We start from the raw sequence: 72089 nt of genomic DNA, 5'->3' as shown, positions 1-72089 counted from the left end.
GTGTAATCAACGCTAGCTGTCCTCTGGCTACACCACGATGCTACCCTACAGAGAGTGCTGTTGAGGCTACTGTAGACCTTCATTGCAAAACAGTGTGTTTTCATCAATTATTTGGTGACGTGAATATGTTTAGTATAGTTTTATCTAAAATGATGACTTTTTAAATGTTTTACTATTTTAAAAAAAATGAAATTCACTGAAGAGGATGGTCCTCCCCTTCCTCCTCTTAGGAGCCTCGACTGATATACCCCCAGGACTTTCTCATTACCTACTCATCTCCATTAATCACTCAGAACACTCAATAGACCAAGAGCAGCCATCTTGTCCCCAGCACCTCTAAGACCATCTATCCATCTGCACAGGGTAGCACCAGGAATCAATGCCATCGGCAACAGAGTCACAGGGGCCAGTTGAGGGCAGGGCCAGGCTGGGGCACATCCTGCATACAGCTCGTCTACGGTCATACCATGGTCAAATCCAGAGGTGAAGGTCAAGTTTCCAAATTGAGTGTCACAGATGCACCCAGACCACAGAGCAGAAGGTTCACTCCCCATGGTCTGTCTGTTTGTCCATTTCATATTGACCCATGTCTTTGTGGAGAACGTGCCCTAGATTATGAAGGGCCCTATGCGATGGGAGGGAGAAGAAGACCATGGCCTGACAAAGACCACTGTGTTACCCAGAGGGAGTGGTCAGAGAGAGAGTTTAGGAGGAGGTCAGGGGAAAGGGTAGTGGTATTGACTATATCCTGCACCTGTGGAGACCTCACAGCCTCTAAGAGAGCAATGTATAGATTAAGATCAATGTTACTGTATGTACGGTAACATCAAGTAGGACAAAAATATGTCAAAGATTCCAGTTTTCTGTTGTTTGGATAAAAGAGTTTGGTCTGTATGCCCAACGGTATCTGTATCTTGTATCAATATTCTCAGACATTAAGACAAACTACCTTATGCTAGTGATCGTGTTCTTAGAGGAGAATGAGATCACAGTAGTGTTACAACGCTAGATCTGAGAGTATTGTATTCTTTACAGCAAAGGCTCATGGGATTGAGCGTGAGACAGAGCAGCTGCGCAGTCTGTTTTCTTTATTGAAAATGTCGGGTTTAGAGAGCTTCAATGTTAGAGTCATGTAGAAAGCCTGCTCTTTGGAAGCGTGCATCCCCTTCGCCAAACTTTTGAGTTAGATACTGTAGTTGTAGTACCTAAAGGTGATTTTGTCTCTACTAGAGCTTGTACTGGAGTTGCAGTGAGAATCCCCATGCCAGCCCAGTCCAGCTCAGAGTGCGCGATCCACTCCAGATGTGTGAGACAGATCAGACAGTCATACTGCTCAGAGCCCAGGAACGAGCCGGGGCCTTACCAAGGCATTACAACCTCTGAGTGGTTAGACATATGGGCCATCAGGGAAAGTTTGACATCCACCTCCTGCCCTCCGCTCTCTCTCCCTCTTTCTCTCTAGCCTTCTCTCTCTCTCCACTGATAAGGGATGTGTTAATCAGTATTCACTACCGCTGAAAGACACCCTCACCCACAAAGTGAGTAAACCTAAACCGTTACTCAAGTGGGAGTTCATTTGATAGAAAACCCTCCTTGATTTGTTTGTGGCTCTTAAGTGGCTTATGACACGCAAGCTGCCCCTGTTTTTCCTGATAAATGGTTCTGGAGCGATGGAGCGAGCGAGGGAGGAAGTGTGTGAGACTTCGCCAAAGACGTTGGGGTTTTTCACAGCTTAACTATATTAAGAGCCACCCCCCGCCCTCCCAAAACACACATACTGAGAACGCCCACACATATGCACGCACGTACTTACACAACACTCACACACTCACACACATACTGGGTGGTATACATGGAGAGTAAGCAGGACTAAGAAGGATTGGAGCTTTTCTTTGTCTGCTGTGCTATTTGTAGGGGGAAAGGGTGTGACTAATGTATACTAAAGTCTCCCTGCTTGACTATATGCTCCTGCAGAGTGTATTGTGTGTTTACTTTGTAAAATCATACTGTCGGTCTTCTCTCGGCCGACCTGGTTGCCTCTAATTGAATGTTACCTGTCCCACAGCCTCCTCAGTAAGCAATGTCACACTGTATTAGCTCACACAGCTGCCATGCTAATGGTCCGCGAACACACTCAGGGCCCTTGGCCAGAAGAGAGGTGTGTGTGTGTGTGTGTGTGTGTGTGTGTGTGTGTGTGTGTGTGTGTGTGTGTGTGTGTGTGTGTGTGTGTGTGTGTGTGTGTGTGTGTGTGTGTGTGTGTGTGTGTGTGTGTGTGTGTGTGTGTGTGTGTGTGTGTGTGTGTGTGTGTGTGTGTGTGTGTGTGTGTGCGTGCCTGCGTGTGTGTGCCTGCGTGTGTGTGCCTGTGCATGTGTTTGTGCGTTTCAGCAACTATACAACTGACTGCTGACAGTTTGGCCACACACAGCTGAGTCCAGTGGTCATGCAGTTGTCCTAAAAGCTTTAACTCTCTCCCAGTATTCCTGTCCAGGCTGAGAGGAGAGAGAGAGCGAGCTGCTGAAACACACAGATTTGCTCCGGCTGATGGAAGACCGCAATGGAGGAGTCTGTGGTGGCCTGCATTTCCTTTAATATCCTGGCTAATGTACAGAGAGAACACAGGCCAAGCAGAGAACACACGGGAGCTGGCCAACCAACCACCGCACCCCACCTCACTTATGTCATGTTTTCATTTGATCAGGTCTAGATATGGTGAAGTTAGTAGTAAGTCAAATATGAATGAGCTGAAATAGCTGAAAAGGATCATAGTCTTTAATAATGGGCCAGTCTTCAGAAAAAGTACTTTTCCAAAAAGCTTCTCATCCGGCTGTTATATTTCATATACTCTTGTAGTAATCATATAAATGTAACCCTATACACCACTTCACTGTAAAACGGAGGTACACTACCTATCTTCCAAACGATTCCCCACAGTCCATTATGTTAATATGATGTTAATTCCAACGCCCACAGTAGTTTACAGTAAAACTATCACCTCATCCCTCTGACAGTTGGAAGCTGGGTTCACCCTTTGTTCTCTCCCACATCAGCCTGAGATCTGAACCGCCTAGTGATCAGTGCTGATGATGGTGGCCCAATCAGTAGCCCACTAACAGCCTGGAGGTCTCCACCAGAGGTGGTGGAGGAAGGGGTGCAAAGACATGTAGAAAGGAGAAAAGCGGAAAGAGAGAGGTGAAAAAAAGAGGGCCAGAGAGTGAGGAGATGGAGGGAATGGGGGGTGGCCTCGACCACACAAATTAAGCATGGCTTCACGTGTAGGCCTTCATTGCAGGGTTCACAGCAGCTGGAGAAACCACATCTCCTCCCATGTACCCCAGCCAGGGCCGTGGCCAGACGCGAATAAGCATCATCTTTTTTTATAAAACACTCGAAAAAAAAGTAAACGGTTGAAAAGGCAGCAGTAAAAAGAGCCTGCATGGGGTTTTGGGCTCCGAGCTGAGGAAGGAAACCGCACGAGGATTACGAGCACACTGGAGCGAGCACTCGCTAGCTCCTTTCCCTCCCTCCCTCTCTTTCTCTCTTTCTCTCCCTCCCTCCTCACCTCCCTCCCTCCCTCCTCTCCTCCCCCACCTCCTCTCGGAAACCGTTACATTGAGCTGTTAACCCTGTCACCCAGTCAGAACTTCCTGTCTGCAGTACTCCTGCCATGCATGGAACCCAACCAGCCAGCCTCACCTCACTGATGAACAGCCCATCAGACGGAGTACTAGTACAGAACTCCACAGAGAAGTCTCCCTGTCCTTAGTAATATGGTACATGCTGAGTTCACATAGCTCTAAGTCACTGGGATAAGACGTCAGTTCTACGTTGGTTCAATGTCATTTCATTAAAATGACGTGGAAACAACATTGATTCAACCAGTGTGTTCCCAGTGGGTAAGCACTGCTCGCGCTACATTTGGCAAGAGCAGCTGCCACTGACTGGCTGAGTAAGCACACCTGAGGATTGGACTCCGGTGCAAGTGTAATGTACTGAGGCAGCTGCCTCCAATACCACTATGAATGGCAAAGACTGGGAATAATAAACTATGAGATTGTAGTTCTGAACAGGCATAATATTTAGGAGCAGGAGTTTTTCCTAACTACATGACCTGTCCAGAATAAACTATGGGCCCTAGTTATAGCCTGTACAAGAAACTCCTTGCCCTTAATAACAAACTGTTCTAACTCTCATGCTGAGGCTTCCTGCTGACCCTGGTCATGTGACGTGGGTAGCTGGGCTGTGGTGGTTGTGATCGGGGTTCCAGCTCGGCTGGTTGGGTCTGGTTTCTCTCAAATGGGAGGAGTACAGCTTGGCTCTGTCCTCCCTCTACTTGACTGTCCACTAAGGTTTCTCTTAACAATAGATACTGTAAATGTTACGGGTGGTGTGTTCTCGTGTCATTCATAACATAATTACACGCTGTCCTTTGGTCATCCTTGGACCGCTGCTATATATATAAATGTATGTGTATGTATTGATTTGTTTGGATCAGAAACTTTCATACTTTCCTTTGCCTTTTGTCTTCTGACATTTCCCCCAGTTCCGCTGTGTGTTTTTGGTTCTGCTGGCCAGGGTAGATGAAAGAGCCCAGTGGTGTGATGCTGCTGTGTTTTCACCCATGAGAGAAGAGAAGAGAAGGGACTGGCTCTCTGAGCTTTCCCCTGATGACAGACTCTTATTCTGGGGAGGTTTCTATTCCATGGAGGGTAAACACACACACCGTGGTGGAGTGTGAAGGTGTTTACTGCAGAGTAACCCAGAGCAGAGGCAGTGTATACAACACAGCCAGGGTCTGACCACCTACTGCGTACTGCAGAAGCCAGGCAGCCATCCCAGCTGCTACGGATTTGGTGGGGCCTTTGGAATAAAGCTGTTGTCATAGGAAATAAATGCGATTAACGATATGCTTCGGTTGCTGTCATATCCTCTTATTTCTTTTAACTCTGTGTGTGAATGCGTGCGAGTGTGAGTATGTGGTATTTGTAAGTCTGTACTTTGCGTTTTACGTGAATTTGTTGGCATGTTTATTACCATTTCTAAGCATTTGCATGTCTCTGTGTATGATTGCAACTTCATGTGAGTACACTCTCTTCCCCCTTTAGGATAAACAATGGATTTTATTGTATGACACTAAAACCTCCACATGTGAATGACAAACCTGAAAATTGACTACCTCTCTTCAATCTCCACTTGGGTGCAACAGAATTTATATCTAGTCTCCTTCAATCTGGAGAGGGAGAAGGAGGAACAGCTGCAAAGGGCCTTGATTATATCTGCTGATGTGAAGAGGGAGGATGAAGGGGGGGGGGAGTAAAGGGGTAAGATGAAGGGGAAGAAATAAAAGACAAAGTTTCTGACTGTGAAATGACTGCCAGATTTCTATTTGTAACTCTTGAAAGCCCATGTCTCTGCTGCTGCATATGGGATGTGGGATGAGAACTCTGGCGAATCAAAGCCTGTTGGATAGAGATCTCTGGAAGCCCCAGTTAGTAAACAGCACCATAAAAGCGGCTTTCGGGGTGGAGCGTCAAACAAAAACTTGACCGTCTGCCCACCTTCAGTAAAACCACGTCTTCTGCAGGCCACAGCACTGTGCCTGGCTGAACTCTCTCTGCAGTGGGGTAGTGGTTTCAAGCTCTCCATCCCAAACTCTCATCCCTCACATTTCAATCGCCTCTTTTTTGACTCCCCCCCCACAGATATCATCCTTTTGTTCTTGTCTGTTTATTTGCGCCAGATATGACTCCCTAACCCCCTCGAGGGTTTGGGTTAAATGCGGGTTGAAGGTATTCAGTTGTACAACTGACTAAGTATCCCACTTTCGCTCTCTTCATCTTCTTCAGTATTGACTAGCGTGAGGCCTGTAGTAGTACCGTGCTAGTCCTGTATCATCTTTCCCATGCACCTCAGAGAGGAGACACACATCCACATATCGGCCGAACCTCTGAGTCAGCTCTCTCTTTCTGTGGCTGCTTTATTTTTTACACTTTATCAGTGCCAAAGATCATTGCACAGTGTTTTTTTTCTCGTTCAAGGATGTAAGTGTTTGTGACATTGTGGCTAGAGGGGGCGGAAGTGTTGAGGCCAAACTATTTCATTTTAAACTGCTCAAACGCAGTAGCATTCCAATATACCATTCGCTGAAGAAGAGGGGAAACAGTCTGCCTGTGTGCTTTGCAGTGAAGGAGGTTGATGCTGTGTGGAATTTGTGTGTTGTTGTTTTTCACTTCAGGGAGCAAAAGTACCGTACCAGAGAAACACCCCTCACCTTCACATGGGTTATGGTGAACAGTCACTCAGTTTGATAAACTTTTATGTCAAAAATGGTTAACCATTTGGCACATAGCATCGTTAACCAATCGCTTATGTCATTTCACAAAATGAGGATGAATAGAATAAGAAACATATAATTGGTGTGTAGAGATAATTGGTTTGTAACAGGTTTATTACAAATCACATGTATTTTTACAGGACAGGGAGTTTGTAGCTCTACACTAATTCTGTATATTTTTCATAAACCTTTATATAATCATAATGGTAACACATTCAACACTGGTCATTTCTAAAACCGTTTAAACAACAGATATTGTGACCCATATACAGTAGAGGCATAATGATACCACCCTGAATCTCCTCTACCACCTCAGCTAAATGTTCACTTTGTCCTAGTCCAATCCCTCAGCTCTTTAAATGTACTGAACAGGCAAAACTCTCTCGGAACAAAGAGCAGTCTGTCTGTGTCTGTCTGCAGACAAAGCAGTGCCCTCTAGTGGTGTCCTATAGCATACCCCTGCAGTGCATGCTGAAGTCTTGATCAACAGCAGTAATGCCTCACGCCTAAGGACAAGAGTTTTTCCTGATCACGAGAGCTAATTCGGAGGCGGCACGTAGCCTAGTGGTTAGAGCATTGGGCCAGTAACCAGAAGGTTGTTGGATCAAATTCCCAAGCTGATAAGGTATAAATCTGTTGAACAAGGTAGTTAACCCACTATTGTCCAGTAGGCCGTCATTGTGAATAATAATTTGTTCTTAACTGACTTGCCTAGTTAAATAAAGGTTCAATTAAAACATTGTAAAAACTTGGAAAACCTCTGTGCCCTAGTCACGTAGTCAGGAAAAACTCCTGGTGTTTTGGACGAAAGAGGGTTTTCAAAGCAGGCTATTTCTGCCCTAGTCTGCAGACAGTATATCAGTAGTAAGAATGTATCCCTCTCTCAATGCATCTGATGTGGTTTGACAACCGTGGGTACAGGAAATGTGAAGCTAAGTAAGTATATGTGCAGCAATTTCTAACTTTCTGTCATGATGTCATTCTATAAATATAGATCTTTTGTGGCCAAAGGATAGTTTCATAATGACAGTAATAAACGGATGGGAATTTACCCAAAACTTCACTTTTTCCAAATGGATATGAAAGTATTTTTGTCATAACAGCAAGAAACAAAACAAAAGTTTTCGGATATATTTTCCCTTCAATTAAAATATTAATAGGCCTGCTTAACTGCAAATGTACAGTCAGGACTCTATACAATCCATATTGCAGAAGTTCAGCGCTAAATCCCAATTTCAATTTAAAGGCAAAAAGCCCAATTTAAATTTAAAGGCAATGTTCCTGCGGTGGCGGAGACTGCATTCAAGGTAAAAGCTGTAGGATCAATAGGAAATGACCTTCATATTTCTAGGGCACAATCTGTAAAGTTTCAGCAACACAGATTGAATAGAGCCCGAAGTTTCCTTCTCTCCTTCTCTCTTTCTTTCTCTCTGCTCTTGTTAACAGTTTTAACGTCCCTCTCCACAGTAGGCCTCGTTAACTCCTCCTCTGAACAAATTAGTAGGTGTTAGTAGGCCAGAGGTCAGCGGCTGCTGCTATGGCGATGGGGCTCCAATAACACAAAGCACATGTGGCCCTTATCTATCATAAAACAAAAAGGTGACTCTCAAAAGTTCATTACTTTTAATAGTGTCACAATATCAGTCAAACACTGGATGAATACAGTGGCTCACGTTTGAACTTAGTTGCCCCCGAGTTTCTCTGCTGCTGACTGAACTCACAGCTTTTATGATGGATACCCTGCATGTTTTTGTTCAGTCCTGGAAGGCCAGATAAATTGGCCCTCAGTAAAAACATTTCACTGAATGCAGCAGCATTGGGGAAATTTACAGTGATGATTCAGCTGGTTAACCTCTCTGTAGAGAGAGGGGTGAAGGGGTGGGGGAGGCAGTAGAGAGACGGATGGATGGAGGGACGGAGGAAGGCGACTGAGGGATGGGGGGACAGGGAGGGAGGGAGTCTTGAGGCTGGCTTCTACACGTTGAGAAGATACTCTGATCCTAGTCCAATGCCACAGCACAGCCCCCTGATTTACACCTGTGTGCCTTCGCCCCACGTCTCTCTGCTGGGAGATGGATGGAGGAAGGCAGGCGTCTGGCTCTTCTCCACCATATGTTAAAATACACCTCCCATGCAGGGCAGGTGGTTCATCAATGGGAGTATTATTACCTAGCCATTAAAAACAATGATATCTCTTCGAGAAAAGGAGGACAACTTACTTTAAAAAGTAATAACTTCATTGAGTGACACAGAACGTTATAACTGCTTTCATTCATGAATACACTGTATAGGAATAATACTTGCCGTATGCAGTGATCTCAATCGTGTGACTGAGAGAAAACAGAGACCACCGGAAAGGTGTCTCCGCTCTCTCCACTGGCTTCCAGTTGAAGCTCGCATCCGCTACAAGACCATGGTGCTTGCCTACGGAGCTGTGAGGGGAACGGCACCTCAGTACCTCCAGGCTCTGATCAGGCCCTACACCCAAACAAGGGCACTGCGTTCATCCACCTCTGGCCTGCTCGCCTCCCTACCACTGAGGAAGTACAGTTCCCTCTCAGCCCAGTCAAAACTGTTCGCTGCTCTGGCTCCCCAATGGTGGAACACACTCCCTCACGACGCCAGGACAGCGGAGTCAATCACCACCTTCCGGAGACACCTGAAACCCCACCTCTTTAAGGAATACCTAGGATAGGATAAAGTAATCCTTCTCACCCCCCTTAAAAGATTTAGATGCACTATTGTAAAGTGGCTGTTCTACTGGATGTCATAAGGTGAATGCACCAATTTGTAAGTCGCTCTGGATAAGAGCGTCTGATAAATGACTTAAATGTAAATGTAAATGTAAATGTATGTAAATGTGTCGCATAACCCACACATGTCATCTTGGGCACAAATACACTTGTTTATCTTGGTCTGGAACTTCTCGGGTGTGAGTGTAAATTACATGTCGCCCCACATTAAATATGAAACCCAATCGACGGATAATTATTGATAACAATTATAATAATAATCACCTCTTATCTAGCGGTACCTTGGGTGGTAGGGAGGGAGGGACGCAATACTACAGAGAGCATCTCCCTGCATTAGGAGTTCCTTCTTGAGGTTAGAGACTCTACCCACGGTGACCACCCATTTGTTTTGAGCTTTGTGATTGATGATCGCAGGAAGTTCGTAAAAGAAGACATCCCCCTCCAGAACTGCATCATCTTGGGCAGTGATGGTGGACTGCTGAGTGGACTGCTGAAGTGCTTCTTCAACCACAGCTAAGTATTTTCTGTGGACCTGAGGACACTCATGCCGCTGGGAGGATGTGTAACGATTGGTTTGGTTGGAGGGTTGAGGGAGTGTATGTTGGGGTTAGAGTTGGGGATGGGGAGAGTATGGTTTAGACAGGCAGGTTACCCATACTGTTCTCTGAGCCTGTAAGCCACTCCCTCTGCCCCCAATAGTGGTGTGTATGAGGTGGCTTTGGCTTCACAAGTGCTCCCACATTGAACATGTTTAAATTGTACACCCATAATCATGGTAGTGCAGTAATAAAACGATGATACCGCTGACAGTGGAGCTCCTTGCCTGGTGGAATTCTGTTTATGGGACTGTTGACCATAATACTTCCTCAACAGGAAATATTATGTCTCGGCTTATTCAAACAACGGACAGCTCAATTGAACGCTCAAGGTCAGTTGCATGCAAAACGTAAACATGTATTTGAAATAAGTGAGGATGTACAGGTATGTTACCTAACTTTGATTCTATGTGAGACCTGTTTAAGTGATGTATTGAACCCTACCAACCAGGCCTCACAAACAACCTGAGACAGAGATGGAGAGGGAGGCAGTGAGTGAACCAATAAGTGAGCTAACAAAATCTCCAGTATGGGGATAGGGGGCCATAAAAGACTCACTCACAGCGCTATTAGGTCCCCCCGGCGATAATCAATACGGCTTAATAACCTATAATCGCATCTCATCACGTCAGAAGTGATGGTGACTGATGGGCCTGGGCCGGGCGGGCGGCCGGGCTGGTCCTAATGCAGTACTGGCGGTGAGCGACTGTTTATTACTCAATAAGAGCCTCTGGAATCAGACTGATCAGTAATGGATAGGATTCTTTCAACTGGACTGCCTTGGAGACAGGCAGAGAAATGACATGGAAACAAAACCTAAAAACCCTGGCTCTGTGAAGTGGAGGTGAGGTGGGATCCTTCTGTAGCTCAGTTGGTAGAGCATGGCGCTTGTAACGCCAGGGTAGTGGGTTCGATTCCCGGGACCACCCATACGTAGAATGTATGCACACATGACTGTAAGTCGCTTTGGATAAAAGCGTCTGCTAAATGGCATATATATAAGATGTAGGAGGGTGTTCTAGGGAGAAATTGAATTCAAAGAGCTTGCTTACTGGTCTGTGAAACATGGACTTTGAAAAATAAATGTAAGTTACACTCTCTGCTGGCTGGATGATATGTAGATGTTTTAAATATTTAAAGTCGTGTTACTTATTCAAGGAGGAGTATTTGGTTCTATATGCAGAGACATACGGTATAACGTAGCGCTTGGAACTGGCCTTGCCTCTCAATAGAAGGCCATTTCACACTGTTAAAACACTTGAATTCAGAGCTGTGAATGGACCGTTTGCATTCAGACATGTTTTCAAACACCAAGGACGACAGATATAAAAAGAGCTTTCTAGCAGCTCTGAAAATATTTTCGGAAACAGAAATAGCCTAGCACTTTTAAAGAAGGACAGTTTTTTTTATAACCGGAGTGTGACAGGTCGTATATCTGACTGTTGAAATCTCATTTGAGGAAGAAATGTTTATTTTTTCTCTCAGCCACAACTTAAAACCAAAGAATCTGCTATCCTCCCCGTTTTCTCATCAGACGATTCTCTGTTTCCCCTGGCAGCCAGAGACGAGGAGGGGGGTTTGGGGGCCTGATTGACTAAAAGTGGCTGAGGTTTCCTCGGGTCCTGTTTGGGTACTGAGACCATCCTGTGCTCCGCCTGCGACCGGGAGTAACCCTCTGAGACAGAGAGAGACGCTCCGACGTCCGGGTGTCTCTGGCAAAATATTGTTCCTCCGGGGGAGGGGGTTTGTGTATGTACATGGGGGGGTCCGAGTGAAGATGGCCAGAGGGTTTGTGGTGCTACCTGTGTGGGCACTGCCCAGGCTGTTTGCCACCCTTTGCCACCACACACACCCTCTTCCGACCTCCCTAGGCCAGTGTCTGCTCATGCCCCATCCACACACCCCAGAGCAGGACCACCCAGCCGGCCAAAGAGCTGTGAGAAGGCCACTTTATGCTCCCAGGCAGCCCAATCCAACCACAGTGGCGCCCCCCTAACACCCATGCAGCCACAGCCCACAAGCTCTCTGTGTTTGTACTGTGTGTGTGTGTGTGTGTGTGTGTGTGTGTGTGTGTGTGTGTGTGTGTGTGTGTGTGTGTGTGTGTGTGTGTGTGTGTGTGTGTGTGTGTGTGTGTGTGTGTGTGTGTGTGTGTGTGTGTGTGTGTGTGTGTGTGTGTGTGTGTGTGTGTGTGTAAGAATGTCTGTGTGTGCCTATGTGTGTATGTAAGAGTGTTTGTGTGTGTCAAAAGGGAGTGACTCTTGTCTTTCAACTGCTAGCCCACCATTCCCAATCAAAAACTTTCCCCAGGCCTAACCAAACCATAATGAGCAATAGCTGGGTTCAAAAAAATACTACACAATGCAATGTTTCATTATCAGAGGGCCATAGAGGCTCTCATCAACGCTGGCGACCCCTACTGCACACTATCTGCTGCCTCCACTAGACTGGCTACCACACATTCCTCAGGGCACCAGGTGAGCTTCAGGAGCATGGCGTTAAAACCATGGAAACAAGTTATTTGATTGTCTTCAAGATATGCTATATTTGACTGGCTTACGCTGTCATAATTCATGACAGATGTTGCAGTACACAGTTTAATACTCTTTAAATGTTTTATTTCATATTATAACAGATGTTGCCCCCCCTCCCATTTTCTCTAACTTTCTGCTCTCTCTTGGATTGGACCGTGTGATGACATTTATCCTGTCTGTGGCTGTGCCGGTTGGGAACTGGTTGTGCCGGGGAAAGCAGTGTGACCACTTAGGCTTTGTTCAATCTCTCTGCGCGCCCTCCCCCAACCATGATGTAAATTGCAGGGGACAAATTAGCCACACATAATGGTTAATAATGGTTACAACAATTGACTGGCCACAGACGCCATGGCTTTCCCTTGCTTTGTGTGCGTGTGTGGGTGGGTGCGTGCGTGCAAGCGTGCCCGCCTGGGTGTGTTTGTGCAATCATGCTTGCGTGTGCCCATGCTTGCGATTTGCTGTGTCTGTCCATGCTTGCCTGTGTGTGTCTGTGCACTCACACGAGCATCGATTCTATGTCAATGCGTAATGGATAAGAGGGTTTTCACCACGCAGCCAAAGTGGTTTCCATACCCACTGTGACATTCCCAGGGAGGGAGTAGGAGAGAGGAACTAGAACAGCAGCTCTGCAGGAACATGATTCATTCTCTGTGATGCTTCTCCAACTGAGCCCCCTGCAGTGCCAGAGATTACTTGGAAATTATTTTGACTTTGATTTACTGCCTGATAGTTCAATTGTCGGCTTTGGATCTCTGATCTTTTAATAAGGTTTGTTTTGACACACAGAGAGGTGGTAAGATCGAGTGCTGTGACTCACTCTGTTCAATGACTGCGTTCTCTGTTATCATACACAAACAACACAGATGAAAAGCAAAGATGAGTTCCTGTGTAAGTAATCGTACGATTGACAGATCCTGCACGGGCTGTTGCAGTACATATGTAGGATCTTAATTTGTTCACCCTGTTGCAGGAGAACTTTCCTGCAATGCAGCACATGTTTATCTTGTAGTGTATTTGAGGTATAATAAAGCTTTTGAAATAATCCACATAAAAATGCCCATTTCCTGTTGCTGCAGGATTATTTTCCTGCTGAGGCAAACTGGTTCGGATTAAGATCCCACATCTGTACACACTGAATTAACCTGATCAGATATTGATACAGAGGGTTAAAGTTATGTAAGAGAGAGAGAGGAAGTAATAAAATAAGAGATAGTTAAAGACAGGGTAGGGAGAGCGACAGAGGGAGAGAAATAAACTCTGACAGCGCACTATGAAACATGTCTGGGAGAGACACAGAGGTGTCGCCATAGCGCCGGCGCTCTCCAGGATGATGAAACGGCCAATGCTGAGCCATTTATTCATGGCACCTCCTATTTGTTTTTCTTTCCCGGCGTCTGATTGGCTAGCGGAGGCCAGCGGCAAGTGAGCTGCGTGCTTCCCTTCCTGGGCCGATGACAGATTTAAAGGATAGTTCCGTATCCCCCTTGTTACAAATAACTTCCTATGACATGTTTGGGCAAGCTGACAATGTTTTGAGTGAAAACAGCTGGTCGGGATACAAGCTTTCAACCCCTGGGGTGGGCTACTTCTTCAATTGCTGTTTTATCCCTCAAAAGAGAGACAGAGTGAGGGAGAGAGGGGCCGAGCAGGGCTGGATTAAGGACTTTTGCCATCTTTGTGACAGAGAAGCGCCAGAAATATAACCGGCTGGACTGTTGCCGATTGGCTTTGTGGTGAGGAGTAGGCTACCAGAGCTTTGTACCCCGCCCCCCCAACACACACACACACACACACACACACACACACACACAATTAAGTCAGGGGATTGAAAGACATGGTGAGGTGTGTCATTGTTAACTCAGACAGGGAGGAATGCATGAGCAGATTTTCAGATTCTCTGGCTATATCCATTACTGAGGCGTGAATCATGTATTTATAAGCTGTTTCAGCTTGATGCATGTGCCTCTTGTTATGGACAGACAAGAGCTATGTCTACAGTATACCCTCCAGGTCAAGTCCTCTCTCTCTCTCTTCCTCTACACCTCACTCCCTCCCTCTTTCCTCTTTCTCCCTCCCTCTATCTCCCGCCCTCCCTCTTTCCTCTCTCTCCCTCCCTCTATCTCCCGCCCTCCCTCTTTTTCCCGCCCTCCCTCTTTCTCCCTCCTGCTCTCTCTCTCCCTTCCTCCGTCCCTCTCTCCCAGCGGTCCTGAGGGGCGAGTCTCAGTGATCAGTCCCGTTGCTATTGGAGTGTTCTTCTCAATCGCCTAATCAGAGGAGATGGTGAAATCAATGGTCTGGATTGTAACAGGAATTTGAAATGAATATCCAACTGAATCAATGTGTTCTTGTGTGGGATGAGGGGCTGAGCTTTGACCTTCCTCAGGACAACACTCTCAGCGGCCTGTATTGGATCACTTTTGGGAAATGGTGTGGGAGAGGGAAGGGCTGAGAGAGGTATTAGTAAGAAATAGAGGTTTCAAGGAGTGAGGCACAAAGTCAGCCACTTGAAATAGAGTACTAAAACTACCATTCGGTCAGCTGAAATTAGACCACCTCTCCAAGGCTAACTGATACTATCAATCACATACTGTACACCATTATGAAGGCTTGGATGAGTTCACCCTTCTGTGGGGTTCCTCTTCCATGTGGTTAAAGAGAATCAAAGAGGAGATGGGAGAGCCAAGAGAAGCAGAAGCAGAATAGGAGAGGAACACAAGCTAGGTTTCCATCCAATTGGTGATAGATTTTCAATAGAATATTCAAAAATCTGCATGAAAAGAATATGCAACATTTTCCCACCAGAGATGTGTTTCCATCAAATTGACTTGTTGAGGATAGAAGGCTGTGTGTGATGACGTAGTGCACATAAAAATATACTGAACAAAAATATAAACTCACTCTAAAATGTGCAGTTTTGTCACACAACAGAATGCCACAGATGTCTCAAGTTTTGAGGGAGCGTGCAATTGGCATGCTGACTGCAGGAATGTCCACCAGAACTGTTGCCAGAGACTTGGATGCCGCCTCCAATGCGTTTTAGAGAACATTGCAGTATGTCAAACCAGCCTCACAACCAAAGACATGTAACCCGCCAGCCAAAGACCTCCACATCCGGCTTCTTCACCTGCGGGATCGTCTGAGAACAGCAAACCGGATAGCTGATGAAACTGTGGGTTTACACAACCAAAGAATTTCTGCACAAACTGTCAGAAACCGTCTCAGGATTACTCATTTGCGTGCTCGTTGTCCTCACCATGGTCTTGACCTGAAAGCAGTTCGGCGTCGTAACCGACATCAGTGGGAAAATGCTCACCTTCGATGGCCACTGGCATGCTGGACAAGTGTGCCCTTCACAGATGAATCCCGGTTTCAACTGTACAGGGCAGATGGCAGAAGCATGTATGGTGTCATGTGGGAGAGAGGTTTTCTGATGTCAACGTTGTGAACAGAGTTCCCCGTGGTGACGGTGGGGTTATGTTATGGGCAGGCATAAGATACGGACGACCCAATTGCATTTTATCAATGGCATGTATTTGAATGTACAGAGATACTGTGACAAGATCCAGAGGCCCATTGTAGTGCCATTCATCTACTGCCATCACCTCATGTTTCATCATGATAACGCACGGCACAAGGATCTGGACACTTCCTGGAAGTGGACTGCATACTCACCAGACATGTCACCCATTGAGCATGTTTGGGATGCTCTGGATCTTCGCACAGCCATCGAAGAGGAGTGGGACAACATTCCACAGGCCACAATCAACAGTCTGGTCAACTTTATGTGAAGGAGATGTGTTGCGCTGCATGAGGCAAATAATGGTCACACCAGTCACTGACTGGTTTTCTGATCCATACCTCTACCTTTTTTTAAAGGTATCTGTGACCAGCATATGCATATCTATATTCCCAGTCATGTGAAATCTATAGATTAGGACCAAATGAATGTATTTCAATTGACTGATTTCCATATATGAACTGTAACCCAGTAAAATCTTTGAAATTGCTGCATGTTGTTTTTGCAGTGTAACTTTTGCGGTTAAATTCCCATGTAACGAATAAAACATTAATTAAATGGGTTTCCATTGCATTTTAACTCTACTGATGGTTTTCTCACTAAGAAATGTGCATTATATAGCAAATGTGCCAACTCTGGTATTGGCATTTGCACTCTAGCAAACAGCTGGCAGATATGCGGGTATAGTCTACATGATGAGATTATAATGGACAAAAGAGAGAGAATACTTTTCAAACGGCAGCCAAGAATCGATCATCATGTCTCCAGAATAAGACCCTCAATATTTAAAGGAGCATCAAGCTCATCACTTTGCACTTTCACCCCCCTGTGAAGTGCATCATCATTTATTTAATCTGTAGCCTAACTGCATGGTTTCCCGAGTCGTAATGGGGGGACCACACACCATATCATTGTGTGACTCCAAGTTTACTTCGATATGTTGGTTATTATATCAATATTTGCGCATAAAGGTATTTCCTCCGCCATTTCTCGCATAATTCAATTTATCAACGTATAAAGATCCCACCATTATAGAACAAGCAAATTATCTGTCGCCATTTATCAAATTGTACTTAAAATTCCTGTTTCCATCACAGCTGTTGAGATTTTTTTTATACCGTATGACTTTACTCGCATAAAAACTTTGGATGGAAATGTGGTTATTGACACAATGTTGGAGAGGAGAGCAGTTAAGACAGATGGATGGGAGAAAAGTGTAACAATTGGCAATTGGAGAGGTAAGGCGCACACACAGGGAAGAGGGGAGATGGGGTAAGAGGGGAGTTAGATAGGGGAGGCAGGAGAGGTGGGGTGAAGAGACTTTGAGGAGGAGGCAGGAGAGGTGGGGAGATGAAGAGACTTGGAAGAGGCAGGAGAGGTGGGGAGATGAAGAGTCTTGGAAGAGGCAGGAGAGGTGGGGAGATGAAGAGACTTGGAAGGGGCAGGAGAGGTGGGGAGATGAAGAGACTTGGAGGAAGAGGCAGGAGAGGTGAAGGGGGGGCTTGGGGAGTGATGGTGCTCTTTGTCTCTAGAAGGAATCTGAGAGGTTTGGAGAGATTGCTCGAAGAAAGAGGGGGGACAGACAGGGTAAAGGGGCCAGTCAAAAGTTTGGACAAGGTTTTTTTTTCTTCTATTTTCTACATTGTAGAATAATAGTGAAGACATCAAAACGATGAAATAACATATATGGAATCATGTAGTAATCAAAAAAGTGTTAAACAAATCAAAATGTTATTTATATTTGAGATTCTTCAAAGTAGCCAGTCTTTGCCTTGATGACCGCTTTGAACACTCTTGGCATTCTCTCAACCAGCTTCATGAGGATGCATGGAATGCATTTCATTTAAAAGGTGCTGTCACGACTTCCGCCGTAGTCGGTCCCTCTCCTTGTTCGGTCGTTCGGCGTTCGGCGGTTGACTTCACCGGACTTTTAGCCATTGCCGATCCACTTTTAATTTTCCATTTATTTTGTCTTTGTTTTCTACACACCTGGTTTCTACTCCGCAATTACATGTTCATTATTTAACCCTCTGTTTCCCACATGTTAGTGTGCGTGTTTATTGATTTGTCCTTGGCGGTACTTGTCGGCTGGTTATGTTTGCTGGGTTAAGTATTTACGCCTGTTATTTTCGAGTTACCAGTATTTCTCCACACTTTGAGTATTGTCTGTATACTGGTGCTGTCGTGGAATTAAATACCTTGTAAACTCATTTCTGCTCTCCTGCACCTGATTCACTGCACCAGTTAACCACCGCCTGACAGGTGTGGCTTGTTAATTTGCGGAATTTCTTTCTTTCTTAATGCATTTGAGCAAATCAGTTGTGCTGTGACAAGGTAGGAGTGGTATACAGAAGATAGCCCTATTTGGTAAAAGACCAAGTCCATATTATGGCAAGAGAAATAAGCAAAGAGAAACGACAGTCCATCATTACTTTAAGACATGAAGGTCACTCAATCCGGAACATTTCAAGAACTTTGAAAGTTTCTTCAAGTGCAGTCGCAAAAACCATCGAGCGCTATGATGAAACTGGCTCTCATGAGGACCGCCACAGGAATGGAGGATAAGTTCATTAGAGTTACCAGCCTCAGATATTCCAGCCCAAATAAATGCCTCACAGAGTTCAAGTAATGGACACGTCTCAACATCAACTGTTGCTGCAAAGAAACAACTACTGGAGGAAACCAATAATGAGAAGAGACTTGCTTGGGCCAAGAAACACAAGCAATGGACATTAGACCGGTGGAAATCTGTCCTTTGGTCTGCTGAGTCCAAATTTTAGATTTTTGGTCGAACCGCTGTGTCTTTGTTCTCCGCATGTGTGGTTCCCACCATGAAGCACGGAGGAGGAGGTGTGATGGTGTGGGGGTGCTTTTCTAGTGACACTGTTAGTGATTTATTTAGAATTCAAGACATACTTAACCAGCCTGGCTACCACAGCATTCTGCAGCGATACGCCATCCCATGGTTTGCGCTTAGTGGGACTATCATTTGTTTTTCAACAGGACAATGACCCAAAACACACCTCCAGGCTGAGTAAGGGCTATTTGACCAATAAGGAGAGTGATTCCGTGCAACATCAGATGTCCTGGCCTCCACAATCACCCAACCTCAACCCTATTGAGGTGGTTCTGGATGAGTTGGACTGCAGCGTGAAGGAAACGCCGCCAACAAATGCTCAGCATATGTGGGAACTCTTTCAAGACTGTCAGAAAAGCATTCCAGGTTAAGCTGGTTGAGAGAATGCCAAGAGTGTGCAAAGTGGCCTTCAAGGCAAAGGGTGGTTACTTTGAAGAATATAAAATATATTTTGATTTGCAATACACTTTTTTTGTTATTTCATAGTTTTGATGTCTTCACTATTATTCTACAATGTCGAAAATAGTAAAAAAATTAAGAAAAACCCTCAAATGAGTACGTGTGTACAAACTTTTGATTGGTACTGTATAACCAACATACAATGTAGGGCCTTTATTTGAAAGGCAGAACTGAAAGCAGGCTTCAATAACCAGGAATAGATCCTTTATAACAGTCATAAGAAGAAGGTTATTTTACAAAGGCAGAGTGAAAATTGTGTTTTTCCTTCTGATGTAGATAATGAATCTAGCTGGGTAAAAACACTACATGACAAAGTTGCTCTGTCGCCTCAGCACGAGTCGAGCAGTGCTGGCTTAGCTGAAGCTCCTCTTATTTCTTTATCAGGACCGGAGACGGGCTGAGCGCTTTCCTAGAATCTTTCAAGCTCTGGCGGGCTCAACGGCTCATCCATCACCAGAGCAGCTCCATGGGTTTTTCATTTACGTCAGGAGTCAGACATCAGACCCCAGCCCCATTGAGTTTCAACATTCGTGTCCCAACACCTGTCAGTCACCTCACATAAACACAACGGCAGTGCCTCTCTCGCTCTCTCTCTCTCTTTCTCTCTTTCTCTCTCGCTCTCTCTCTCTCTTTCTCTCTCGCTCTCTCTCTCTCTTTCTCTCTCTCTCGCTCTCTCTCTCTCACTCACTTTCCTCCTTATTTTATGAGGAGTGAATTGGTTTTTTAAATTGTGACGTGATCTCGGGGTCAGGACTGCAAATCAAACACGTTGCTGCACCCACCCAGACAAAAGGAGAGAGAACACACTGCCCTTCCAAAATGACACTGTGTGTGTGTGTGTGTGTGTGTGTGTGTGTGGGTGTGTGTGTGTGTGTGTGTGTGTGTGTGTGTGTGTGTGTGTGTGTGTGTGTGTGTGTGTGTGTGTGTGTGTGTGTGTGTGTGTGTGTGTGTGTGTGTGTGTGTGTGTGTGTGTGTGTGTGTGTGTGCGTTTGCGTGTGCGTGCGTCCGCGTGCGTGCGCGTGCGTGCGTGTGTGTGCGTGTGTGCACATACGAATGCTTGTGCATACTTGCTTTCATTCTCCTCCAGGCAGCTCCACCCATGATTGTCCATTTATGGAGAATATAGCTAGCTCCCTTATGATAATGTCAATTAAAACCAAACCTGTCACATTAAACAGGCGAGATTACGGCTTTCTCCTTTCCTACAATTAAAAAACATTGGCTGCAACATTACACAGTGAAGGAAAACTTTTCTGAATTGGCCATAAACAATATCAGATTCCTGCTATTACATTATTTTCCCACAGTCATGGACAGCAGTGTGTCATTTTGGAGTGCCCATTCAGGGGCTAATGTTGTTGACAGATTTACTTTTGGAAGAGATCTGATACCCTGATTTTTTTTTTCTCCGTCTTTTCAGGCCATTTGAAAGTGGTTCTGGCACAACAGAGCATCATTCCACAAATATTTACTCTAATATGAATCTGATGACTCAGGGCAATTTAGCCTTATTTCAAAGTTAGCTGAAACTATTGTGCGGGCGTGTGGCTTGGCCATGACTAGAGCCATGTTCTGACAGCCTCTATGGACCCCCCTCCACCTTCTTTACCAAGGCTACAACACATAGAAGAGAGTGGGGTAAGTTAAGACAAAGGGGTAAGTTGAGTCACCTTTGATTTTAGGAAACCATACACAACATTTCTCATTTGACCAAATATTCAGGAAGATGTCATAATTTCATGGAATCTGTAGGAAGAAACCACATAGAAAAAGCGGTAAGCAAGTTATGTCCAAAAAAGTCAAATTAATGTATTATGTTAGAGGTTTCATGATGCTTGTATCTAACCCAAAGTATATCATTTTAAGATTGTTTATACATCAGTTGGGGTCTCTATAAGCTTCAATATGAGGTCCTAAACCTAGCATGAAAGTGCATCCTTGCAGCTCTGTAGGCTAATATAGTCCAAATGTTTGCCATGGGGTGAGTGGAGCCCATGGCAAGCTGAGCAAAGTCTTTCCTTAACATGCGTAATGCAAGGCATTATCACTGGGATATAAGGTAACAACAGGGCCTGGCCTAAATTAAAAGTGTTGTTAAAAAGTACAAAGTGTTTGTTAGGTGATAAGCCTGTGTTAAAATAAGCTTAAAAATTATTAAAAAGACTTTACTCAAATCAAATGTATTTATAAAGCCCTTTTTACATCAGCTGATGTCACAAAGTGCTTGTAAAGAAACCCAGCCTTAAACCCCAAACAGCAAGCAATGCAGATGTAGAAGCACGGTGGCTAGGAAAAACTCCCTAGAAAGGCAGGAACCTAGGAAGAAACCTAGAGAGGAACCAGGCTCTGAATGCCGGGTGGAGATTATAAGAGTACATGGCCATTAAGGCCAGATAGTTCTTCAAGATGTTCAAACGTTCATAGATGACCAGGAAGGTCAAATAATAATCACAGTGGTTGTAGAGGGTGCAACAGGTCAGCACCTCAGGAGTAAATGTCAGTTGGCTTTTCATAGCCAAGCATTCAGAGTTAGAGAGACAGCAGGTGCGGTAGAGAAGGAGAGAGAGAGGGATAGATAGAGGGTCGGCAACAGTAGGTCCGGGACAAGGTAGCACGTCCAGTGAACATGTCAGGGTTCCAACGTCACAGGCAAAACAGCAGAAAATGGATCAGCAGCACAACCAGGTGGACTGGGGATGGGAACAGCCAGGAGTCATCAGGCCAGGTAGTCCTGAGGCATGGTCCCAAGGCTAAACAGACAACCAACTTACTACCCTGAGACAAGACTGAATATAGCCCACGAAAGATCTCCTCCACCGCACGAGCCTGCGGGGGGCGCAAAACCGGACAGGAAGATTATGTCAAGGAATCAACCCACTCAAGGCAATTATAGTGGGAAAATTGTGCCAAGAGTTATGTTTTAAAAACTGTAATGTTTGCATGAACGCTGATTATTTCCAGGAATACACAACGTCCTGAAATATACAGTTGAAGTCGGAAGTTTACATACACCTGAGCCAAATACATTTAAACTCAGTTTTTCACAATTCCTGACATTTAATCCAAGTAAAAAATCCCTGTCTTAGGTCAGTTAGGTTCACAACTTTATTTTAAGAATGTGAAATGTCAGAATAATAGTAGAGAGAATGATTTATTTCAGCTTTCATTTTTTTCACCACATTCCCAGTGGTTAGAAAAATTACATGCACACAATTAGTATTTGGTAGCATTGCCTTTAAATTGTTTAACTTGTGTCAAATGTTTCAGATAACCTTCCACAACCATCCCACAATAAGTTGGGTGAATTTTGGCCCATTCCTCCTGACAGAGCTGGTGTAACTGAGTCAGGTTTGTAGGTCTTCTTGCTCGCACATGCTTTTTCAGTTCGCCCACATATTTTCTACAGGATTGAGGTCAGGGCTTTGTGAGGCCACTCCAATACCTTGACTTTGTTGTCCTCAAGCAATTTTGCCACAACTTTGGAAGTATGCTAGGGGCCATTTGGAAGACTCATTTGCGACCAAGCTTTAACTTCCTGACTGGTGTCTTGAGCTGTTGCTTCAACATATCCACATCATTTTCCTGCCTCCTGATGCCATCTATTTTGTGAAGTGCACCAGTCCCTCCTGCAGCAAAGCACCCCCACAACATGATGCTACCACCCCCGTGCTTCACGGTTGGGATGGTGTTCTTCGGCTTGCAAGCCTCCCCCTTTTTCCTCCAAACATAACGATGGTCATTATGGCCAAACAGTTCTGTTTGTGTTTCATCAGACCAGAGGACATTTCTCCAAAAAGTACAATCTTTGTCCCCATGTGCAGTTGCAAACCGTAGTCTGGCTTTTTATGGCGGTTTTGGAGCAGTGGCTTCTTCCTTTCTGAGCGTCCTTTCAGGTTATGTCGATATAGGACTCGTTTTACTGTGGATAGAGATACTTTTGTACCTGTTTCCTCCAGCATCTTCACAAGGTCCTTTACTGTTGTTCTGGGATTGATTTTCACTTTTCGCACCAAAATACATTCATCTCTAGGAGACAGAATGCGTCTCCTTCCTGAAATGTATGACTGCTGTGTGGTCCCATGGTGTTTATATTTGCATACTATTGTTCATACAGGTGAACGTGATACCTTCAGGCATTTGGAAATTGCTCCCAAGGATGAACCAGACATGTGGAGGTCTACATTTTTTTATCTGGGGTCTTTGCAGATTTCTTTTGATTTTCCCATGATGTCAAGCAAAGAGGCACTGAGTTTGAAGGTAGGCCTTGAAATACATCCACAGGTACACCTCCAATTGACTCAAATGATGTCCTTTTCTGGACACAGTCAACTTTGTGTATGTAAACTTCTGACCCATTGGAATTGTGATACAGTGAATTATAAGTGAAACAATCTGTCTGTAAACAATTGTTGGAAAAATTACTTGTGTCATGCACAAAGTAGATGTCCTCCAAAGTAGATGTTTTTTTTAAAACTTCCGGCACTCTCCTCAACCTGAACTACAGTAGAACCGATATAGAGCTACTGTAATTTATGTTCTAATATCAACCACAGCTCCCAACTCATTAAACAAGAACAGGCATGATTCCTGCCTGATTATCTAGGCAGCTAGCTTTCATGTTGGTTTTAATGTTGTTGACTTGGCTAAGAGGAAAGTAGGCTTCTGTGAGAATGTTCGATCTGTGATAAAGCTTTATTTGTATATAAACACTGTCTGCGGCACGTTCGTGTCTACACTACTACACTACTACACTACTACACTATACTGATTCAAACCATGCACAAGGGAGAGGTGTGTTTGTATGCATGTGTGTATTTCCTGTTATTCCTCTATAAATAGTGATGAAATAATGGGTTGTTGGGAAATGGCAAAGCAAGTATTGATGACTCAGACTCCCTTATTTGGATGATTTATTTGTTTTCCTTTATCTATTCTCTGCATTTTGGGCCAAGAAGTACCCATGTTTCTGAAGAGCCCTACTGTTCACTTTTACACTTCACTCCTCTCTCTCATTCCTGCCCTCTCTACCCTAGTACCTCCAGTCAGGAAGGCTGTGAAACACTCTGCCTGTTTCCTTTGAGTCGCATCTGTGAGCTCCTCAAAAAAACAGCAACAAAGATAGTAAGGTTTATGAAAAGGAACTTGCTCAGCGAATGTGTTTCGTTTATGTTCTCTTTTTTTACCCCAAACATTCCCATTGAACCTTTCATTCTGTTGAAGTAAAGTGACTTCTCTCTCAGTTACTGTCTGTCTGCCTGCCCCCCCTGCCTCTCTCTCTCTCTCTCTCTCTCTCTCTCTCAGGCCCTCTCTCCCTCCTCCGTCAAGGTGTTTACATAATGAACTTATTGAATTTGTTACTGAAGTCTTATATCCCTCCGCTCTGGGTAAATACAATTATATCTCTTTAATAAAAAAATATTGTAAAATGTATATGATAATTAAACCAATTAAGAGCTTGAGTTATTGCCACTTCGGGCATGCCATTGAACAACCAAGACATTTGAAAAGCGGTGTTTTGAAGCTCTGTCATTTGTCATGCACTTGAGCCCAATCCTTGGGCTCCTGGAAGCATTAGGAACCCTGTGTTTCATAAATAGACACAGGGTTCCTTTTTTTCCTGAAGCTTCACTTCTTGTCACTTATTCAACCGTCTTGAACATCACCCAAATGTGTTGATCATATGCATGGTCATACAGTGCCTTTGGAAAGTATTCAGACCCCTTGACTTTTTCCACATTTTCCTACGTTACATTCTAAAGTACTTTTTTTTTTAAACGCACACACACAGTACCCCATAATGGGACGAACTGAAAGCACGGATATCCTACCAACGGGACATTAAAAACCGTAATATTTTATGCTTCACCGAGTCGTGGCTGAACGACACATTAAGAACATACAGCTGGCGGGTTATACACTCTATCAGCAGGACAGAACAGCAGCCTCTGGTAAGACACGGGGCAGGGTCAATTGCATATTTGTAAACAATAGCTGGTGCACGATATCTAAGGAAATCTCAAGGTTTTGCTTGCCTGAAGTAGAGTATCTCATTATAAGCTGTAGACCACACTATCTACCTAGAGAGATTTCATTTGTATTGTTCATAGCTGTCTACATGCCACCACAGACCGAGGCTGGCACTAATACCGCACTCAATGAGCTGTATTCCGCCATAAGCAGGAAAACGATCATCCAGAGGCTGCGCTCCTAGTGGCCGGGGACTTTAATGCAGGGAAACTTAAATCAGTTTTACCTAATTTCTATCAGCATGTTAAATGTGCAACCAGAGAGAAATAAATTCTATACCACCGTTACTCCACGCACAGAGACGAGTACAAAGCTCTCCCTCGCCCTCCATTTGGCAAATCTGACCATTACTCTATCCTCCTGGTTCCTGCTTACAAGCAAAAATTAAAGCAAGAAGCACCAGTGACTCTGTAAAAAAGTGGTCAGGTGAAGCAGATGCTAAACTACAGGACTGTTTTGCTAGCACAGACTGGAATATGATCCGGCATTCTTCCGATGGCATTGCGGAGTACATCACATCAGTCACTGGCTTTATCAATAAGTGCATCGAGGACGTCGTCCCCACAGTGACTGTACGTACATACTAGAGGTCGACCGATTAATCGGAATGGTTGATTAATTAGGGCCGATTTCAAGTTTTCAAATCAATCGGAAATCGGTATTGTTTTTATTTTTTTTACACCTTAATTTAATCTTTATTTAACTAGGCAAGTCAGTTAAGAACACATTCTTATTTTCAATGACGGCCTAGGAACGGTGGGTTAACTGCTTCGTTCAGTGGCAGAATGACAGATTTTCACATTGTCGTCTCGGGGTATCCAATCTTGAAACCGTACAATTAACTAGTCCAACGCAATAATGACCTGCTACGCGAATGCAGTAAGCCAAGGTAAGTTGCTAGCTAGCATTACACTTATCTTATAAAAAATAATCAATCAATCATAATCACTAGTTAACTACACATGGTTGATGATATTACTAGATATTATCTAGCGTGTCCTGTATTGCATATAATCTGACTGAGCATACAAGTATCTAAGAATCTGACTGAGCGGTGGAATGCAGAAGCAGGCGCGTAAACATTCATTCAAACAGCACCTTCGTGCGTTTTGCCAGCAGCTCTTCATTGTGCGTCAAGCATTGGGCTGTTTATGACTTCAAGCCCATCAACTTCCGAGATGAGGCTGGTGTAACCGAAGTGAAATGGCTGGCTAGTTAGCATCTCAAACGTCACTCGCTCTGAACCTTGGGGTGGTTGTTTCCCTTGCTCTGCATGGGTAACGCGGCTTCGAGGGTGGCTATTGTCGTTGTGTTCCTGGTCCGAGCCCAGGGAGGAGCGAGGAGAGGGACGGAAGCTATACTGTTACACTGGCAATACTAAAGTGCCTATAAGAACATCCAATAGTCAAAGGTTAATGAAATACAAATGGTATAGAGGTAAATAGCCCTATAATTCCTATAATAACTACAATTTAAAACTTCTTACCTGGGAATATTAAAGACTCAGGTTAAAAGGAACCACCAGCTTTCAGATGTTCTCATGTTCTGAGCAAGGAACTTAAACGTTAGCTTTCTTAGATGGCACATATTGTACTTTTACTTTCTTCCTCAACACTTTGTTTTTTCATTATTTAAACCAAATTGAACATGTTTCATTATTTATTTGAGGCTAAATTGATTTTATTGATGTATTATATTAAGTTAAAATAAGTGTTCATTCAGTATTGTTGTAATTGTCAGTATTGTCGGTATCGGCTTTTCTTTTGGGGGGGGGGGGTCCTCCATTAATCGGTACCGGTATCGGCGCTGAAAAATCATAATCGGTCGACCTTCAGTACATACCCCAACCAGAAGCCATGGATTGCAGGCAACATTCGCACTGAGCTTTCAAGGAGCGGGACTCTAACCCGGAAGCTTATAAGAAATCCCGCTATGCCCTTCCGCTAGAACCATCAAACAGGCAAAGCATCAATACAGGACTAAGATCGAATCATACTACACCGGCTCGGACGCTCGTCAGATGTGGTGGGGCTTGCAAACTATTACAGACTACAAAGGGGAGCACAGCCTAGAGCTGCCCAGTGACACAAGCCTACCAGACAAGCTAAATGACTTCTATGCTCACTTTGAGGCAACATGAGGTAACTGAAACATGCATGAGAGCATCAGCTGTTCCGGACGACTGTGTGATCACGCTCTCCGCAGCCGATCTGAGAAAGACCTTTAAACAGATCAACATTCACAAGGCCACTGGGCCAGACAGATTACCAGGACTTGTACTCCGAGCATGCGCTGCCCAACTGGCAAGTGTCTTTACTGACATTTTCAACCTCTCTCTGATCGAGTCTGTAATACCAACATGTCTCAAGCAGACCACCATAGTCCCTGTGCCCAAGAACACTAAGGTACCCTGCCTAAATGACTACCAACCCGTAGCACTCATGTTTGTAGCAAATGAAATGCTTTGAAAGACTGGTCATGGCTCACATCAACACCATTATCCCAGAAACCCTAGACCCACTCCAATTTGCATACAGCATCAACAGATCCGGCAGGTAGCCTAGTGATTAGAGCTTTGGGCCAGTAACTGAAAGGTTGCAAGATCGAATCCCCGAGCTGACAAGGTAAAAATCCGTTGTTCTGCCCCTGAACACGGCAGTTAACCCACTGTTCCTAGGCCGCCATTGTAAATAAGAATTTGTTCTTAACTGACTTGCCTAGATAAATAAAGGTAAAAAAATTATCCACAGATGATGCAATCTCTATTGCACTCCACACTGCCCTTTCCCACCTGGACAAAAGGAACACCTATGTAAAAATGCTATTCCTTGACTACAGCTCAGCATTCAACACCATAGTGCCTCAAAGCTCATCACTAAGCTAAGGACCCTGGGACAAAACACCTCCCTCTGCAACTGGATCCTGGACTTCCTGACGGGCTGCCCCCAGGTGGTAAGGGTAGATAACAACACATCCGCCACGCTGATCCTCAAGGGGTGCGTGCTCAGTCCCCTCCTGTACTCCCTGTTCACTCATGATTGCACGACCAGGCACGACTCCAACACCATCATTAAGATGATGCTCATGACACAACAGTGGTAGGTAGGCCTGATCGGAGACAGCCTATAGAGAGGCGGTCACAGACCTGACCGTGTGGTGCAAGGACAACAACCTCTCCCTCAACATGATCAAGACAAAGGAGATGATTGTGAACTACAGGAAACGGAGGACTGAGCACGTCCCCATTCTCAACGACGGGGCTGTAGTGGAGCAGGTTGAGAGCTTCAAGTTCCTTGGTGTCCACATCACCAACAAACTAACATGGTCCAAGCACACAAAGACAGTTGTGAAGAGGGCACGACAAAACCTATTCCCCCTCAGGAAACTGAAAATATTTGGCATGGGTCCTCAGATCCTCAAAAGGTTTTACAGCTGCACCATCGAGAGCATCCTGACGGGTTGCATCAGTGCCCGGTATGGCAATTGCACGGCCTCTGATCGCAAGGCACTACAGAGGGTAGTGCGTACGGCCCAGTACATCACCAGGGCCAAGCTTCCTGCATCTAGGACCTGTATACCAGGTGGTGTCAGAGGAAGGCCCTAAAAATGGTTAAAGACTCCAGCCACCCTAGTCATAGACTGTTCTTTCTGCTACCGCAGGGCAAGCGGTACCAGAGCGCCAAGTCTAGGTCCAAGAGGCTTCTAAACAGCTTCTACCCCCAAGCCATAAGACTCCTGAACAGCTAATCAAATGGCTACCTAGCCAATTTTCATTCATTCAATCAATCATTCAAATGTATTTATAAAGCCCTTTTTACATCAGCCGATGTCACAAAGTACTGTATAGAAACCCATCCTAAAACCCCAAACAGCAAGCAATGCAGATGTAGAAGCACGATGGCTAAGAAAAACTCCCTAGAAAGGCCGGAACCGAGGAAGAAACCTAGAGAGGAACCAGGCTATGAGGGGTGGCCAATAACAGAACATGGCCAAGATGTTCAAATGTTCATAGATGACCAGCAGGGTTTTAGAGGGTGCAACAGGTCAGCACCTCAGGAGTAAATGTTAGCTGGCTTTTCATAGCCGATCATTCAGAGTTAGAGACAGCAGGTGTGATAGCGAGAGAGTCCAAAACAACAGGTATGGGACAAGTTAGCACGTCCAATGAACAGGTCAGGGTTCCATAGCCGCAGGCAGAACAGTTGAAACTGGAGCAGCAGCATGACCAGGTGGACTGGGGACGGCAAGAAGTCAACAGGCCAGGTAGTCTTGAGGTATGGTCCTAGGGTTCAGGTCCTCCGAGAGAAAGAGAGAGAGAAAAAGAGAAAGAGAGAGAAGGCAAAAGAGAGAAAAAGAAAGAGAGAGAATGAGAGGAAGCATACTTAAATTCACACAGGACACCGGATAAGACTGGAGAAATACTCCAGATGTAACAGATTGACCCTAGCGCCCCTGACACATAAAGTATTGCAGCATAAATACTGGAGGCTGAGACAAGAGAAGTCGGGAGACACTGTGTCCCTGTTTGACGATACCCCCGGGCAGGGCTAAACAGGCAGGATATAACCCCACCCATTTTGCTAAAGCACAGCCCCAACACCACTAGAGGTATATCTTCAACCACCAACCTAGTACCCTGAGACAAGGGTGAGTATAGCCCATTAAGATCTCCCCCACGGCACAAACCCGAGGGGGGCACCAACCCGGACAGGAAGATTACTCAAGTGACACAACCCTCCTAGGTACGGCATGGAAGAGCAGTGGAGAATCCCAGTGGAGAGAGGGGAACCGGCCAGGCAGAGACAGCAATGGCGGTTCGTCACTCCAGTACCTTTCCGTTCACCAACACACCCCTGGGCCAAATGAGTCTTCGATAAAGACATAAAGGTCGAGCCAGAGTCTACGTCTCTCACATTGATAGGCAGACCATTCTGCCTATCAATGTGCTCTATAGGAGAAAGCCCTGCCTCCAGCTGTTTGCTTAGAAATTCTAGGGACAGTAAGGAGGCCTGCTTCTTGTGACCCATAGCGTACGTGTAGGTATGAATGGCAGGACCAAATCAGAATGATAGGTAGGAGCAAGCCCATGTAATGCTTTGTATGTTAGCAGTAAAACCTTGAAATCAGCCCTAGCCTTAACAGGAAGCCAGTGTAGAGAGGCTAGCACTGGAGTAATATGATCTAATTGTTTGGTTCTAGTCAGCCATGTTTAGCACTAACTGAAGTTTATTTAGCACTTTATCCGGGTAGCCGGAAAGTAGAGCATTGCAGTAGTCTAATCTAGAAGTGACAAAAGCATGGATTAATTTTTCTGCATAATTTTTGGACAGAAAGTTTCTGATCTTTGCAATGTCACGAAGATGGAAAAAAGCTGTTATTTTTTTAATATTCTTGATATGTTCGTCAAAAGAGAGATCAGGGTCCAGAGTAACACTGAGGTCCTTCACAGTTTTATTTGAGATGACTGTACAACCATCAAGATTAATTGTCAGATCCAACAGAAGATCTCTTTGTTTCTTGGGACCTAGAACTAGCATCTCTGTTTTGGCCGAGTTTAAAAGTTTTAAAAATCCCACCCTCCTCTTCCTTATGTCTGAACCATATGCTTCCAGGGAGGGAAATTTTGGGGCTTCATCAGCATAGCAGTGAAAGTTAACATTATGTTTCCGAATGACATCACCAAGAGGTAAAATATATAGTGAAAACAATAGTGGTCCTAAAACAGAACCTTGAGGAACACCGAAATTTACAATTGCGCAACAGCTTTTTCTAAAATCTTTGAGAGGAATGGGAGATTCGATATAGGCCGATAGTTTTTAATATTGTCTGGGTCAAGGTTTGGATTTTTCAAGAGAGGCTTTATTACTGCCACTTTTCGTGAGTTTGGTACACATCCGGTGGATAGGGAAACATTTATTATATTCAACATAGGAAGGCCAAGCACAGGAAGCAGCTCTTTCAGAAATTTAGTTTGAATAGGGTCCAGTATGCAGCTTGAAGGTTTAGAGGCCAAGACTATTTTCATCAATGTGTCAGGAGATATATCAAGTTTCCCTTGATCCTAGGTCCTGGCAGTGTTGTGCAGACTCAGGACAACTGAGCTTTGGAGAAATACGGATATTTAAAGAGGAGTCCGTAATTTGCTTTCTATTGATCATGATCTTTTCGTCAAAGAAGTTCATTAATTTATCACTGCTGAAGTGAAAGCCATCCTCTCTTGGGGAATGCTGCTTTTTAGTCAGCTTTGCGACAGTATCAAAAATAAATGTTGGATTCTCCTCAATTAAGTTGGAAAAATAGGATGATCGAGCAGCAGTGAGGGCTCTTCGATACTGCACGGTACTGTCTTTCCAAGCTAGACGGAAGACTTCCAGCTTGGTGTAACGCCATTTCCGTTCAAATTTTCTGGAAGCTTGCTTTTGGTTTTTAGGTGTGCAACTGCATCTAGGGTATTACGCATCTAGGGTATTAAGGTTAAATGTAGTTCCTCAGTTAGGTGGTTAACTGATTTTTGTACTCTGATCTCCTTGGGTAGGTGGAGAGAGTCTGGAAGGGCATCTAGAAATCTTTGGGTTGTACAAGAATTTATAGCACAGCTTTTGATGGTCCTTTGTTGGGGTCTGAGCAGATTATTTGTTGCGATTGCAAACGTAATAAAATGGTGGTCCGATAGTCCAGGATTATGAGGAAAAACATTAAGATTCACAATATTTATTCCACGGGACAAAACTAGGTCCAGAGTATGACTGTGGCAGTGAATAGGTCCAGAGACATGTTGGACAAAACCCTGAGTCGATTATGGCTCCAAAAGCCTTTTGGAGTGGGTCTGTGGACTTTTCCATGTGAATATTGAAGTCACCAAAAATGTGAATATTATCTGCCATGACTACAATAGGAATTCAGGGAACTCAGTGAGGAACGCTGTATACAGCCCAGGAGGCCTGTAAACAGTAGCTATAAAAAGTGATTGAGTAGGCTGCATAGATTTCATGACTAGAAGCTCAAAAGAAGAAAACGCAGGAGCAGATATCTCTAGTACTCAGGTATTATTTCAGAGGAGCTGTCCATGAGAGCTTTCTCCACTTTGAATCGGCTGATTGACTAGATGCAGCAGGGCTTACTGACAAAATCATACACATATTATAAAGTCATGGTCTTGAATACAAAAACAACCTAGTAGGCCAAGCATATGACGGTGCTTCCGTTATGAGTGGCAAGCATTCAGGCGTCCAGGCACACATTGAAGAACAAGCAAAGCATGCCTTTTACATCCACTGCAGTGCACACTGTCTAAACTTAGTTTTAGTGGATACAGTCAAAGCTGTCCCTGAGGTCGGACAGTTCTTCTCCTTACTAGAAAGACTTTACGTCTTCACATCTGGGTCATATGTGCATCAAAAATGGCTCAGCATACACATAGAGATGTACCCAGGTGCACCGCTTGACCTATCAAAGGCTGTTGATTTAGTTGAAGCCTTAGTTCAAACTTTGAATGACTACAGGGATGAGTCATTTTTTGATGACCTATGGAATGAAGTGTTGAACACAGCTGAGCAATGTGATACTACAGTACACCCCCCTGCAAAACGACCAAAAAAGCTAAGCTCTTAATTTAATGGAGACTGTGTTCTCAGTACAGTGGTCAGATGTCAGATTCAGAACAAGAAAAAGGCAGTTTTCGTACAACCCTTTTCTATCCTGTTTTAGATCATATGCTCAATGAGCTTAACAGAAGGTTCCCTAGCAAAAACTGTGACATAATGAATGGCATGCAAACTCTAAACCCTACAAGTGATGTGTTTCTCAAAGAGAAGTCCCTGTTTCCATTTGCTAGAATGTTTGAATCAAATATTGAGGACTTGGGGCATGAATTACATCAGTTCAGTAGAATTTTAGAAAGGAAAATACAGACTGGCATGCAGAGACCTGCAGAGAGTAGAGCTGGCATTATTCATTGAGCCTTATAAAGAAGTTTTCTTTGAGCTCTTTAAACTGTGCAAGATAACTGTTTCAATCCCTGTTAGTACTGCTTCTTGTGAACAGAGTTTTTCTGCACTAAAGCTGGTGAAAACGTATCTCAGGTCCACAATGTCAGATGACAGATTAAGTAATTTAGGTGTATTAAGTATTGAGTCAAGGAAGGCAAAGGCCTTGAGTCTAGATGAATTTGCTGATCTTTTTGCAAAAAAACCCCACAAAAGACAGAGAATACAGTTGATGTGACCTGATACTGAATATGTAATGCAAATGAAAATAATAATGGAAATGCAAATAAATTGTTGAATGATTATGAACATGGTCTTTTGCCTGCTAATGCCTACAATGCAGTGAAGAAACCGATATGACAACAATAACGTCTAACATAACTGGCCCCTCTAACAGAACAACTGGCCCCAGTGAACAGAGCAAAGTACAGAGATATCCTTGATGAAAGCCTGCTCCAGAGTGCTCACGACCTCAGACTGGGGCGAAGGTTCATCTTCCAACAGGACAACGATCCTAAGCACACAGCCAAGACAACGCAGGAGTGGCTTCGGGACAAGGCAACTGAATGTGCTTGAGTGGTCCAGACAGAGCCCGGACTTGAACCCAATCTAATATCTCTGGAGAGACCTGAAAATAGCAACGCTCCCCATTCAACCTGACAGAGCTTGAGAGGATCGGCAGAGAAGAATGGGAGAAACTCCTGAAATACAGATACAAAGAATACTCCATGCTGTAATCGCTACCAAAGGTGCTTCAACAAAGTACTGAGTAAAGGGTCTGATACTTATGTAAATGTGATATTTCCGGTGGTTTTTAAATGATAAATTAGTAAAAAATCTCTAAAAACCTGTTTTTGCATTAGCATTATTGGGCATTGTGTCGATTGATGAGGGGAAAAAAACGATTTAATCAGTTTTAAAATAAGGCTCTAAGGTAACAAAATGTGGAAAAAGTCAAGAGGTCTGAATACTTTCCGAAAGCACTGTATACTGTTGAATAAAACTGGCAGCAGTGGAGAGGTGTAGTTTATGGTTTTTAATGTATGCCCATTTATAAACCTGAAAGGTTGAATAAAGCCAGTCGATATGAAACTCAATCTAAGGTAACAGTGACAATTTGTTTTGAGGAGGCAGTTTGTGTTTCATTACATTTTCTTTGACATATAATTTTAACCCTATTATTAACCATATTACGCTTTTATTCTGCACATATTCAATATTTTCATTTTTTCCAGTTATTTCCCATATTAAAATAAACATAAAGAAGTAAACGTAGGTGTAAAAAATAAAATAATTGGTGTTCTGCTTTGGGTTTGTTGATGTTTTGACATTTTCCTGAAGGTGAATAACCAATACAAATGATTCTCTGGCCCCAGGGCCAGTTCTAGCCTTTTGGGGGCCCTAAGAGAGAACAGTAAGTTGAGACACCGACTGAGTACCTACAAAAAAAAATGGCTTATGCCTGGAGCCGGTCCTGTCTGGCCCAGCTGTCTCTCAGTGACTAAATAGCATACTCCAGATGCATCAATTATAACAGAGTGTGAAAACTGGGAACTTGACCATTCAGCCCCTCGACAACTCAACTTTTTATGGATTGAATATGAACTACCAGCTGGAATGATGCACGACGAGCAGCTCCTGCCGAGTAAAATGATTTCACAGACCACTGCTGTAAAGATGTCTCCAAGTTAATGGGCTTCTATTCACACTTGAGACTGAACATAACGAAGGGAAAGCACTTATCACAAACAACATCCTTCATTACATCCAAGAGAGAATGGTTTAATAACAGCAAATAACTCATACGTCATAAAGTTGTAGATCACAGTAATGATATTATAAGCGAGTGGAAACAGATTTATACAGTATAATAAACAACAGACTAACAACTTTCTGCTGGCATCAGGCAGAAATAGTTTGAAATGAAACACTACATTATACAGTTTCAGAATGTTTATCAATATTCAGAAGACAGAAAGCACATTGAAACGAGAGAATGGGGGAATACAGAACAGCCTAAATAATTACAACCAACATTCATGTACTGCTAACATTAGCATCCCAATTCAGTGATGAGTGATGACAGCCAAACATTTGTATAGATGTTGTGGTTTTTGTAACAACAGAAAAAATCTATTGTGCTCTTTATTCATTTTTCTCAGGGGTTTATCATTGGTGTCATTAATTTGATTAAACATATTCCAAATGTGGCATCTTTGCTTGTGTCAAGCAATGCACAGTAATATCCACTAGTAACAATAACTTTGTTGCAGCAATAAGTTGGCATAGGAATGTTTTTCAGGGAATTAAAAACGTCCTCTCTACTTTTTTTAATGTCTACATTATAAATATGGTCGAAGACTAATGCACTATATGTTGATTTTACTTTTGAGAAAACATATTTCAGTTGGTTGATAATGTTGAACAAATGGTTCTCTTTCAGGCATTTATCAGTACAAGGACTGTTGTGTGTGTAGAGTATCAAACACTCTATATTAGAATCTTTTTTTAAATTGGATTGCAGTTTCTCCAGTACGCGATATTCTGAATGGCTGTCATAACCGGTGTTGAACTCAGGAATAGCTGCAGTGAACCAATCATTGTTGCCCACAGCACCATTTACCACGTCGCCCATAACCTGTTGGAGATTGTCTCTTTCCTTTAGGTCCCCAATGTCACATTCCTCTGTTGTAAGCGTGAGTGCCATTGTGAACTGCTCGCCCCTGTATTAGAAACCCAAACATAGAGTAAAACATCTGAAATGAGCCTTTAAGACATAATACAGTCCATGAGAGCAGCCAAGATCGTTTAAAATATATTTTGAAGCTACACTGTACATTGTTTATAAGAAGACTCAAAGATAGAACAGTGATAAATGTAGATCCATGCAGAATTGTCGTATTCCAAATACTGGATAGGGTTGTCGTATTCCTAATACTGGGTTGGTTAAACCATGGAGTCAAATCAAATCAAATCAAAGTGTATTTGTCACGTGCGCCGAATACAACAGGTGTAGTAGACCTTACAGTGAAATGCTTACTCACAGGCTCTAACCAACAGTGCATAAAAGGTATTATGTGAACAATAGGTAAGTTAATAAATAAAAACAACAGTAAAAAGACAATGAAAAATAACAGTAGCGAGGCTATAATAGTAGCGAGGCTATATACAGGCACCGGTTAGTCAGGCTGATTGAGGTAGTATGTACATGTAGATATTGTTAAAGTGACTATGCATATATGATGAACAGAGAGTAGCAGTAGCGTAAAAGAGGGGTTGGAGGGGATTGCACAATATGAGGATACAGATTGCTCAGCCACAAGAAAAGTAATTGTAAAAAACATTGTCAGATTATGAAATAGAAGCTCATGGTTGCTAAAAGTAGAAACAAATGAAAAGGATCTTACTTGGGCTGTCTTCCGCTTGTGCCTTCTTGTTTCTTTGCTATCATTCTTTTCAACTCTTCAGGCTTGAACCTGAATAGGCAATATGGTTATTATCACCACCACAGCAGTAAGCAAAGACTATATGTACTTCACAGTAAAGTACTGTGTTGGCACTACACGAATCAACAATCAAACATTAAATAATATACATCACTTTATATGTTACCCACCTTTTGTATATTGTGTCTTTAATAATCTTGTTCACATTTTCTTTTGATAAGTCTGACTGCCCTTTCTCCACAAAGACGCTGATGAACACCAGTAAGAGAACGTAGATCTTGGCATCTTTGATGGATATGATAGTATACATCTCTGCTGAATGACACCATTAGAAATATAGACATTAGCATGGTTCAAGCAGGGTTGACAAATTACATTAAAACACTGTTCATTCAACCAGTTTGTGCCCAGTGGGCAAGTGGGCACTGAATTTGAGAGAAAATTCTGACAGGAAAGTACTAGCTATATGGGCTCCTGAGTGGTGCAGAGGTCTAAGGCACTGCATCTCAGTGCAAGAGTTGTCACTACAGTCCCTGGTTCAAATCCAGGCTGTATCACATCCGGCCATGATTGGGAGCCCAGTGTCGTCCGGGTTTGGCCGGGGTAGGCTGTCAGTGTAAATAAGAATTTGCTTTTAACTGATTTACCTAGTTAAATAAAGGTTCAAATATATATATATATATATATATATATATATATATATATATATATATATATATATATATATATATATTTTTTTTTTTTTTTTTTTTTTTTAATTGCTAAATAATTTGATTAGTGTACTGTAGTTTACTGTATCTGTAATTTGCAATGCATTTGAAATAAATGACAACTACTGTCAGGTTACAGTTACAGTAGGTATTTGAGCTCTCTGAAGAGGTTGACTGCGTTGTTTTCCATTTTTTTTAAATAGTTAAACTCACCAGCTGCAGCTTCTACTTCAATTTGAATCCCACTTCAGTTGCTTAGATGTCAGATACCTGTCTGTCTCTGAGGTGAGGCACAGCTTTTATTCCTAACAGTGACAGTGCTCTCACCAGCAAGGGCAGAATGTATGCCCAAACATGGACTCAGGCATGTCATATTTTCATAACTCAGTTATCTTTAACGGTAGCCTACCATCTGATACTGTTAAAATATTTGCATAAGGAAAGACACGTACATCCTTCTTTCTCCCTATTATTACCTTACACAAAACTACTGCCTCTACTTTTTCATGTGTACTATAGTATAGTTCACAGAGGTCACCAAAGGGTAGAAAAGGAACAAGAAAATGTAATCAGGGAAAGAGAATGCTAAATTATCTTCCTACAGGTTTAGGATCTTAATTTGATCACCCTGTTGCAGAATAACTTTCCTACAATGCAAAACATTTCAAACTTGCAGTGTATTTGAGTTTTAAAAAGGCTTCTGAAGTTTATGATTTCCACTTAGAAATTTAAGACTTAATTTTCCCTTACTAAAAATGTCACAATTTTCTGTCATTGAGCAACATTGCTGCATCATATGAATCGCTGTTTAGTTTAGAATAACAAAAGGTTTCGTCTGTAACCATAGTGAACACAGAAGTCGTCTTGTGTGGAAGATTTTTCTCCCTCATCTCATACATTTGGTTAACCTTTATCTTACATCAGGTTTGTTGTTGCAGGCAACAGCCCCGATCAGGCCTGAAATAAGTGAAGTGAGCTGGTTTGGTTGACTCCAGTCAGATGGCATTAGCTGAAACAGCCCCACCTAGCCCAGCTTGGGGGTATTTTAACTGTCTCCTGTAAATGCCCCATTCAGGTCAGTATCCCCCCACCATCCTAGTAAAGTCAGCAAGAATACCTTCACTTCTGTGTACACAGGAGGACCACAGTCAAGCCTGCCAGCTGTTAACACACAAGCACACAAGCACACACACACACAATTCTATATACAGACATTCTTCACTCAGTTTGAAGAATATAAATATATGAGAACACACACATATCATATGATTTGGCACAGGGCTGTCTGTGTGTTGGCAGATGAGAGGAACGGAATGTGTTAGCATGGTGCCCACACGTAACACTGTCGCCCAGGCTGGCATTCCTCTCAGCCGGGAAGTGTACCCAGTGAACAGCAGGAACGGAATGCAGACAAATATCTGTCTTTATTAAACAATACTGCTGCAATTCAAGTCTCTCTGTCTCAGACTGCTCGTTATACAACTCCCTCTAACACTCCTCCCCGTCCTCGTCTGATGCTGGGCTGATCTGGGAGATAAAGGCTCAACATTGGCAAGATCTGACGAGACAATGATTATCACACTGTTTCACAGGGGAATTAATCATAGCGAGGAGACAGCTCTCTATCTCTATCGCTCTCTTTCTCTCTGGCAATGCATTTCGCACAGGCAGAGCGCCATCATCAAAACTAACAACGAGTATTTAAGCAAAACTGCTATCTGGGTGTTTTCGGGATAAGACAAAACAACAATAATATATTTTTGGAGCAGTGTTTGTTTTGTGGAACATAAGGAACTTTACTGGAAATAGCCGCAGGAAAATATTTGCTGTGGTTCCTTTTGCGGTTGGGGCAGTGCAGAGGCTATATCTATCCTCTAATACAGGACTAGTAAAGGCCCAGTGTACTACTTTTGTGGGAAACATTATTCTCAATTTGTATTTTTTTTTTTTTTTAAATGTTTAGGGAGTGCGTCTGCATCCTCAGCACCCTTTCTACCCGTGGCTATGCAACTGGACCTGTGTTTCAGACACATTGTCTTCCTTCCCCCAGAAACTTCCAGATAACGTTTTCTATTGAGCAGTGTTGAATGTCAACCAGTCTATTAGGAGATATGCTCTGTCTCTGTTGTTTTTCCTTGTCTATTTCATCTTAATTAATTAAGCTGTGGCTAAGTTGGCCATGTATTTTTAGAGAGGGTGAAAGACAGTTGAATGGAGAGAGAAAGGTTTCCCTCCAACCTTTTTATGCAAGTAAAGTACGTAGGATAAAAAATGGCATGACAGTCCTGATGGAAACAGATCATTTGCCGGTAAACTTTCCAAATGTTGACAAAACAAAAAACGCAAAAAAATATTTTATGAGCAATATTAATATAATAACCATATTGAAGTAAACATGGAGTCATGCAATGAAATATTGTGTGGTCCTCCCACTGCGACTCGTCAGGAAAGCATGCAGTTTATTCGGCTACAGATGAAATAAGTTATGATGAACTTCACAGGGTGTCACGTTCATTGAAATGAGCGGACCAAGGCGCATAGAGTGCATAGAGTTCCACATTATTTTCATGAAACTCGCCGACAAAAACAATAAACAGCAAATGAGACGTAACGACTGGAGTGCTCACAGGCACTACACGAAATCAAGATCCCACAAACTAAAGGTGGAAAAAAGTCTGTCTAAGTATGATCCCCAATCAGAGACAACGATGGACAGCTGCCTCTGATTGGGAACCATACCCGGCCAACAAAGAAATAGAAAAACTAGAATGACCACCTAAATCACACCCCGACCTAACCAAATAGAGAAATAAAAAGGCTCTCTAAGGTCAGGGCGTGACACAGGGTGGTGAAAGTGCAAGGTGATGAGCTTGATGCTCCTTTCCAACAAATATCGAAGGTCTTATTCTAGTGACATGTCCATCGGTGCTTGGCTGCCGTTTGACAAATACAAATAATCTCGCTCTTTTGTCCATAATCTCATCATTTAGGCTATATCTGAATCTGCTAGCTGTTGGCTAGAGTGCACCTGCCAATACCAGAGTGGGCTACTCGCTATATATCGCATTTCCTTTTGTGAGAAAACCATCAGTAGAGTTGAAAATGTGCTGGAGACCCATTTAACTTGTATTTTCTATTCGGTACATGTGAATTTAATTGCTAAATCATTCGTTTTTTAAACCCTTTTTTCTCCCCCAATTTAGTGATATCCAATTGCAATCCAGTTGCGATCTTGTCTCCTCTCTGCAACTCCCCAACAGGAGAGGCGAAGGTCGAGTCAACCGCGCTTCTCAACACCCGCCCGCTTAACCCGGAAGCCAGCTGCACCAAGATGTCAGAGGAAAGACCGTTCAACTGACTTAACCCGGAAGCCAGCCGCACCAAGATGTCAGAGGAAACACCGTTCAACTGACTTAACCCGGAAGCCAGCTGCACCAAGATGTCAGAGGAAAGACCGTTCAACTGACTTAACCCGGAAGCCAGCTGCACCAAGATGTCAGAGGAAAGACCGTTCAACTGACTTAACCCGGAAGCCAGCCGCACCAAGATGTCAGAGGAAACACCGTTCAACTGACTTAACCCGGAAGCCAGCTGCACCAAGATGTCAGAGGAAAGACCGTTCAACTGACTTAACCCGGAAGCCAGCCGCACCAAGATGTCAGAGGAAACACCGTTCAACTGACTTAACCCGGAAGCCAGCCGCACCAAGATGTCAGAGGAAACACCGTTCAACTGACTTAAACCTCCCCTAGCCCAGACGACACTGGGCCAATTGTGCGCCACCCTTTGGGACTCCAGGTCACAGCCGGTTGTGACACAGCCTGTGATCAAATCTGGGACTGTAGTGACGCCTTAGACCGCTCCGCAGTGCCTTAGAACGATCCGCCACTCGGTGCGGCAAAAGGTATTTTTATGTGCACTAATATTTGCATGAAAATCTGTTGCTAATTGGATAGAAACCTAGCTAGAGACATACTTTCTGTGCATTAGCCCAAATGCTTTTTCAAGCTAAAGTTTGGAGCCATCAGGTTTGGAAAGGTTTGGAGCCATCAGAAAAATAAGATGCACTATTACGCCCAGCCGTTCTTTAATTCATATTGCCTACATTCTCACTCTGGACCAGTACCACTCCAGATGTGAAAGTTTGATATACGAGGTTGGCACCCTGACCCTTGCGTTGATCCCTACATGTGAGCATTCTTCAAGATAGATCCCTCTCAAGGTCATGTATGCATGATGGCATGAATGAAGCAATAACCATTAGCTGTTCCTGTTTTGTACAGTAATAGAGATAAATCGTCATAATTGTTGTTAAATTATTTTCCTCTTACTTATTTTCCTCTTACTCCTGCGAATTTGTTGTATTAATAGTAATTATATCAATGATGACAAGTAATTTTGGTCCAACTATCCTGTTTCTATTTCAGTTACCTCACTGATTGGAGCGATTTGCATGTTCCATGTAACAGGGATACAGCTTTCAGGGTATAATTCCTCCATTAATATTTAATTGCCATCGAAGTGTGTTTTCAAAGTCTAAGGTGACGTTCCAGCCTTCCAGCCCAGTCACCATAGAGCCAATTCCGGACCAGGATGAGGAACGTGGTGTGGTTCCAAAGAGCTGTGTTTTTAGTCATCTTATACCTCTCTCCTCCCGTGCTGGCATCTGTAGCGCCTCTCCAGCAACAGTAAATCACGTGACCATTTCCTTGCGAGGAAATCCTAATCTCCGGATAGATCCGCGGGGCGAGGGCCGCTGCACCGACTCAAGACATGTTGTAACCCGAGGCGACGGTATTAGGAAGGAAAAACGCTAGAAAGTGGTCCCCGTGCACGATTTGTTTTGTCATCAATGCTCCATTAGTGTCACTTTATTCCACGCTACCCCTCCTTCTCCCCTCATTGTGTTTGAGTCAATATCGGGAAAGCCTGCCCGTTTCTGCCCAAATGGTTACAATATACCTTCTTCACGCCTAAAGAGCTGACAAAGGTTATTAGGCTGACCTGCGCTGCAGGAGTAAAAGTCATACAGATAAATCGTATCTGTACCAGCTACGTAATGTCGAGCCCCAAGCCCAGGGAATAGGATGGGGGGTTATCAGATGGGGCAGGAAGTTAGGGAGCAGCCATCTTGACGTGCATGTATCACTCATAATAGACCATACACGCAAATAAGATAAATGCAACACATCTGGTGCACTTCGGGATCTTTTTCTCTCGCTCGTCCTTTCTTTCCATCAGTGTTCCTCCACTGTATCCTCTCCCTTAAATGTGGTGTTCCATAGAGTGCAATCAGACATTTTTACAATCCTACAACATTTGCTCTCACCTTGCCTCATGCAGAAGGTCAGGATTTAGGAGAGATGAAGCCGTAATGAAGGTTGAGCCTGAGAGGCTGCATGGTAATGTGGATACAGGCAGGGTGACACACGGCTGTTGTTTATGATGTGGCACCCAGGTGATCCACCTCGGCCACAGGCCGACCGAGTCTAGCATCCACAGATCTATAGCCTGACACAAACACAGCCTGACACACACACAGCCTGACACACACACAGCCTGACACACACACAGCCTGACACACACACAGTCTGACACACACACAGTCTGACACACACACAGCCTGACACACACACAGTTCCTATCTTCACATCTTGAGCATGGCAAGATGAAAAGGCACTACTCTCACTCAGTAAACACACCGTCTGCATAAAAATAAAGTGGGAAGTTTTAGTTTTCTTCTGTATACGCAACAGAAAAACAGACATCTTCAGTGCCCTTTGTAATTATAGGGACAGTAAAGCATTTCTTTCTTCTTTTGGTGCTATTTTTCAAAAGTTTGGATTTGAAATCAAACAATGAATATGAGGTTAAAGTGCATAGTGTCAGCTTTAATTTCAGGGTATTTTCATCCATATTGAGTGAACCGGTTAGAAATTACCACACTTTTATAGTCAATTGTCCACCATTTTAGGGGAGCAAAAGCATTCGGACAAATTCACTTATACTGTGTGTGTGTCAATGTCTTGGGGGTAGGATATTTGTGCATCTGTAACTTTCTCATTCATCATTCACGATTCATTCAGGATTATCCATAATCATGGTGGCATCCACACTGTAGAAGTGTTTAGAAACATTTGATTTTCTATTCCTTTTTACAATAAAAGTGACTCCATTCATTTCTATTGGGCACAAATGCATCTAAAACACAACCAAAACAAACAGCAAATGCATCCAACAAATTTGTAGAGTCAAACCTTTAAGTAGTCATTGCGTGCTATGAATACGACTTTAATACACATAAGTGAATTTGCCCCAATAATTTTGCCCCCCTTAAATGGGGGGACTATGTACAAAAGTGCAGTAATTTCTAAATGGTTCACCCGATATGGAGGAAAATACCCTCAAATAAAAGTTGACCGTCTACACTTTAACCTCACAGTCATTGTTTGATTTAAAATCCAAACTTCTGGATAGCATAGAGCCAAAAGAAGAAAAAGAAATCCCTGTCCCAATAATTATGGAGGGAACTGTATGTCACAGGAGGTTGGTGGCACCTTAATTGGGGAGGACGGGCTCTTATTAATGGCTGGAACTGAATAAATTAAACTCATCAAACACATGGTTGACATTATTATGAGCTGTCCTCCCCTCATCAGCTTCCTGTCATCTATGAACACGACACACACACACACACACACACACACACACACACACACACACACACACACACACACACACACACACACACACACACACACACACACACACACACACACACACACACACACACACACACACACACACACACACACAGGGGCAGTAACAGATCTCTATAATGCCCAGCCCTAGAGCCATCTCAGTAGGTCAATAAATAAAGCAAATATCATTAACAATAACTCAAACTATATGATTGGGGCTCTAATATGATGAAATTAGTATCAGTGTTTTAAGGTTGGCTATTTAGGCGAAATCCTAAGCCAGAGAGGGTGTAATTTGGACGTAGGGAAATTGATTTTGACCATCAGCACTCTCTCATTTTCAAACAGTGCCTGCGGCTAACCAGGTTTATTTATGCTAAACACATTACACAGGTAGCTTCTCCCTTCCTCCACAATGATTATGTGTCTCAGTTGAGGAATTGATATTTCTTGCAAATAAGAAAATTATCATATTGCATGACTGGACGGAGGAAATTAAGTCTGGCAGGAGTCTTAAGACTGGCAGGAGGCAAGGAGTGAAACCTAGAAGTAGTTATTGTATTTTCATTTCTGTGAAGGGTGACGTGCAGGGATCAGCTTTCTCCTGCTATATTGGAGAATGGCTCTCAGGACTCAATAAGAATACAGTGATACAGGCCCACAGTAAGTGGTGCAGGAGGGACCTGGAGGCCAGAGGGAGTGGGCCATCTGTTTCAAAGTGATACAAAGTGCATGCCATTTTCTGAATATATTTATGATTCTATAAGAGAGTTAGGATCATTTTTGTTGCTCATTTGACTCATTCAAATATACTTCTCCAGAGCCTATTTGAATTTGAATTGGCCCTTTGCCTGCCGGTAAAGCGGGAGATAGTACCTAGTGGTCAGTGCAGGTTTTCTTCACAATGAATGCTATATCTTAGCTGGGACTTTTATCTGCTTTTCTAGGCAAACAAGTCAATTTATGAGTAACTGTGATGTTGGGCTAATCAGAGCAGGCTATGTTGCTTTTACAATGTGTCATACCACCTTACAAGTAATTGACTTTATTGTACCGGCAGGGAAACGTTATTTGCAGTATCATGTATAACTTTCAACCATGTTTAAAAGGGACAAGAAAAGACACGTTAGAAAAGGCATTCTTTATGATGATATAAATTCATCAGTATATACAGTATGAAGATCAGCCTGCTGTTCTTGATGAGTGGGCAGAGACATTAAAAGAAAGGATATCAAACATGGCACAAATGATAGTCTAGGTTTTCCTGCAAGCTGATGTCTACCTGCACCCTGATGGGAGGAGATCAAATTCATGTGGATGGCTTGGGTCAGAAAATAATTTCTGGGCATTGCTGGGGGCCCTAACCTTAAAGCTCTTATTCAAGCCTGTCTGTCAGACTCCCAGTACCTTTCCTGCTGTGGTGATCATTCTTCTCAGCATGTTCTTTTGAGTGAAAATGGCATTACCAAATCACCAGACAATGCAAAGGGATAACCCATTCATCAACCGTCTCTCATATCAGGCTCAGCCAGCCGCCACGCCACTGGAGAACAGTAATGGTAACAGCCGCTACGCCACTGGAGAACAATAATGGTAACAGCCAGCCGCCACGCCACTGTAGAACAGTAATGGTAACAGCCATCCGCTACGCCACTGGAGAACAGTAATGGTAACAGCTGCCATGCCACTGGAGAACAGTAATGGTAACAGCTGCCACGCCACTGGAGAACAGTAATGGTAACCGCCATCCACTACGCCACTGGAGAACAGTAATGGTAACAGCCATCCGCTACGCCACTGGAGAACAATAATGGTAACAGCCAGCCGCCACGCCACTGGAGAACAGTAATGGTAACAGCCATCCGCTACGCCACTGGAGAACAGTAATGGTAACAGCTGCCACGCCACTGGAGAACAGTAATGGTAACAGTTGCCACGCCACTGGAGAACAGTAATGGTAACAGCTGCCACGCCACTGGAGAACAGTAATGGTAACAGCTGCCACGCCACTGGAGAACAGTAATGGTAACAGCTGCCACGCCACTGGAGAACAGTAATGGTAACAGCCATCCGCTACGCCACTGGAGAACAGTAATGGTAACAGCTGCCACGCCACTAGAGAACAGTAATGGTAACAGCTGCCACGCCACTGGAGAACAGTAATGGTAACAGCCATCCGCTACGCCACTGGAGAACAGTAATGGTAACAGCTGCCACGCAACTGGAGAACAGTAATGGTAACAGCTGCCACGCCACTGGAGAACAGTAATGGTAACAGCTGCCACGCCACTGGAGAACAGTAATGGTAACAGCCATCCGCTACGCCACTGGAGAACAGTAATGGTAACAGCCATCCGCTACGCCACTGGAGAACAGTAATGGTAACAGCTGCCACGCCACTGGAGAACAGTAATGGTAACAGCCATCCGCTACGCCACTGGAGAACAGTAATGGTAACAGCTGCCATGCCACTGGAGAACAGTAATGGTAACAGCCATCCGCTACGCCACTGGAGAACAGTAATGGTAACAGCTGCTACGCCACTGGAGAACAGTAATGGTAACAGCTGCCACGCCACTGGAGAACAGTAATGGTAACAGCCATCCGCTATGCCACTGGAGAACAGTAATGGTAACAACCATCCGCTACGCCACTGGAGAACAGTAATGGTAACAGCTGCCACGCCACTGGAGAACAGTAATGGTAACAGCCATCCGCTACGCCACTGGAGAACAGTAATGGTAACAGCCATCCGCTACGCCACTGGAGAACAGTAATGGTAACAGCCATCCGCTACGCCACTGGAGAACAGTAATGGTAACAGCCATCCGCTACGCCACTGGAGAACAGTAATGGTAACAGCTGCCACGCCACTGGAGAACAGTAATGGTAACAGCCATCCGCTACGCCACTGGAGAACAGTAATGGTAACAGCTGCCATGCCACTGGAGAACAGTAATGGTAACAGCTGCTACGCCACTGGAGAACAGTAATGGTAACAGCTGCCATGCCACTGGAGAACAGTAATGGTAACAGCTGCTACGCCACTGGAGAACAGTAATGGTAACAACCATCCGCTACGCCACTGGAGAACAGTAATGGTAACAGCTGCCACGCCACTGGAGAACAGTAATGGTAACAGCTGCCACGCCACTGGAGAACAGTAATGGTAACAGCCATCCGCTACGCCACTGGAGAACAGTAATGGTAACAGCTGCCACGCCACTGGAGAACAGTAATGGTAACAGCTGCCACGCCACTGGAGAACAGTAATGGTAACAGCCATCCGCTACGCCACTGGAGAACAGTAATGGTAACAGCTGCCACGCCACTGGAGAACAGTAATGGTAACAGCTGCCACGCCACTGGAGAACAGTAATGGTAACAGCTGCCACGCCACTGGAGAACAGTAATGGTAACAGCCATCCGCTACGCCACTGGAGAACAGTAATGGTAACAGCCATCCGCTACGCCACTGGAGAACAGTAATGGTAACAGCTGCCACGCCACTGGAGAACAGTAATGGTAACAGCCATCCGCTACGCCACTGGAGAACAGTAATGGTAACAGCTGCCATGCCACTGGAGAACAGTAATGGTAACAGCCATCCGCTACGCCACTGGAGAACAGTAATGGTAACAGCTGCTACGCCACTGGAGAACAGTAATGGTAACAGCTGCCACGCCACTGGAGAACAGTAATGGTAACAGCCATCCGCTACGCCACTGGAGAACAGTAATGGTAACAACCATCCGCTACGCCACTGGAGAACAGTAATGGTAATAGCTGCCACGCCACTGGAGAACAGTAATGGTAACAGCCATCTGCTACGCCACTGGAGAACAGTAATGGTAACAGCCATCCGCTACGCCACTGGAGAACAGTAATGGTAACAGCCATCCGCTACGGCACTGGAGAACAGTAATGGTAACAGCCATCCGCTACGCCACTGGAGAACAGTAATGGTAACAGCTGCCATGCCACTGGAGAACAGTAATAGTAACAGCCATCCGCTACGCCACTGGAGAACAGTAATGGTAACAGCCATCCGCTACGCCACTGGAGAACAGTAATGGTAACAGCCATCCGCTACGCCACTGGAGAACAGTAATGGTAACAGCTGCCATGCCACTGGAGAACAGTAATGGTAACAGCCATCCGCTACGCCACTGGAGAACAGTAATGGTAACAGCTGCCATGCCACTGGAGAACAGTAATAGTAACAGCCATCCGCTACGCCACTGGAGAACAGTAATGGTAACAGCCATCCGCTACGCCACTGGAGAACAGTAATGGTAACAGCCATCCGCTACGCCACTGGAGAACAGTAATGGTAACAGCCATCCGCTACGCCACTGGAGAACAGTAATGGTAACAGCCATCCGCCACGCCACTGGAGAACAGTAATGGTAACAGCCATCCGCCACGCCACTGGAGAACAGTAATGGTAACAGCCATCCGCTACGCCACTGGAGAACAGTAATGGTAACAGCCATCCGCTACGCCACTGGAGAACAGTAATGGTAACAGCCATCCGCCACGCCACTGGAGAGCAGTAATGGTAACAGCTGCCACGCCACTGGAGAACAGTAATGGTAACAGGGATCTCCTTTTCATCCTCGCATTACACTGACAAAATAATACTATAATAACAGACATGAAGGTGTATCTGGGAAAAAATAATGTCCTCATGGTGAGTAACTATAACTTCTTACCATATTATTACCATGTTATTACCACTTTATTCAGTGCAGCAATGTAAAGTGCTTACAGTTTTTTATTCAGAATTTAAGTTTAAGTTGCTGTAGGCTACAACTTTCCAATTACATCAAGAAATATTTTTTATTTACAATGATTTATGCCTTGGGAACCTTTTGAGCCACTCAACCCATACTCATACGGAAAAGGACATAACTTCATATCTGAAGTTGTACTCAAATATAATGCAAATATACTTACTTATATCAGATTTCAAAGGACCTGATCTACTTACACAAAATAAGCAGCCAATAGAGTTGAATTGATTAAAATACTTGAGGGGTTACGTTTCTCTGTTCATTTTGCTCTTGGCTGGCAAGGATTTACTTATTTGAAATGTTTTGCGTTATTGTAGTTGTATGTCAAAGAACCTTTGCCTTTCCACCACATACTGCACATTCTTTACCCCTCCTTCCATTCTCTTCTTCTCTCCCAGGCCTTACCTCGGGTGATTCTCACAAGAGAATCCTTGGAGGGGAACCTTGCAATGACAATTATGCTAAGCACTATGTGAAACTCAAGGCCACTAGATTGATAGAAGCTTTAAATAAAATGGAGTCACGAGAATGTGGTGGCTCTCTTATTCATGAGAAATGGGTCCTTACAGCTGAGCACTGCACTAGCTATGGGAGGTAAAGTGATGGCTAAACTTTATCTACAGGAAGATGAATGTTTTATATTGGCACAGGGTGATATGGGTTAATTATGTCATTTTTATGTCATTTGTTTGTATGGCAACTAGTTTTGATTTGGTATTCTGCTGATTACCTGTCAAGCTGTTTATGGATTCCTTAATTAATTTGTTTCTCTCAATTGCGTAAAAGCGTTTTTTGGAACGTCCCTATTTCAGAACAACAATAATTGAAAGCGTAAATACGTTTGCAGAACATCTGATCATTTATTGCAGTTGTACCTTGATTGAATACCTCAGACTCCTTAAAAAAAATAATTGTCATAAATGAATAGAAAATTCACTGTAAGGTGTTTTGAGAAATGGTTACAGATGTGTTCACTCTTTCCGACAATCCGTAAATACTGGAGCACAACATTTGAAATGTCTCTTTCAGTGTGACATCAGGTACAATATAGGGAACGATCTAGGTGAAGAGGACTATCAAAGTATAACGATTTTTTACAATATTGTGCACATGCAGAGAATGAATTTGGGTTACCTCTACTTCTAAGTAACTTTGGGACCTCCTATGTCATCCTCTCCAACATTGTGAGCATCCATTACAGAGCTTTGTTTTAGTGTGGATTGAGATCTACATTCATATCAGATGTGTTCTTCCAGTGTATTCACCTTTCCTTATTTCTATGTTGGATTGTGTTTCAGCTTGCAGATGGAAAGTCTTCAAACCTATGAACAGACTTTGTACTGAATACATGTAACGGAATTGAATTGTGATGATACTGATGAATGAATCCTGCGCACAATGTGCCTTCTTTTCCATTTTCTTTTTGATCAGGAATTATATTTGTTTTAATGTGTGTTCAATTGTTTGGTGAAATAAGCTTAAAAGCAGAGTAATTTCTAATATCCTATAATGCTGCATCTTTTGATGAATATATTTATGTTTTGAGAAAGCACCAACATTTTTTAAATGTTTTTACTGTTTTCAAAAGACCACAGAGTTCTGTGTCTTTAGAACACGGTTTTGAAAATCAACATTGTTCCAAGAAATGCTTGTACGCCATTGAGAAAAACTGTAACTCATCATCTTCGACATTGTGACCTTCCATTACGAGCTTTGCTTTGGTGTTGGCTGAGGCCTATCCATTCATATCAGCAGTTCTCCACTGTACTCACCTGTCCTTATTTCTACTGGGGATTGTCTTTCTGCTTGGTGGTGGAAAGTCTACCAACCTGTCAGCAGAGCAGCCTACGTATTGAATACATTGGATTGTGATCATACCAATGAATGAATGCTGCACAAAATGTACTTATTTTACATGTTATTTTGATTCAGGAAGGATATATAATTTGATGTGTATGACATTGTTTGGTAAAATATGCATAAAAGGTGAGCATTTGCCCATAATTATGCATCATTTAATAGTATTCTGAGCATCATGATTTAGTGACTGCAAATAAAATCTATTGATTAAATGTGAGGCAACTTGAGGCAAAAGGTATATATGGCTGTGATAATCTTCTTGCAGGCAGTCATGTTCTTTGGAAGAATGTATTTGCCATTTTGGCAGTATAGTTTTGATGATGTATTTGCTTTTTGAGAAGGCAACTACATATGCATTTACTATTTTGCAAAAGGCTACAGAGTTCTGTGACTGTTTTGAAAATGGGCAACATTGTTCCAAAAAAATGCTTGTACATGATTGAGAAACTCTAACTGATCTTTTATAACCCAAGGTAACAGTGATACACAAACTGTCTCTTTATACGTATTCCCTTTAGTACAATAACAGCGATACTGGGTGCACATCCAGGTGGAACACCTAAACCAGAAGAGGTCCAGATTCCTGAAGAAAACATACGACGTTATATAAAAACACAAGTCACTCATGACATCATGCTACTGAAGCTGCCTAAGGCATACCCTCAGTTCACTACCATTCAGCTTCCTCCCTTAATATGCAAGACACCTGAGTTGAAGGAGAATGTGAGAATTGCAGGCTGGAGTTACACAGAAGTTGAGTGATGCACAAGAACCTACTTGCAGGATTTATATCATTTTCTCTAATCTAACTCCACAGATGGTAGAAAGCCAGAGAAACTACAGTGTTCAAAATCAGGAGACCTCCAAGTCACTGCGTGTTACCCCACAGAAGATGCTCAAACCAAAATTCAAAAGCGATTCTGCGCAGCAGCTCCAGGGAAGATGGACGCCTGCCATGTAAGACTGACTTCAATTCACACGCTTACAATTCCCTGCCTAGTTACATACAATTTCTGCCCCAAAAATAACAGTGGTGGGCGACTAACTTATCTAATTTTATTTACAGTAAAAGTCAATCGAACAACCTTCATAATCTTTTATCATTACTTTATCAAATGAAGAGTTGATTACTGAATAATGTGATTAGTGCTGTTGGCATGCAAACCATTTGTTGTACTTCTTAATGTAGGCCCATCGCATTAAATAGATCATATTTGTGTTTATTCTTCTGTACTTCACACAGGGGGACTCTGGATTAAGTCTGATGAACACAGAAGGCCTCCTGTATGGTGTGACCTCACAGGCTAGTAAAACAGAGTGTAAAGTTATAATCAACTTCATGGATGTATGCAAGTACCGAGGATGGATAATGGAAGAAATCAATAAAGATAATTCATTGAATAGTGAGTAAACAAAGGATGTACTCCAAATAAAAGGTGTTCTCAGATCTCCAGATCTCCTTGAGTGAATCCTGGAATATTCTTTGCCTGTACACAGTCTAGCAGGATTGTAGTGTTTTGGCAGAAAGCCAGTAGCGGTGCGTGGGTTCAAAAATATTCATATTACAACCTATGTGTTGTGATAATTGTGTTTGCTCTATAACCTGTTAGTTCATATGCCTTCCGACCATGCTATATAGGCCTAAAGCCCAGACAATGAGAAGACACAGTGGCATAGTAAATAGTAATAGTAAATTCAACCACACCTTTGTTTCATCACAAAACCAGAGAGCAACCTCTGTCTGGGGAACTCCACAAAGCATATTGCATGTAACAAATGCTTACATGACCTACAGCATGGTGAAGCAAGTTAATGTTTACAACATTTTCACTAAACAACTATTGATTTAGAACCACGGAGAGTTACTGCAAGTAGCAAAGAAAACAGGAGCTGCCTCCACTGTTCCAGCACCATTTCAACTTCAACAACATCAAATCATCTATGCTTAGTTTAATACAGTGACAACTAAAAGATACCAAAAACTATTTATTACAATCAACGTAAGCTAAATATGATGTGTCTGTTAATGCTTGATTCGGATTTCTGTGGGTGTGTGGCATTTGTGCAAGTAGAAAAACTTGAATTTGTGGTTGGATCAGAATTGCCATTATAATCATTGGCTAGCATGGAGGATTAATTAAAACCACTAGTCCAAATCACTATCTCCACCATGGCCAATTTAGGAAAGGGATCATTTTAGCTAGCTAGCCACCAGAGGACAACAACACAACCAATTTATGTCAGTGACGTTTGGCTCTCGATGTGATATGATTGGAGTAATGCAAAATCAATCAAATGTATATATAAAGCCCTTATTACATCAGCTGATGTCACAAAGTGCTGTACAGAAAACCAGCCTAAAACAAGCAATGCAGGTGTAGAAGCACGGTGGCTAGGAAAAACACCCTGGAAAGGCCGGAACCTAGGAAGAAACTTAGAGAGGAACCAGGCTAGGAGGGGTGGCCAGTCCTCTTCTGGCTGTGCCGGGGGGAGATTATAACAGAACATGGCCAAGATGTTCAAATATTTATAGAAGACCAGCAGGGTCAAATAATAATAATCACAGTGGTTGTAGAGGGTGCAACAGGTCAGCACCTCAGGAGTAAATGTCAGTTGGCTTTTCATAGCCGATCATTGAGAGTATCTCTACCGTTCCTGCTGTTTCTAGAAAGTTGAAAACAGCAGGTCTGGGACAGGTAGCACGTCCGGTGAACAGGTCAGAGTTCCATATCCGCAAGCAGAACAGTTGAAACTGGAGCAGCAGCACGATCAGGTGGACTGGGGACAGCAAGGAGTCATCAGGCCAGGTAGTCCTGAGTTATGTCCCTAGGGCTCAGGTCCTGCGAGAGCGAGAGCGAGAGCGAGAGCGAGAGAGAGAGAGAGAGAGAGAGAGAGAGAGAGAGAGAGAGAAGAAAGAAAGAAAGAAAGAAAGAAAGAAAGAAAGAAAGAAAAAGAGAGAGAGAAATAGAGAGAGCATACTTAAATTCACACAGGATAAGGATAAGACAGGATAAATACTCCAGATATAACAGTCTGACCTAGCCCCCCGACACATAAACTATTGCAGCATAAATACTGGAGGCTGAGACAGGAGGGGTCGAGAGACACTGTGGCCCCCTTCCGACGATACCCGATACCCCTGTCCGACGATACTCCCGGACAGGGCCAAACAGGCAGGATATAACCCCACCCACTTCGCCAAAGCACAGCCCCCACACCACTAGAGGGATATCTTCAAGCACCAACTTACCATCCTGAGACAAGGCCGAGTATAGCCCACAAAGATCTCCCCCACAGAAGAAAACCAAGGGGGGCGAACCCGGACAGGAAGAACACGTCAGTGACCCAACCCACTCAAGCGACGCACCCCTCCTAAGGACGGCATGGAAGAGCACAAGTAAGCCAGTGACTCAGCCCCTGTAATAGGGTTTGAGGTAGAGAATCCCAGTGGAGAGAAGGGAACCGGCCAGGTAGAGACAGCAAGGGCGGGTCGTTGCTCGAGTGCCTTTCCGTTCACCTTCACACTCCTGGGCCAGACTACAGTAAATCCTAGGACCTACTGAAGAGATGAGTCTTCAATAAAGACTTAAAGGTTGAGACCGAGTCTGCGTCTCTCACGTGGATAGGCAGACCGTTGCATAAAAATGGAGCGCTGTAGGAGAAAGCCCTGCCTTTTTGCAATGCTACGTAGATAGAAAAAAGCTGTCCTTGAAACAGTCTTGATATGTTCGTCAAAAGAGAGATCAGGGACCAGAGTAATGCTGAAGTCCTTCACAGTTTTATTTGAGACGACTGCACAACTATCAATATTAATTGTCAGATTCAACAGAAGATCTCATTGTTTCTTGGGACCTAGAACTTGCATCTCTGTTTTGTCCAAGTTTAAAAGTAGAACATTTGCCGCCATCCACTTCCTTATGTCTGAAACACAGGCTTCCAGGGAGGGCAATTTTGGGGCTTCAACATGTTTCATCGAAATGTACAGCTGTGTGTCATCCGCATAGCAGTGAAAGTTAACATTATGTTTCCGAATGACATCACCAAGAGGTCAAATATATAGTGAAAATAGTGGTCCTAAAACGGAGCCTTAAGGAACACCGAAAGTTACAGTTGATTTGTCAGAGGACAAACCATCTACAGAGACAAACTGATATCTTTCCGACTGATAAGATCGAAACCAGGCCAGAACTTGTCTGTGTAGACCAATTTGGGATTCCAATCTCTCCAAAAGAATGTGGTGATCGATGATATCAAAAGCAGCACTAAGGTCTAGGAGCACGAGCACAGATGCAGAGCCTTGGTCTGACACCATTAAAAGGTAATTTACCACCTTCACAAGGGCAGTCTCAGTGTTTTGATGGGGTCTAAAACCAGACTGAAGCGTTTCATGTACAGTTTAAGTCGGAGGTTTACAAACACTTAGGATGGAGTCAATAAAACTTGGTTTTTCAACCACTCCACAAATTTATTGTTAACAAACTGTAGTTGTTGCAAGTTGGTTAGGACATCTACTTTGTGCATGACACAAGTAATTTTTCCAACAATTGTTTACAGACAGATTATTTCACTTATAATTCACTGTATCACGATTCCAGTGGTTCAGAAGTTTACATACACTAAGTTGGCTGTGCATTTAATCAGCTCAGAAAATTCCAGAAAATTATGTCATGGCTTTAGAAGCTTCTGATAGGCTAATTGACATAATTTGAGTCAATTGGAGGTGTACCTGTGGATGTATTTCAAGGCCTACCTTCAAACTCAGTGCCTCTTTGCTTGACATCATGGGGAAATCAAAAGAAATCAGCCAAGACCTTAGAAAACTGTAGACTTCCACAGGTCTGGTTCATCCTTGGGAGAAATTTCCAAACACCTGAAGGTACCACGTTCATCTGTACAAACAATAGTACACAAGTATAAACACCATGGGACCACGCAGCCGTCATACCGCTCAGAAAGGAGATGTGTTCTGTCTGCTGGAGATGAACGTACTTGGTGTGAAAAGTGCAAATCAATCCCAGAACAACAGCAAAGGACCTTGTGAAGATACCTGAGGAAACAGGTACAAAGGTATCTATATCCACAATAAATCAAGTCCTATATCAACATAACCTGAAAGGCCGCTCATCAAGGAAGAAACCATTGCTCCAAATTCGCGATAGAAATGCCAGACTACAGTTTCCAACTGCACATGGGGACAAAGATTGTACTTTTTGGAGAAATGTCCTCTGGTCTGATGAAACAAAAATGGCCCTAAAGACCATCGTTATGTTTGGAGGAAACAGGGGGAGGCTTGCAAGACGAAGAACACCATCCCAACCGTGAAGCATGGGGGTGGTAGCATCATACTGTGGGGGTTCTTTGCTGCAGGGGGACTTCTGACCCACTGGGAATGTGATGAAAGAAGATAAAAGCGGAAAGAAATAATTCTCTCTACTATTATTCTGACATTTAACATTCTTAAAACAAAGTGGTGATCCTAACTGACCTAAGAGGGAATTTTTACTAGGATTAAATGTCAGGAATTGTGAAAAACTTAGTTTAAATGTATTTGGCTAAGGTGTATGTAAACTTCCGACTTCAACTGTACATGTTTTGTCTTACATTTACATTTACATTTAAGTCATTTAGCAGAAGCTCTTGAGTTGCTGTGCAACAGCTTGTTCTAAAATTGTTGAGAGGAATGGGAGATTTGATTAGGCCGATAGTTTTTTATATTTTCTGGGTCAAGTTTTGGCTTTTTCAAGAGAGGCTTTATTACTGCCACTTGTAGCGAGTTTCATACACGTCTGGTGGACAGAGAGCCGTTTATTATGTTATACATTGCAGGGCCAAGCACAAGAAGCAGCTCTTTCAGTAGTTTAGTTGGAATTGGGTCCAGTATGCAGCTTGAAGGTTTTGAGGACATGATTATTTTCAACAATGTGTCAACAGCTATAGTATTAAAAAACTTGAGTGTCTCCCTTGATCCTAGGTCCTGTGCAGACTCAGAACAACTGAGCTTTGGAGGAATGCGCAGATTTAAAGAGGTGTCCGTAATTTGCTTTCTAATGATCATGGTCTTTCGTCAAAGAAGTTGATTAATTTATTACTGTCAGGACCCGGTTACGAACCCAGGTCTCCGGAGTGAGAAACAGTCACTTAACCAACTGAGCCACGAATAGTCGGCAGAACCCAGAAGATGAGGCAGACACAGCAGTACTTGAGACGGTGTATTTAATGAAGTAAAAAATGAAGTTCTTCAGGAAAACATGTAACTCCACAACCTCAAAAGGAATCCTACAAGAACAAAGGTAATCCTCCAAGACAAAAAAGGTAAATCCACAAGGTGGAAGGTAAAGCACAAAAAGCCTCAAAAGATACTCAAAAAACAAACAAACAAGAACAAAAAACAGAATTCCACAAGAGAGTCCACCGGGATCAACAAGAGTTCTCAGAGTACTAGGGCTGGGTGCTAACATACAAACACAGAGCAAAGAACAGAGGAAAACAAAGGGTTTAAATACAATCAGGGGAAACGAGGCACAGGTGCAAATAATAATGGGGATCAAGGGAAAACAAAAGGTCAAAAGGCACAATGGGGGCATCTAGTGACCAAAAACCGGAACAACCCTGGCCAAATCCTGACAATTACTGCTGAAGTGAAAGCCATCCTCTCTTTGGGAATGCTGCTTTTTAGTCAGCATTGCGAGAGTATCAAAAATACATTTTGGATCATTCTTCTTTTCCTCAATTAAGTTGGAAAAATAGGATGATTGAGCAGCAGTGAGGGCTCTTCGATACTGGACGGTACTGTCTTTCCAAGCTAGTCGGAAGACATCCAGTTTGGTGTAGCGCCATTTCCGTTCCAATTTTCTGGTAGCCTGCTTCAGAGCTCTGTTATTTTCTGTATACCAGGTAGCTAGTTTCTTGTGACAAATGTTTTCGGTTTTAGGGGTGCGACTGCATCTAGGGTATTGCTCAAGGGGCGGCAGAGTAGCCTAGTGGTTAGAGCGTTGGACTAGTAACCGGAAGGTTGCAAGTTCAAACCCCCGAGCTGACAAGGTACAAATCTGTCGTTCTGCCCCTGAATAGGCAGTTAACCCACTGTTCCTAGGCTGTCATTGAAAATAAGAATTTGTTCTTAACTGACTTGCCTGGTAAAAAAAAAGGTTATATTGAGTTCCTCAGTTAGGTGGTTAACTGTACTCTGATGTCCTTGGGTAGGTGGAGGGAGTCTGGAAGGTCATCTAGGAATCTTTCTGTTGTCCAAGAATTTATAGAACAGCTTTTGATGATCCTTGGTTGGAGTCTGAGCAGATTATTTGTTGCGATTGCAAACATAATAAAATGGTGGTCTGATAGTCCAGGATTATGAGCAAAAACATTAAGATCCACAATATTTATTCCATGGGACAAAACTACATCCAGAGTATGATTGTGGCAGTGAGTTGGTCCGGAGACATGTTGGACAATGATGATGGCTCCGAAAGCCTTTTGGAGTGGGTCTGTGGACTTTTCCATGAGAATATTAAAGTCATCAAAAATGTGAATATTATCTGCCATGACTACAAGGTCCGATAGGAATTCAGGGAACTCCGTGAGGAATGCTGTATTTGGCCAAGGAGGCCTGTAAACTGTAGCTATAAAAAGTGATTGAGTAGGCTGCATTGATTTCATGACTAGAAGCTCTACAGATGAAAACGCAGTCGTTTTCCTTTTTGTAAATTGAAATTTGCTATGGTAAATGTTAGCAACACCTCCACCTTTGCGGGATGTGCAGGGGATATGGTCACTAGTGTAACCTGGAGGTGAGGTCTCATTTAACACAGTAAATTCATCAGGCTTAAACCTTGTTTCAGTCAGGCCAATCACATCAAGATTGTGATCAGTTCATTGACTATAACTGCTTAGAAGTGAGGGATCTAACATTAAGTAGCCCTATTTTGAGATGTGAGATATCACAATCTCTTTCAATAATGACAGGAATGGAGCAGGTCTTTATTCCAGTGAAATTGCTGAGGCGAACACCTCCATGTTTAGTTTTTCCCAACCTAGATCGAGACACAGACACGGTCTCAATGGGGATAGCTGAGCTGACTACACTGACTGTACTAGTGGCAGACTCCACTAAGCTGGCAGACTGGCTAACAGCCTGCTGCCTGGCATGCACTTTATCTCATTGTGGAGCTAGGTGGTTAGAGCCCTGTTCGTAGATAAAATGAGAGTACCCCTCCAGCTAGCATGGAGTCCGTCACTCCTCGCCCAGCGGGCCAGGCTTGGTCCTATTTGTGGGTGAGTCCCAGAAAGAGGGCCAATTATCTACAAATTCTATCTTTTGGGAGGGGCAGAAAACACTTTTCAATCAGCAATTGAGTTGTGAAACTGCTGAAGAGCTCATCACTCCCCCTAGCTGGGAGGGGGCCAGAGACAATTACTCGATGCCGACACATCTTTCTAGCTGATTTACACGCTGAAGCTATGTTTTGCTTGGTGACCTCTGACTTTTTCATCCTAACATTGTTGGTGCTTTCCCTTGGCGCTGCTTGACACTGCTTTCCATTGACGCTTTTCTTTGGTGCCTCAGGACCATTCATTGTTGAGCTCACTCAGGTTAGCTCAACGCTGATTGGATATTATTTTATTTTAAAAATTATCAAGGGAGGCCAAATGCTTGCTGGCTTCCCTTGCATTCAATGCTACGGGCAGCAACAATGTCAAGCTCTTTTGGACCAGAAAGCATCAGATAGATGGCCTACACATTCAGAGACCATACAGAGAAAGAGGGGCGCTGTTTCACTCGCTCGGATGCCTTCTCTGGTGAGACACATTCAGCCTCTTGCGAATTGAAGGAAAATTATGAAAACAGAGAGACGAAAGATAAAATAATTTATGTATTTTTTGGGGGGGGGGTTTGTCCATTTAAGGAACCCTGGCTTCCCTTGGCATCTATGAATACACACCACTGAGGCAAGGAACAGCTTTTTGAAATAAATTCCACATTTGTGCAAGTGTCTAAACCCTAAAACCTATTGATCGGTAGTAATTTTGTGGTTTAAGGGATTTACAGAATGGTAACAAGATGACACACAAAAAATACATATATAGCCAAGAACAATCAGTGCATTAAATAGAACTATCCAGGATACAAACAATATTCTTTTAGTTATTGTATTTTCATTTCTGTGAAGGGTGACGTGCAGGGATCAGATTTCTCCTGCTATATTGGAGAATGGCTCTCAGGACTCATCAATAAGAATACAGTGATACAGGCCCACAGTAAGTGGTGCAGGAGGGACCTGGAGGCCAGAGGGAGTGGGCATTCCGTTTCAAAGTGATAAAAAGTGCATGCCATTTTCTGAATATATTTATGATTCTATAAGAGAGTTAGGATCATTTTTGTTGCTCATTTGACTCATTCAAATATACTTCTCCAGAGCCTATTTGAATTTGAATTGGCCCTTTGCCTGCCGTTAAAGCATGAGATAGTACCTAGTGGTCAGTGCAGGTTTTCTTCACAGTGAATGCTATATCTTAGCTGGGACTTTTATCTGCTTTTCTAGGCAAACAAGTCCATTTATGAGTCACTGTGGTGTTGGGCTAATAAGAGCAGGCTATGTAGCTTTTACAATGTGTCATACCACCTTACAAGTAATTGACTGACTTTATTGTACCTGCAGGGAAACGTTATTTGCAGTATCATGTATAACTTTCAACCATGTTTAAAAGGGACAAGAAAAGACACATTAGAAAAGGCATTCTTTATGATGATATAAATTCATCAGTATATACAGTATGAAGATCAGCCTGCTGTTCTTGATGAGTGGGAAGAGACATTAAAAGAAAGGATATCAAACATGGCACAAATGATAGTCTAGGTTTTCCTGCAAGCTGATGTCTACCTGCACCCTGATGGGAGTAGATCAAATTCATGTGGATGGCTTGGGTCAGAAAATAATTTCTGGGCATTGCTGGGGGCCCTAACCTTAAAGCTCTTATTCAAGCCTGTCTGTCACACTCCCAGTACCTTTCCTGCTGTGGTGATCATTCTTCTCAGCATGTTCTTTTGAGTGAAAATGGCATTACCAAATCACCAGACAATGCAAAGGGATAACCCATTCATCAACCGTCTCTCATATCAGGCTCAGCCAGCCACCACGCCACTGGAGAACAGTAATGGTAACAGCCGCTACGCCACTGGAGAACAGTAATGGTAATAGCCAGCCGCCACGCCACTGGAGAACAGTAATGGTAACAGCCAGCCGCCACGCCACTGGAGAACAGTAATGGTAACAGCTGCCACGCCACTGGAGAACAGTAATGGTAAAAGCTGCCACGCCACTGGAGAACAGTAATGGTAACAGCCATCCGCTATGCCACTGGAAAACAGTGATGGTAACAGCTGCCACGCCACTGGAGAACAGTAATGGTAACAGCTGCCACGCCAATGGAGAACAGTAATGGTAACAGCCAGCCGCCACACCACTGGAGAACAGTAATGGTAACAGCCGCCACGCCACTGGAGAACAGTAATGGTAACAGCTGCCACACCACTGGTGAACAGTAATGGTAACAGCTGCCACGCCACTGGAGAACAGTAATGGTAATACCTGCCACGCCACTGGAGAATAGTAATGGTAACAGCTGCCACGCCACTGGAGAACAGTAATGGTAAAAGCTGCCACGCCACTGGAGAACAGTAATGGTAACAGCCACCACGCCACTGGAGAACAGTAATGGTAACAGCTGCCACGCCACTGGAGAGCAGTAATGGTAACAGCCAGCCGCCACGCCACTGGAGAACAGTAATGGTAACAGCCAGCTGCCATGCCACTGGAGAACAGTAATGGTAACAGCCAGCCGCCACGACACTGGAGAACAGTAATGGTAACAGCCAGCCGCCACGCCACTGGAGAACAGTAATGGTAACAGCCAGCCGCCATGCCACTGGAGAACAGTAATGGTAACAGCCAGCCGCCACGACACTGGAGAACAGTAATGGTAACAGCCAGCCGCCACGCCACTGGAGAACAGTAATGGTAACAGCCAGCCGCCATGCCACTGGAGAACAGTAATGGTAACAGCCGCCACGCCACTGGAGAACAGTAATGGTAACAGCTGCCACGCCACTGGAGAACAGTAATGGTAACCGCTGCCACGCCACTGGAGAACAGTAATGGTAACAGCTGCCAAGCCACTGGAGAACAGTAACGGTAACACCTGCCACGCCACTGGAGAACAGTAATAGTAACAACTGCCACGCCACTGGAGAACAGTAATGGTAACAGCCAGCCGCCACGCCACTGGAGAACAGTAATGGTAACAGCTGCCACGCCACTGGAGAACAGTAATGGTAACAGCTGCCACGCCACTGGAGAACAGTAACGGTAACACCTGCCACGCCACTGGAGAACAGTAATGGTAACAGCTGCCACGCCACTGGAGAACAGTAATGGTAACAGCCAGCCGCCACGCCACTGGAGAACAGTAATGGTAACAGCCAGCCGCCACGCCACTGGAGAACAGTAATGGTAACAGCCAGCCGACACGCCATTGGAGAACAGTAATGGTAACAGCCGCTACGCCTCTGGAGAACAGTAATGGTAACAGCCGGTACACCGCTGGAGAAGAGTAATGGTAACAGCCGCTACGCCGCTGGAGAACAGTAATGGTAACAGCCGCTACGCCGCTGGAGAACAGTAATGGTAACAGCCGCTACGCCGCTGGAGAACAGTAATGGTAACAGCCGCTACGCCTCTGGAGAACAGTAATGGTAACAGCCGGTACACCGCTGGAGAAGAGTAATGGTAACAGCCGCTACGCCGCTGGAGAACAGTAATGGTAACAGCCGCTACGCCGCTGGAGAACAGTAATGGTAACAGCCGCTACGCCACTGGAGAACAATAATGGTAACAGCTGCTACGCCACTGGAGAACAGTAATGGTAACAGCCATCCGCTACGCCACTGGAGAACAGTAATAGTAACAGCCATCCGCTACGCCACTGGAGAACAGTAATGGTAACAGCCAGCCGCCACGCCACTGGAGAACAGTAATGGTAACAGCCAGCCCACTGGAGAACAGTAATGGTAACAGCTGCCACGCCACTGGAGAACAGTAATGGTAACAGCTGCCAAACCACTGGAGAACAGTAATGGTAACAGCTGCCACGCGACTGGAGAACAGTAATGGTAACAGCCATCCGCTACACCACTGGAGAACAGTAATGGTAACAGCCATCCGCTACGCCACTGGAGAACAGTAATGGTAACAGCTGCCACACTACTGGAGAACAGTAATGGTAACAGGGATCTCCTTTTCATCCTCGCTTTACACTGACAAAATAATACTATAATAACAGACATGAAGGTGTATCTGGGCAAAAATAATGTCCTCATGGTGAGTAACTATAACTTCTTACCATATTATTACCATGTTATTACCACTTTATTCAGTTCAGCAATGTAAAGTGCTTACAGTTTTTTATTCAGAATTTAAGTTGAAGTTGTTGTAGGCTACAACTTTACAATTACATCAATAAATATTTTTATTTACAATGATTCGCTACATTATATTTATGCCTTGGGATCCTTTTGAGCCACTCAACCCATAACTTCAGCACATAACTTCATATCTGAAGGTGTACTCAAATATAATGCAAATATACTTACTTACATCAGATTTCAAAGGACCTGATCTACTTACACAAAATAAGCAGCCAATAGAGTTGAATTGATTAAAATACTTAAAGCTCATTGGTCAGTGTGTAATTTGAAGGTGAGATAACTGTTGAGGTGTCAAGGAATGACAAGAACAAAAAGGAAGAAGAGTGGCATCAGGATGACAAGTCATTATGAGGGGTTGCGTTTCTCTGTTCATTTTGCTCTTGGCTGGTAAGGATTTACTTATTTGAAATGTTTTGCGTTATTGTAGTTGTATGTTAAAGAACCTTTGCCTTTCCACCACATACTGCACATTCTTTACCCCTCCTTCCATTCTCTTCTTCTCTCCCAGGCCTTACCTCGGGTGATTCTCACAAGAGAATCCTTGGAGGGGAACCTTGCGATGACAATTATGCTAAGCACTATGTGAAACTCAAGGCCACTAGATTGATAGAACCTTTAAATAAAATGGAGTCACAAGAATGTGGTGGCTCTCTTATTCGTGAGAAATGGGTCCTTACAGCTGAGCACTGCACTAGCTATGGGAGGTAAAGTGATGGCTAAACTTTATCTACAGGAAGATGAATGTTTTATATTGGCACAGGGTGATATGGGTTAATTATGTCATTTTTATGTCATTTGTTTGTATGGCAACTAGTTTTGATTTGGTATTCTGCTGATTACCTGTCAAGCTGTTTATGGATTCCTTAATTAATTTGTTTCTCTCAATTGCCTAAAAGCGTTTTTTGGAACGTCCCTATTTCAGAACAACAATAATTGAAAGCGTAAATACGTTTGCAGAACATCTGATCATTTATTGCAGTTGTACCTTGATTGAATACCTCAGACTCCTTAAAAAAAATAATTGTCATAAATGAATAGAAAATTCACTGTAAGGTGTTTTGAGAAATGGTTACAGATGTGTTCACTCTTTCCGACAATCCGTAAATACTGGAGCACAACATTTGAAATGTCTCTTTCAGTGTGACATCAGGTACAATATAGGGAACGATCTAGGTGAAGAGGACTATCAAAGTATAACGATTTTTACAATATTGTGCACATGCAGAGAATGAATTTGGGTTACCTCTACTTCTAAGTAACTTTGGGACCTCCTATGTCATCCTCTCCAACATTGTGAGCATCCATTACAGAGCTTTGTTTTAGTGTGGATTGAGATCTACATTCATATCAGATGTGTTCTTCCAGTGTATTCACCTTTCCTTATTTCTATGTTGGATTGTGTTTCAGCTTGCAGATGGAAAGTCTTCAAACCTATGAACAGACTTTGTACTGAATACATGTAACGGAATTGAATTGTGATGATACTGATGAATGAATCCTGCGCACAATGTGCCTTCTTTTCCATTTTCTTTTTGATCAGGAATTATATTTGTTTTAATGTGTGTTCAATTGTTTGGTGAAATAAGCTTAAAAGCAGAGTAATTTCTAATATCCTATAATGCTGCATCTTTTGATGAATATATTTATGTTTTGAGAAAGCACCAACATTTTTTAAATGTTTTTACTGTTTTCAAAAGACCACAGAGTTCTGTGTCTTTAGAACACGGTTTTGAAAATCAACATTGTTCCAAGAAATGCTTGTACGCCATTGAGAAAAACTGTAACTCATCATCTTCGACATTGTGACCTTCCATTACGAGCTTTGCTTTGGTGTTGGCTGAGGCCTATCCATTCATATCAGCAGTTCTCCACTGTACTCACCTGTCCTTATTTCTACTGGGGATTGTCTTTCTGCTTGGTGGTGGAAAGTCTACCAACCTGTCAGCAGAGCAGCCTACGTATTGAATACATTGGATTGTGATCATACCAATGAATGAATGCTGCACAAAATGTACTTATTTTACATGTTATTTTGATTCAGGAAGGATATATAATTTGATGTGTATGACATTGTTTGGTAAAATATGCATAAAAGGTGAGCATTTGCCCATAATTATGCATCATTTAATAGTATTCTGAGCATCATGATTTAGTGACTGCAAATAAAATCTATTGATTAAATGTGAGGCAACTTGAGGCAAAAGGTATATATGGCTGTGATAATCTTCTTGCAGGCAGTCATGTTCTTTGGAAGAATGTATTTGCCATTTTGGCAGTATAGTTTTGATGATGTATTTGCTTTTTGAGAAGGCAACTACATATGCATTTACTATTTTGCAAAAGGCTACAGAGTTCTGTGACTGTTTTGAAAATGGGCAACATTGTTCCAAAAAATGCTTGTACATGATTGAGAAACTCTAACTGATCTTTTATAACCCAAGGTAACAGTGATACACAAACTGTCTCTTTATACGTATTCCCTTAAGTACAATAACAGCGATACTGGGTGCACATCCAGGTGGAACACCTAAACCAGAAGAGGTCCAGATTCCTGAAGAAAACATACGACGTTATATAAAAACACAAGTCACTCATGACATCATGCTACTGAAGCTGCCTAAGGCATACCCTCAGTTCACTACCATTCAGCTTCCTCCTTCTACATGCCAGACACCTGAGTTGAAGGAGAATGTGAGAATTGCAGGCTGGAGTTACACAGAAGGTGAATAACACACAGAGTTGAGTGATGCACAAGAACCTACTTGCAGGATTTATATCGTTTTCTCTAATCTAACTCCACAGATGGTAGAAAGCCAGAGAAACTACAGTGTTCAAAACCAGGAGACCTCCAAGTCACTGAGTGTTACCCCACAGAAGATGCTCAAACCAAAATTCAAAAGCGATTCTGCGCAGCAGCTCCAGGGAAGATGGACGCCTGCCATGTAAGACTGATTTCAATTCACACGCTTACAATTCCCTGCCTAGTTACATATCATTTCTGCCCCAAAAATAACAGTGGTGGGTGACTAACTTATCTAATTTTATTTACAGTAAAAGTCAATCGAACAACCTTCATAATCTTTTATCATTACTTTATCAAATGAAGAGTTGATTACTGAATAATGTGATTAGTGCTGTTGGCATGCAAACCATTTGTTGTACTTCTTAATGTAGGCCCATCGCATTAAATAGATAATATTTGTGTTTATTCTTCTGTACCTCACACAGGGGGACTCTGGAGGAAGTCTGATGAACACAGAAGGCCACCTGTATGGTGTGACCTCACAGGGTAGTAAAACAGAGTGTAAAGTTCCAATCAACTTCATGGATGTTTGCAAGTACCGAGAATGGATAATGGAAGAAATCAATAAAGATACTTCATTGAATAGTGAGTAAACAAATGATGTACTCCAAATAAAAGGTCTTCTCAGATCTCCAGATCTCCTTGAGTGAATCCTGGAATATTATTTGCCTCTTTGTATGTACACAGTCTAGCAGGATTGTAGTGTTTTGGCAGAAAGCCAGTAGCGGTGCGTGGGTTCAAAAATATTCATATTACAACCTATGTGTTGTGATAATTGTGTTTGCTCTATAACCTGTTAGTTCATATGCCTTCCGACCATGCTATATAGGCCTAAAGCCCAGACAATGAGAAGACACAGTGGCATAGTAAATTCAACCACACCTTTGTTTCATCACAAAACCGGAGAGCAACCTCTGTCTGGGGAACTCCACAAAGCATATTGCATGTAACAAATGCTTACATGACCTACAGCATGGTCAAGCAAGTTAATGTTTACAACATTTTCACTAAACAACTATTGATTTAGAACCACGGAGAGTTACTGCAAGTAGCAAAGAAAACAGGAGCTGCCTCCACTGTTCCAGCACCATTTCAACTTCAACATTTCAACAACATCAAATAATCTATGCTTAGTTTAAAACAGTGACAACTAAAAGATACTAAAAACTATTTATTACAATCAACGTAAGCCAAATATGATGTGTCTGTTAATGCTTGATTCGGATTTCTGTGGGTGTGTGGCGTTTGTGCAAGTAGAAAAACCATGTTGACTCACCCTACCTGTAGAGAAACTCCAATGCCATCGTCCTCTCTTTCATGTAGAAGAAACAATCTATCACTCTGACATACAGTACACACGTTCATGTTTTGCTGTCCTAGGCTACTTGACAAAAAATGTTGCTCGCTAGCCTAGCTTCCTTTCATGGGCAACGATAGCTAGTTAACATTAGCCCTCTACATCTAGCTATGTATTGAAATCCCGTTCTCTCAGGCCAGGGGCACATTGTATGAATTTGTGGTTGGATCAGAATTGCCATTATAATCATTGGCTAGCATGGAGGGTTAATTAAAACCACTAGTCCAAATCCCTATCTCCACCATGGCCAATTTAGGAAAGGGATCATTTTAGCTAGCTAGCCACCAGAGGACAACAACATAACCAATTTATGTCAGTGACGTTTGGCTCTCGATGCGATATGATTGGAGTAATGCAAAATCAATCAAATGCATATATAAAGGCCTTATTACATCAGCTGATGTCACAAAGTGCTGTACAGAAAACCAGCCTAAAACAAGCAATGCAGGTGTAGAAGCACGGTGGCTAGGAAAAACACCCTGGAAAGGCCGGAAGCTAGAGAGAAACCAGGCTAGGAGGGGTGGCCAGTCCTCTTCTGGCTTTGCTGGGGGGAGATTATAACAGAACATGGCCAAGATGTTCAAATGTTCATAGATGACCAGCAGGGTCAAATAATAATAATCACAGTGGTTGTAGAGGGTGCAACAGATCAGCACCTCAGGAGTAAATGTCAGTTGGCTTTTTTTTTCATATCACTCAGAGTCTCTAACTGAGGAACTACATTCAACCTTAATAACCTAGATGTGTAATACCCTAGAGCAGTGGTTCTTAACCTTGTTGGAGGTACTGAACCCCACCAGTTTCATATGCGCATTCACCGAACCCTTCTTAATTGGAAAAATACAATTATTTTTTCAAATTCAAAACATAGGTATATATTTGACTGGTGCACAAAATGAACCGTGCATCAACATCACTGTGTTCAAAGAACAAAATCATCAAAACATGATTTTCACACAAAAACAAAAACATAATAATTAATATTTACTGCAAATCAGTGTGACTTCTGCTGTTGCCTTTCAGAGACCAGTTCAGAAATGTGCGGCTTCACCTTGGCAAGTGCCACTCTCATGTCATTTTCGCAACAAAGTCTGTTCCTTTTCTTCGATTTTTTATGTCCAGCATCCGCGAAAAGGATTGCTCGCAAAGATATGTTGTAACAAACGGTATGAAAATCTCCAGAGCTTTCTTAGCAATAACAGGGTACGTTACCATTTGTTGACACCAAAACCTTAAAAGCGTTGTTGTTCTGACGAGTTGCTGTTGAACCTGGCTCTGCTGAATTTCAATGATTTCATCGAGGTATTCATCATTGACATCTGTTGTCTCAACACTAAACGTGAACGGCTGTCTCACCCATGCTGGATATGACTCTCTTGTAGGGAAGTATCCGTCGAGAGACTTTGCAAGCTCATCTAAGTGCGTGGCAATTGCTTGCTTCAGTTCCGCGGCTACATAAATGTCTCCGATTCCAGATACTTCTTCGATCTTACTTACACAGTCGTCCAGCAGGGGAAAGTTTGCGAAGTTATTGTTCTCTGTTCGTCGTTTCCATAATGGTAGCTTTTTTTGAAAAGCCTTCAGGTTTTCCTCCGCTTCGATGATGTTGACTCCACCGCCCTGCATCTTTTGATTGAGATGATTGAGAGCTGCGAAGATATCGGCCATGTACGCTAAAATGAGAATGAACTTGAAGCAATCTGCATGACAATGTTGGTGCTTGTGCAAAAACAGGGCTAATTCCACACGCACGGCAAAAACACGATTCAGCACCTGTCCCCGGGATAACCACCGAACGTTAGAATGGTACAGAAGTACCTCGAATTCAGAGCCCATTTCTTTACACAGCTCACTGAAGATGCGATGCGGCAGAGCACTAGTTCGCACATAGTTCACGCATTCCACTACAATTTTTAATACTTCTGCCAGTTTTGGAGGCAAGGTTTTTGTTGCCAACGCATGCCTGTGCAGAATACAATGCGTAACAATGATGTGTGGCGCATCGGCTTTCACTAGCGCACCAAAACCAGACTTTCTTCCCAGCATGACTGGAGCTCCGTCCGAACAAACTGCAGAAACCATATCCCACGAAAGATTGTTGTCTTTGAAGAAGTCATCCACAAGTTTCTTCACATCGGCTGCCTTAGTTGTTGTTGTAAGAGGCTTACAAAATAAAAAAATCTTCCTTTATCACGTCGTCTTTCACATAGCGCACGAATACAGCAAGCTGGCTTAGATGGAAACGTCTGTGGTCTTGTCGAGTTGAAGGCTGAATTTTGCCGGGCTTGAAATCAGATCTGCAACTACTTGAGCCAAGATGTCTTTGCTCATGTCCTCTATTCTGTCGCTAATGGTGTCATTTGAAAGAGGAATTTGGGATAACTTAACTTCAGCCTCTTTTCCCAGCATGATATTCGCCATCTTCAACACAGCTGGTTTTATGAGTGTTTCACCAATGGTGTGTGGTTTGCCCTGCTTTGCGATCGGGTAAGCAACTTCGTACGATGCTGTGAGGATCGGTTTGTTGAAGGGTACAAAGCAGAGAACAGGCAGAGTAGCCTTTTCATCGAATCTGGCTCTCTTCACCTTGAATTGAGCGAGCGTTGTGTTCTTGTATTTTCCATCTCCATGCAGCTTAAGGAAGTGTTCTCTTAGTTTAGCCGGTGCTAAACTAGTATCACTCAACTTAGCATTGCAAATCATGCAGTTAGGACACTGACTCCCATCACGTTCCGTTATACATGTAAATCCATATTGTACATATTCGTCCGACCACTTTCTTTTTTTGCTCGACATAAGTATGAAGGGATTAAAATATTAAGAAAGAAATCACAAGACATACCATTACGACAGTCACAAGTCGACTACTGAGCGCACAAAATTCCCTGCAGCACAGTTAGGCCAAGCGATGTAGCATGATCACCTGCAGCCAATGATGGCCAAGCGGGGTGTGTCATCACAAATCATATGAACCGGATGTGTGTCTTGACCTCCGCCGAACGCCTGAGACTGACTCACCGAACCCCTGGGGTTCGATCGAACCCAGGTTAAGAACCACTGCTCTAGAGAGTTGAAAACAGCAGGTCTGGGACAGGTAGCATGTCCGGTGAACAGGTCAGAGTTCCATAGCCGTTGGCAGAACAGTTGAAACTGGAGCAGCAGCACGACCAGGTGAACTGGGGACAGCAAGTAGTCATCAGGCCAGGTAGTCCTGAGTTATGGTCCAAGGGCTCAGGTCCTCCGAGAGAGAGAGAGAAAGAAAGAAAGAATGAAAAAGAGAGATAGAATTAGAGAGAGCATAATTAAATTCACACTGAATAAGGATAAGGCAGGAGAGTTACTCCAGATACAGTGGGGCAAAAAAGTATTTAGTCAGCCACCAATTGTGCAAGTTCTCCCACTTAAAAAGATGAGAGAGGCCTATAATTTTCACCTTAATTTGCAAATAAATTCATTAAAAATCCTACAATGTGATTTACTGGATTTTATTTTTCATTTTGTCTGTCATAGTTGAAGTGTACCTATGATGACAATTACAGGCCTCTCTCATCTTTTTAAGTGGGAGAACTTGCACAATTGGTGGCTGACTAAATACTTTTTTGCCCCACTGTACAACAGTCTGACCCTAGCCTCCCGACACATAAACTATTGCAGCATAAATACTGGAGACTGAGACAGGAGGGGTCGAGAGACACTGTGGCCCCCTTCCGACGATACCCCCGGACAGGGCCAAACAGGTAGCATATAACCCCACCCACTTTGCCAAAGCACAGCCCCCACACCACTAGAGGGATATATTCAACCACCAACTTACCATCCTGAGACAAGGCCGAGTATAGCCCACGAAGATCTCCCCCACAGCACAAAACCAAGGGGGGGGCGCCGAACCCGGACAGGAAGATCACGTCAGTGACTCAACCCACTCAAGTTACGCACCCCTCCTAGGGACGGCATGGAAGAGGACAATTATGCCAGTGACTCAGCCCCTGTAATACGGTTTGAGGTAGAGAATCCTAGTGGAGAGAAGGGAACTGGCCAGGTAGAGACAGCAAGGGCGGCTTGTTGCTCGAGTATCTTTCCGTTCACCATTACATTCCTGGGCCAGACTACAGTCAATCATAGGACCTACTGAAGAGATGAGTCTCCAATAAAGACTTAAAGGTTGAGACAGAGTCTGCGTCTCTCACATGGGTAGACAGACCATTCCATAAAATGGAGCTCTATAGGAGAAAGCCCTGCCTTTCTGCAATGTTACATAGAAAAAGCTGTCCTTGGAACAGTCTTGATATGTTCGTCAAAAGAGAGATCAGGGTCCAGAGTAACGCCAAGGCACATCGCAGTTTTATTTGAGATGACTGCACAACCATCAAGATTAATTGTCAGATTCAACAGAAGATCTCTTTGTTTCTTGGGAACTAGAACTTGCATCTCTGTTTTTTCCAAGTTGAAAAGTAGAACATTTGCCGCCATCCACTTCCCTATGTCTGAAACACAGGCTTCCAGGGAGGGCAATTTTGGGGCTTCACCATGTTTCATCAAAATGTACAGCTGTGTGCCATTCACATAGCAGTGAAAGTTAACATTGTGTTTCTGAATGACATCACCAAGAGATAAAATATATAGTGAAAATAGTGGTCCTAAAATGGAGCCTTAATTAAGGAACCACGAAAGTTACAGTTGATTTGTCAGAGGACAAATCATCTACAGAGACAAACTGATACCTTTCTGACAGATAAGATCTTAACTAGGCCAGAACTTGTCAGTGTAGACCAATTTGGGATTCCAATCTCTCCAAAAGAATGTGGTGATCGATGATATCAAAAGCAACACTAAGGTCTAGGAGTACGAGGACAGAAGCAGAGTCTGACACCATTAAAAG

At 43.3% G+C, this 72089-nt stretch overlaps 1 protein-coding gene and 1 long non-coding RNA gene across 5 annotated transcripts; one reads left to right on the top strand and one right to left on the bottom strand.

The window, feature by feature from the left end:
* Positions 1 to 34809: 34809 nt before the first annotated feature.
* On the bottom strand, positions 34810 to 37557 carry LOC118369255 (uncharacterized). Its single transcript, XR_008093097.1, has 4 exons — positions 37426 to 37557; positions 36673 to 36817; positions 36464 to 36532; positions 34810 to 35779 (listed from the first exon to the last, which is right to left on the bottom strand). It is a non-coding gene; the product is annotated as an uncharacterized LOC118369255 (long non-coding RNA).
* An 11651-nt stretch (positions 37558 to 49208) lies between these two features.
* Positions 49209 to 66491, top strand: LOC118368407 (serine protease 3-like). 4 transcript variants are annotated; one of them, XM_035752474.2, is made up of 5 exons: positions 63318 to 63437; positions 63559 to 63754; positions 65569 to 65772; positions 65853 to 65992; positions 66279 to 66491. In XM_035752474.2, exons 2-5 carry the CDS (start codon positions 63748 to 63750, stop codon positions 66444 to 66446), a joined length of 519 nt encoding a protein of 172 aa, XP_035608367.2. In that variant the 5' UTR covers positions 63318 to 63437; positions 63559 to 63747; the 3' UTR covers positions 66447 to 66491. The 4 variants fall into 4 exon arrangements, with proteins under 4 accessions (XP_052352878.1, XP_052352879.1, XP_035608367.2 ...); XM_035752473.2 differs by having other exon boundaries at positions 65537 to 65772; XM_052496918.1 differs by lacking the exons at positions 63318 to 63437; positions 63559 to 63754 and adding an exon at positions 49209 to 49303 and having other exon boundaries at positions 65537 to 65772.
* The last annotated feature ends 5598 nt before the right edge of the window (positions 66492 to 72089 follow it).

The sequence above is a fragment of the Oncorhynchus keta genome, chromosome 35 (genome assembly GCF_023373465.1).
Source record: "Oncorhynchus keta strain PuntledgeMale-10-30-2019 chromosome 35, Oket_V2, whole genome shotgun sequence".
In the NCBI taxonomy this organism is placed as follows: domain Eukaryota; kingdom Metazoa; phylum Chordata; class Actinopteri; order Salmoniformes; family Salmonidae; genus Oncorhynchus; species Oncorhynchus keta.
Note: the sequence above shows the minus strand (reverse complement) of the source record. Positions and strands in the feature narration are given on the sequence as shown.

What these genes read in the sequence shown, in the direction of transcription:
- LOC118368407 (XM_035752473.2), top strand. Translation starts at nt 63,398, where the DNA reads ATGAGGGGTTGCGTTTCTCTGTTCATTTTGCTCTTGGCTG. An exon ending in GTTCATTTTGCTCTTGGCTG is followed by an intron (nt 63,438 to 63,558) that starts GTAAGGATTTAC and finishes CTTCTCTCCCAG; the next exon opens with GCCTTACCTCGGGTGATTCT. An exon ending in GGAAGATGGACGCCTGCCAT is followed by an intron (nt 65,993 to 66,278) that starts GTAAGACTGATT and finishes TACCTCACACAG; the next exon opens with GGGGACTCTGGAGGAAGTCT.